This window comes from Oncorhynchus tshawytscha, linkage group LG08, assembly GCF_018296145.1.
Source record: "Oncorhynchus tshawytscha isolate Ot180627B linkage group LG08, Otsh_v2.0, whole genome shotgun sequence".
Taxonomy (NCBI): domain Eukaryota; kingdom Metazoa; phylum Chordata; class Actinopteri; order Salmoniformes; family Salmonidae; genus Oncorhynchus; species Oncorhynchus tshawytscha.
In genome coordinates, this window is record NC_056436.1 from 62,210,390 (window position 1) to 62,280,220 (window position 69,831).

General features: G+C 43.7%; 5 protein-coding genes and 1 pseudogene across 8 annotated transcripts in view; 5 read left to right on the forward strand and 1 right to left on the reverse strand.

The window, feature by feature from the left end:
• The first annotated feature begins 1,066 nt into the window (after positions 1–1,066).
• Positions 1,067–4,832, forward strand: LOC121838653. The gene is made up of 8 exons (XM_042325749.1): positions 1,067–1,324; positions 2,033–2,108; positions 2,394–2,527; positions 2,603–2,738; positions 2,917–3,201; positions 3,445–3,780; positions 4,009–4,688; positions 4,780–4,832. Exons 2-7 carry the CDS (start codon positions 2,057–2,059, stop codon positions 4,206–4,208), a joined length of 1,143 nt encoding a protein of 380 aa, XP_042181683.1. The 5' UTR covers positions 1,067–1,324; positions 2,033–2,056; the 3' UTR covers positions 4,209–4,688; positions 4,780–4,832.
• Positions 4,833–5,134: 302 nt separating this feature from the next.
• On the forward strand, positions 5,135–14,365 carry LOC112256148 (pre-mRNA-processing factor 19). 2 transcript variants are annotated; one of them, XM_042325748.1, is made up of 16 exons: positions 5,135–5,255; positions 6,953–7,102; positions 7,270–7,346; positions 7,466–7,607; positions 7,737–7,810; positions 7,940–8,005; positions 8,147–8,188; positions 8,325–8,399; positions 8,503–8,578; positions 8,682–8,791; positions 8,995–9,150; positions 12,227–12,296; positions 12,381–12,554; positions 12,840–12,922; positions 13,049–13,154; positions 13,360–14,365. In XM_042325748.1, the coding sequence occupies exons 2-16, from the start codon at positions 7,057–7,059 to the stop codon at positions 13,455–13,457; spliced, it is 1,395 nt and encodes a 464-aa protein (XP_042181682.1). In that variant the 5' UTR covers positions 5,135–5,255; positions 6,953–7,056; the 3' UTR covers positions 13,458–14,365. The 2 variants fall into 2 exon arrangements, with proteins under 2 accessions (XP_042181682.1, XP_024284937.2); XM_024429169.2 differs by lacking the exon at positions 5,135–5,255 and adding an exon at positions 6,121–6,321.
• A 7,181-nt stretch (positions 14,366–21,546) lies between these two features.
• LOC112256145 (V-type proton ATPase 116 kDa subunit a3) lies at positions 21,547–33,282 on the forward strand. Of its 2 annotated transcripts, none has more exons than XM_024429165.2 (20): positions 21,547–21,571; positions 27,056–27,190; positions 27,398–27,476; positions 27,640–27,884; positions 27,995–28,059; positions 28,219–28,345; positions 28,441–28,520; positions 28,641–28,734; positions 28,916–29,128; positions 29,303–29,453; positions 29,589–29,728; positions 29,839–29,996; positions 30,109–30,199; positions 30,423–30,541; positions 30,791–31,004; positions 31,234–31,344; positions 31,463–31,549; positions 31,709–31,829; positions 31,964–32,135; positions 32,273–33,282. In XM_024429165.2, the coding sequence occupies exons 2-20, from the start codon at positions 27,074–27,076 to the stop codon at positions 32,364–32,366; spliced, it is 2,478 nt and encodes an 825-aa protein (XP_024284933.1). In that variant the 5' UTR covers positions 21,547–21,571; positions 27,056–27,073; the 3' UTR covers positions 32,367–33,282. The 2 variants fall into 2 exon arrangements, with proteins under 2 accessions (XP_024284933.1, XP_024284932.1); XM_024429164.2 differs by lacking the exon at positions 21,547–21,571 and adding an exon at positions 21,678–21,807.
• Positions 33,283–33,356: 74 nt separating this feature from the next.
• Positions 33,357–36,255, forward strand: LOC112256147 (annotated as a pseudogene).
• A 613-nt stretch (positions 36,256–36,868) lies between these two features.
• Positions 36,869–58,315, reverse strand: LOC112256142 (protein phosphatase Slingshot homolog 3). Its single transcript, XM_024429161.2, has 17 exons — positions 58,135–58,315; positions 57,629–57,789; positions 55,807–55,844; positions 55,392–55,578; positions 54,492–54,607; positions 54,280–54,348; positions 52,618–52,683; positions 50,688–50,870; positions 48,219–48,312; positions 47,711–47,839; positions 47,144–47,190; positions 46,871–47,017; positions 46,446–46,646; positions 45,044–45,209; positions 38,064–38,519; positions 37,856–37,954; positions 36,869–37,761 (listed from the first exon to the last, which is right to left on the reverse strand). The coding sequence occupies exons 2-17, from the start codon at positions 57,674–57,676 to the stop codon at positions 37,567–37,569; spliced, it is 2,241 nt and encodes a 746-aa protein (XP_024284929.2). The 5' UTR covers positions 57,677–57,789; positions 58,135–58,315; the 3' UTR covers positions 36,869–37,566.
• An 874-nt stretch (positions 58,316–59,189) lies between these two features.
• LOC112256143 (glyoxylate reductase/hydroxypyruvate reductase) overlaps positions 59,190–69,831 on the forward strand; it is an 11,208-nt gene continuing 566 nt past the window's right edge. The window contains exons 1-10 of one of the 2 annotated variants that reach the window (XM_024429163.2): positions 59,190–59,422; positions 59,970–60,100; positions 62,891–62,963; positions 66,556–66,672; positions 66,873–66,961; positions 67,109–67,210; positions 67,330–67,465; positions 67,578–67,708; positions 68,792–69,423; positions 69,612–69,831. The exon at positions 69,612–69,831 is cut by the window's right edge and continues 566 nt beyond it. In XM_024429163.2, coding sequence (XP_024284931.1) covers positions 59,358–59,422; positions 59,970–60,100; positions 62,891–62,963; positions 66,556–66,672; positions 66,873–66,961; positions 67,109–67,210; positions 67,330–67,465; positions 67,578–67,708; positions 68,792–68,913 — 966 coding nt within the window. In that variant the 5' untranslated portion in view covers positions 59,190–59,357 and the 3' untranslated portion in view covers positions 68,914–69,423; positions 69,612–69,831. The remainder of the gene's footprint in view (positions 59,423–59,969; positions 60,101–62,890; positions 62,964–66,555; positions 66,673–66,872; positions 66,962–67,108; positions 67,211–67,329; positions 67,466–67,577; positions 67,709–68,791; positions 69,424–69,611) is intronic. The other variant, XM_042325750.1, reaches the window with a different exon arrangement.

The window sequence follows — 69,831 nt, forward strand, 5'->3', positions numbered from 1 at the left end:
TTTCAAATGTTATATTATGTCTATATACAATGTTGTAATGATGTGCAAATAGTTATAGCACAAAAGGGAAAATAAAACATAGGTTGTATTTACCATGGTGTTTGTTCTTCACTCGTTGCCCTTTTCTTGTGGCAAATGGTCACAAATTGCTGCTGTGATTGCACATTGTGGTATTTCACCCAAAAGATAGGTCTGTTTGTGTTTGTGAACAGTGCCCCAGGACCAGCTTGCTTAGAGGGCTCTTCTCCAGGTTCATTTCTCTGTAGGTGATGGCTTTGTTATGGAAGGTTAGGGAATGTGGCGCTGATGTTTAGGCCGTGGTACAGTATGTATAGGTTTTTGTGTGCTCTAGGGCAACGGTGTATAGATGGAATTTGTATTTGTGGTCCTGGCAACTGGACTTTTTTTTAGATTTACTGTCAGGGCCCAGGTCTGACATAATCTGTGTAGAAGATCTAGGTTCTGCTGTAGGACCTCCTTGGTTGGGGACAGAAGCACCAGATCATCAGCAAACAGTAGACATTTGACTTCAGATTCTAGTAGGGTGAGGCCAGGTGCTGCAGACTGTTCTAGTGCCCTCTCCAATTTGTTGATATATATGTTGAAGAGGGTGAGGCTCGACCTCGATCACTCATCTGTTTTCCGGGTCAGGGGGATAGAGGAGAAAGAGCAGAGGACCGACTTTTTTCCCAAATTAGAAAAGGCCCAGAAAGTCGACAGAGCCTTGAAACTTCCCTAGACTGTAGCCTAGTAGAGACATTCCGGTTGGCTACATTCCTGCCTGTGCTGTATATCATTTCATAAACCCACTATCTGCAAATTGGGGTGATTTATGATAATCTGCGCAGCACCTTGATAGCGTTCCAGGTCATAATTTTCTAGTTGCACTGCGCATTAGAAAATTGCGATTAATGAGTGGCCACTGCAACATTCCAGTCCTTGTGTGAAATCTGATTTCAAAAAGACGACCTGGAACGCTAACCTAAGAACAAGTAGCAGCATAGGAAACAACCTCACTCACGACCTCCCAGGCTCCTTTTGAGGCTGTGTAGGGAGTAAAGCAGATTGATTTTGATTAGTTTAATTTGATTTTTGATCGTTTGTATGAAAATATTCCATTTTTAGGGATCGTATTATCCAGGCGTACAGTAGGTGGCGACATGCATATCCACCATTTGTTGCAAATGCCATTATACCAGAGAAGAAGAACCTCTCCAAAGAATACGCAGTTAATTAGGTTTACGCTGCTTGGCTCATTCACTACATGGGCTTGCAAAACAATAATATAAAATACTAGCACTGTATATTTTGCCGTCGTGCATAGGTGAGTGCAAATATAGGCATCTAATACATCTGCATTTTATTCAATGTTGATTCTAAGAAATTGCTCCGATAAGTAGCTTACTGGGAAATATTTTGTCGTAGTATATTAGTTTAATGTAGTCGATAATCGCCTAATACTCTGCCAATAATCAGCGAAAAATATCAGCATCACAGGTCGTGTGAAATTAGCAGTGCAACATTCTAAAGATAGACCTTTAGCACCCCCTTGTGTAGTTGATTGATGGTGAACGGTGTTTGCTGGCTCGGTAATTGTGAGGAGTGGGGTGAATGACAATTGTAGTGTTCAACTGACTGTACAGTAGTCCACTAGCTCTGTGGACCAAGTCACCTTGGTGATGTTCTTCGATAAAATCCACTGTCGAAAAGGAGAGCAGCGATGAAACAATGTTTAATGGGCCATGAATCATGGACAATCCTATTCTTGTTTTCTGTAGCCTAGTTGTAAATGTTCATCATGCACTAGATTAATTGTTGGAATACCTTACTGTTAGCCTATTGTATTGCACAACAAATTTTCTGTCCACTTTCTAACATCTATTATGTCTCACACATATTCCACTATGTTAAAATATGTATAACAAATCTTCCATAGATTATGAAGTAGGCTGTTTTTTGAAGGATTACAAGTGAGATGTAATTAGAACCTGCTATACAGTTAAACTCTAACCCAGTGGGTGTGTCTCTACAGCTGTCTTGTGTCTGTCCTCAGAAAATGCAGGTCTCTATCCTACTGAGTGCCCTTCTCAGCATCCCTGTCTCTTTGGGTGAGTTGTTTGTTGTTGCCATTTTAGTATTATAGCTGTTGGTTCCAGTCGTAGATGGCTGTTCAACCAGTGATTTACTTTACAGTAGTAATATGTTGGAAGAATTGGATTCCCATCTCTCTCTCTCCCAGTAGCTTTTCTTTGTCAGTATCGCTGTGGTTGTTTTTCAAACCTCAAAGTCACACATGGATTTGTAAAAATTCACGTTTTTTATTTTGATCATTTCATTTCCTATCAATGTGCTACATGTCATTCTGCCTCCCTCTTTGTCCCTCTCTTTTTCAGGCTGGAATGAAGACTTCCAGATAGTGTGTTCTGGACAAGAGTTCCGCCTGCCGGTCTACTCAGGGTCAAGGATTGTGACCTTTACCCCCAGCTACCCTCCAGGACCAAGAAGAGTGCTACTGGAGAATAACAATGTAGGTACAGTAGTGTGTGTACAGCATGTGTACAGTGGGTTCCTGTATGCTAAGCATTGCTATTGTGTCTTGTAGTTGAAGGACCCGCGGTTTGAGTGGACCAAAGATAGGACATTGCTGTTGAAGGACGTCACACACGGTGACCAGGGACTCTACTCTATCAAGCTGTCCTCTGGATTCACAGATGAGACCGTTCGGCTCACTGTCTCAGGTACTACTCAGCCTCAGGGACTACCGCTCTCCACCTCTTTCTCTCAATTTTTTTCTACTGCATGTTTCTTTCTCTATAATATTATATAATGATTAATTCTATCTGTGGAAATTGATTGTATGACATTTGAAACATTTTATAACTCAATGTCATCTCTCTCTCTTTCTCCCTTTCTCAGAATGTATAAAAACTTTCAGACGGGGCTATGGGGAGACTTTTCAGCACAACATCCCTAAAGATGGCTCCCTGCTGGAGTTTTCACCCCGGGGCTCCCCCCCTGATTCCCAGCCGGTGGTACTGTGGAACCGGACAGACCTCGAGACCAGTGAGGCGGGCCGGGGGAGGCTGGGGTCGGACGGGAGGGTCTGGGTGGCAGAGAGGGTGACCCAGGCAGACCAGGGAAACTACACCATCAGAGACGAGAATGGGAAAGTAATCTCCCGCAGCAAACTCACTGTCAATGGTGAGCATTGGAAATATCAAAAATATCTAGATGGAGGGTTAAGAGAGCGATGGAGATGAGAAAGCGATATCAGTTTTTAGAGCAGTCTGATAAATTGTCCAAACTGACACTTAATGCTTGTATCTATCTGATTCTTTCTTTCATCTGGATGTCCCTCACCATCCTCATTCCTCTCCACTCTTTCCCATACTCTCTTTCTCATACTCTCTTTCTCACTCCTCATTATCACCTGTGTGGGTGCAGGGCACACCTTCAATGTCACCCGCTTCTTCAAGGAGTCGCTAAACCTTCCCCTGTTTCTCCCTGTCCCTCATGTCCACCTCATTTTTACCCCCTCCCTGCACCCGTCCAACCCCTCCAATGTTCCCCTTGACTCCCGGTACTCCCGCCCCGTGCAGCTGATCAGGGACGGGCATATCGTGGATCAGGACTCCCGGTACTGGGGCCTCATCTCTCTGGGGAGAAATAGGACTGTCAACGAGGTGGTCATCACCAGGCTGAGTGCAAAGCATGATGGGATGTATGAGATTCGAGATCAGGACGGCAACCTGGTGTCGTCTACTGTTCTCCATGTGGTCGGTGAGAGACAGTGATTGTGTGTATGTGTGTGAGCAACAGCTTTTCCCTTTACGTGATGCAGAGCTCTTCCTCTCTGATTCAGAGGGGTTGGGTTAAATGCGGAAGTCACATTTTGGTTGAATGCATTCAGATGTGCGACTGGCTAGGTATCCCCCCTTTCCCTTAATTTATTTTATTTCACACACCCTTTGTATCTATGGCTCTACCAATTCTTTTTTTTTTCTCCAGATAAGACTGCTAGATGGAGAGCGGTCCTCAAGTCCATCAGCGTCCCTTCTGGCATGTTTGTGACTTTGGCTGGTTTCATCCTGTTTATGAAGCGCTACCCTAACTGCAGCCTCACTATGATCATCAATGGCCTAAGAGGTCACCACACACCCGCAGCTAACCCGCCAAGAGGCAATGTCCAGGTGACCGCTGTAGAGTGAGAGTTATTTGTGAGCTTGGAAGGTAGAAGCAATATGGTGGGGTTATTCCAGGGTTTGTGTGTGCGCAATGCTGTGAGCCTGTTGTCATGGTACTATGTTATCCATCTATTTCAACTGTATGATCTTATCGCATTCTGAAGTGAGTGTCAGTAAAAATAGATCCAGTCCTTTGCGCCAGTCTCAATTTCCTCAGGCATCAGTTCCTTCCATATTTAAATTGGGTCAAGGGTCACATACAGTTTATCTGTGGATGGTTTATGTTTGTCTTCCTGTGTGTCTATGCTGAATATACAACTCAAAATTAGGAATGTGTTCCTAATGTTTGGTATACTCAGTGTAGTGGTTGTGATATTTACATAGTTGTTTTATTTATGTCGCCTGCAGGACTACAGTCCGCCCAGCCCCCAGCCCTATGGTTTTTACGGTCATTCACAGCAGATTGGAACGCCAAAAATATGGAGCCCCAGACCTACACATTCTGTAGGTAGACGGTGAAGTTATAAATGTAGGCTCAGTCTTCTGTTTTTCTTTTTACCTTTCTTAATTTCTATATTGCGTGTGTCTGTTTCAGGGTTACACTCCTGTTGTGGACAGCGCACCACTTGTAGTGGACAGTGCACCACAGCCCTCCCCTGAGCCAGTAAGGACTGGGAGACAACAGGAGACAGACAGACTTAGTGTTGAGACTGCCACTACTCACTATCCCAGTAGAGAGGTAAATACATTCTGTGATTTCTATATTCTGTCTCACAATAGACAGGTATATTCTATTCTTTCTTTTTATCATTGACTCTCTCTCCTCAGGAGACTGCTGGCAGTGAGAGGGTGATCTCCTTTTCGGTCGCTGGCGCCTCCGACTGCCTCCACTCATCTGAAGACTGTTTTCAGTTCCGGATCAAGAAAGAGGGAGTCGAGGAGAGATGGAGAAAAGCAGAAGACTACTTCTCCACACTTCCACTGGACACGGATACCTCTGAGACTTGCAGCATCTATACTTCTGACAAACTCAACTTCTTATAAAAGCACAGAGAAGAAGAGTGAACACAGGTAAAGAAAGAGAGGATTGAAAATAGTGGAGAGAGATATGATCATATATATATATATATATATATATATATATTACTGTTCATGGCTGAGTTTTGTCACTATAGTGCCTAATACTCAATACTCAAAAAGTGCCTTCCTGTTTGAGTATTGAGTATTACTTCATATGATGTATGTATGATCATTTCATTATTGTTCTTTTTAAGCATGAGATGAGCAATATCCTGCATTTGGAATATCATTAATTTGTACAACTGGACAGTTAATGTTCCTAGAACTCAACCCGACAATTACTTTGCTGCTACCTACCTCGAACCCTCAGGATGACACATTTTAACCATAGATGTCTGTATATTTACTGTAATGTGTGTAATTATATTGTTACATTAGGATGGTAGGCAAGATTAAAGAAGAGATAAGGAATTGGAAGATTTTGTAGTAGATTGATAAGGGAATGGCCTCAATCTAAAAGCATAGCTAACTGCATGTGTTACCTACTATTAAATCCAATGAATGAACACAATAATAACCAATTTATCTTTTTTAGATAACATATAGTTAAGTAAGAAACTGAGTGATTTCTATAAAATGGCATCCATATGAGTATATGACTTATTTTCACCAGGTATTTACATTGTATTTATTCTTTATTGGCATCAATCTGAAAGTGTGTCAATATATGATTTTCACATCATACTTTCCCAATGTTTTCCTGTGTATTATTAACGTATCATTGGTATGTGAGTCAAATAATGTTATGTTGACGAAGAAAATAAAACTAGTTTAATGACGGTAGGGGGCGGTGATTTTATATTACTGTTTGAATGAGCTGAAAACAAAACGATGAAGAGCCCGCGTTGGAGAATTGATACTATCCCAGCATGCAATGTTTTTGAAGCGGCAATGAAACGCCAGCGTGCAACATTGGACCAAAAATAAAGTAGGCACAATAACGTTAGTTGCCTTTTCGGCAAAACATTTCAAGGAAGTTTGCCATCAAAGTAACACCAACGGTTCGTGCTTGGCTGTGGCGGGACGTGCACTTGAAAGATGTCTTTGGTTTGCGCAAGTAAGTTGAACATGCTTCTCGATAAATAGCTAACGTTAGCATTGGCTAGCTAACAGTGTGCAACGCTAGGAAGCTAACGTTTGCTTGTAGCTGATTGTAATCTGTCACAACATGGTATTATTCATGGTGGCTTACTATTTAGCTATATTAGTTAACCGTAAAAGTATTGGATCTATTCATGAAATTAAAATGGTACTATCCACTTACTCAGACTAGTCTCATAGACTAGACGTAACATAGTAAACGTACATCCGGGACTCTCAAATTAGTTTGTCAAGTTAGTTTTGAAATTTCAATACGCAAGCGTATGGCAACCAAAAGGTTGTGTTTCTGAATCTCATCACGGACAACTTAAGCATTTTAGCAACTTCGCAGCAACTTACTACTGTTTAGCTACTTTGCAACTCCTTACTATATTAGCTAACCCTTTAATCTTAACCCCTAGAGCTAGCTAACGTTAGCATTAGCTGCCTAGCTAGCGTAAGGTACATCGTAGCATATCCTACGTTTTGCAAATGGGTAACAATGGGTTACGTTTTGAAACTACGATACTTAAAGTATACATTTGAGTGTACAGAATAATATGGAATGCTCTGAGGCCACGTTGATTTAATATTCCTCCCCTACTCAGTTTCCAATGAGGTCCCGGAGCACCCCTGCGTGTCCCCGGTGTCCAACCAGGTGTTCGAGCGCCGACTGATCGAGAAGTTCATCGCTGAGAATGGCGTTGACCCCATGAATGGCCAACCACTGTCCGAGGAGCAACTTATCGACATTAAAGGTAAAGAGGGCAGGAGTAGACGGTTAACCTAATCGTGTAGGGTCAATCACATCAAACGTGTACTAATTTTAGTTTTGGCCTAAGGATAACTACGTTGGTTGTGTTTTCAAATACTTCGTTTTTTTATTTGAAATCTATGTTTTTGCTGCCCTTTCTTCTGTGCCCAGTGTCTCATCCTATCCGACCAAAGGCTGCCTCCGCTACCAGTATTCCTGCCATACTCAAGTCTCTGCAAGATGAATGGGTGAGTGTCTAGATCGTCTGGAGTTTGTGCTCTGACTGTGGACAGTGTTACAGCCAAGTACTGTTCCTCAGTTGTGTTGAATCTCTCCCTCAATGTCTTCCCCCTCTCTCTCTTTCAAGGATGCGGTGATGCTCCACAGTTTCACTCTGAGGCAGCAGCTGCAGACGACTCGCCAGGAGCTCTCTCACGCCCTCTACCAGCATGATGCAGCCTGCAGAGTCATCGCCCGTCTCACCAAGGAGGTCACTGCAGCCAGAGAGGGTAAGAGAGGGCCACGGGAGCCTTGGTGGGGTTCTCTATAGGCTGAAGTTATTTTTCTCCCTCATCTTCTCTCCTTCACTGGCCTGTGAAGGTCAATGCTTACTTTGTTCCCATTCTCCCATTCTACAGCACTGGCCACACTGAAGCCCCAAGCTGGATTGGTCGCCCCTCAGGCTATGCCTGCCTCTCAGCCAGCCACTGGGGTGAGTGGTTGACCAAGATTCCCATCCATCAAACAGGATTCCTGTCCATCAGAGACTGAGGATACATGCTGTCTTGTCTCTCTTTCTCTTTTCTAACTCGTCTTCTCTGTGTTGGTTTACCTCTCGCAGGGTGCAGGTGGGGAGCCCATGGAGGTTAGTGAGCAGGTGGGAATGACCCCAGAGATCATCCAGAAGGTAAGATATTTTTCCCCCTCTCCTAATCCCCTGTGATTAGTGTTCTCATTGCTGTGACCCTCCCAATATGGGAATGGATTTGTTATTCATTGAATTGTGATTATTAACATTTTTCTTGCTTCTCTGCTGCTCTGTTTTCAGCTCCAAGATAAGGCCACCGTCCTTACCACAGAGCGAAAGAAGGTCAGATTTTAATTCAGGAAGTTGTCTAATGCGTTGTAGGATTGCACAGATGGATGATCAAACCACCCAATCTTTTAATACACCCTCTCATGTAGTCCTTTGTTTGCTCACTCCTCCCTTCTCACTCCCTAACCAGAGAGGCAAGACTGTGCCAGAGGAATTGGTCAGGGCTGAGGATCTGAGCAAGTACCGACAAGTGGCTTCCCACGCTGTGAGTACTACTGTCTGTCTAATAACCTGTAGTTGGACTGACTGAGCTGCTGAGTACTATCCAAGGTTGTCCTGTGAACTGTCTGTTGTTTTGAATCTCTCAGGGTCTTCATAGCGCCAGTGTCCCAGGAATCCTGTGTATGGACCTCTGTCCTTCAGATACTAACAAAGTACTCACTGGTAAGCGCCCTCTTTAAGAATATATATTTTTAATTCTCCCCCCACATCTCTTTTTCTTGCATATCTAAACAGTGTACATGATGACTGTATTCTGTGTTGCCAGGAGGGGCTGATAAGAACGTGGTTGTGTTTGATAAGAAGGAGGAGCAGATCATCGCCACCCTCAAGGGTCACACCAAGAAGGTCACCTCTGTCATCTACCACCCCTCCCAGGTAACAATACGTGTCTATACACAACCTCTGTATGAAGTAGCATTGGGCATTCAGTGAAATTCTAAGTAAAGGAGTTTACTTGATCTGTGTACCTGGTTGAACATGTGCTGTGTTCTAGTTTGTAACCTGCACCAACTAACTTGCCTAATTTCCTTCCCCACTATTTAATTTATTTACATTTTCTGTCTTTCTTTCCTCTCCAGTCGGTGGTGTTCTCTGCCTCTCCAGACAGCACCATCCGAGTGTGGTCTGTTACCGGGGGCAACTGTGTCCAGGTGGTGAGAGCTCACGAGGCGAGCGTGACCGGGCTGTCACTTCACGCCACCGGAGACTACCTGCTTAGCTCCTCCGAGGACCAGGTCAGTCCCCCGTATTGTGCCAGCACCCGACCCCACCGTATTGATTGTGCCAGCACCCGACCCCACCGTATTGATTGTCCCAGCACCCGACCCCACCGTATTGATTGTCCCAGCACCCGACCCCACCGTATTGATTGTCCCAGCACCCGACCCCACCGTATTGATTAATACATCATTATTGGACATGTCTGCCCATCCTCCTGTTTGTTGTGATGTTGAGTTTGCCGACTGTCAGCTGTACATAAACACATGGACAAATCCATTTTCGACTGTGTGTTGCAGAAAGGTAAACACTAATTGTTTCAAGCTTAGCAAACGTTAGCGAACCTAAGATGGGCATTCAGTGGGCTCTAAAGTGCCAGCATTTCACTCGCATTTGCTAGTGAAAGAAATGAAATGCAAATGTGAAAAATAACTGTTCTCATTTGTGTGAGTGTGATACACATTTAATTCTGCGTCTCATTAGTTGTATTTTCCACCTAACATTGCGAGGCTCACGCAACCTGAGACTGTAACTGTAATTATTATCCGCTTCACAAAAAGCATTACAAAAGTATAATCAAATATAAACATCTTGGGGCCTCCTGGGTGGTGCACTGGTTAAGGGTGCTGTACTGCAGAGCCAGCTGTGCCATCAGCGACTCTGGGTTCGCGCCCAGGCTCTGTCGTAACTGGCCGTGACCGGGAGGTCCGTGGGGTGACGCGCAATTGGCCTAGCGTCGTCCGGGTTAGGGAGGGTTTGGCCGGTAGGGATATCCTTGTCTCATCGCACACCAGCGACTCCTGTGGTGGGCCGGGCGCAGTGCGCGCTGACCAAGGTTCCCAGGTGCGCGGTGTTACCTCCGACACATTGGTGCGACTGGCTTCCGGGTTGGATGCGCGCTGTGTTAAGAAGCAGTGCGGCTTGGTCGGGTTGTGTATCGGAGGACGCATGAATTTCAGCCTTTGTCTCTCACGAGCCCGTACGGGAGTTGTAGCGATGAGACAAGATAGTAGCTACTAAAAACAATTGGATACCCTGAAATTGGGGATAAAAAGGGGTAAAATATATATATATATATCTCTTTAACCTCTAGTGACTCCCAAACCAGCATGCGGGAGCGTAATCATCGCCTGAAACTAATTAGCATAATGCAGCGGACATAAATATCCCTATTCATGAAAATCACAAATGAAATATATTGAGACATTCATTGTTAATCACCCTGTCGTCTCAGATTTTCAAAATATGCTTTACAGCCAACGCTAGACAAGCATTTGTGTAAGTTTATCATAGCAGCAGGCAACCTTGTCACGGAAATCAGAAAAGCAATCAAATTAAATCGTTTACCTTTGATGAACTTCGGATGTTTTCACTCACGAGACTCCCAGGTTCATTTTTCCCAAAATATTATTTTTGTAGGTGAAATAGCTCCGTTTGTTCTCCCGGAAATTGCGGTCACCACAACGCTGAAAAATATTCCAAATTAGCTCCATAATATCGACAAACATGGCAAACGTTGTTTAGAATCTATCCTCAAGGTGTTTGTCTAATATCTATTCGATAATATATCCGTCGGGACAATTCGTTTTTCTCTAGGACCTATTGGAGTAATGGCTACCTCTGTACTTTACGCGAGAATCTCTCTCGGAGCCACCATGTGACCACTTACGCAATGTGCCCGCCTACGGCTATTCTTCAACAGAAATGCGTAAAACTACGTCACAATGCTGTAGACACCTTGGGGAATACGTAGAAAGCGTAAGCTCATTGATGGTACATTCACAGCCAAATAAAGAGTCATTGGAACGCAGCGCTTTCAAAACCTGGGGCACTTCCGGATTGGATTTTTCTCAGGCTTTTGCCTGCAACCTCAGTTCTGTTATACTCACAGACAATATCTTTACAGTTTTGGAAACGTTAGTGTTTTCTATCGAAAGCTGTCAATTATATGCATATTCTAGCATCTTTTCCTGACAAAATATCCCATTTAAAACGGGAACGTTTTTTTCCCAAAAATGAAAATACTGCCCCCTAGCACCAAGAGGTTTTAATGGAGTGGGGAGTTTAGAAGACTGCACGATGAAGATTGAAGGAGTGTCTGGTGTTAGCTATAGAGGCAATGCTTCTAAAATGCCTTGGCACTAGATTTGAGATTTTATCGATTTCGAAAACCTGAAATTATCTATGCGCTGCAAATAAATCCAATAGGCACCTTTACATTGGCTGAAACTGAGGACTCTTCCTGGCCACGGGTCAGTCTCTCCAACCACCGAGCCAATAGATTGTACTCTGACGTCTGGTACTCTAAAAAGTTGGCACGTCAGATTCCCTTTGCCGTGGCCTAGCGAACAGTGGTCAGATTCCCTTTGCCGTGGCCTAGCGAACAGTGGTCAGATTCCCTTTGCCGTGGCCTAGCGAACAGTGGTCAGATTCCCTTTGCCCTGCGCAGTGGTCAGATTCCCTTGCCGTGGCCTAGCGAACAGTGGTCAGATTCCCTTTGCCGTGGCCTAGCGAACAGTGGTCAGATTCCCTTTGCCGTGGCCTAGCGAACAGTGGTCAGATTCCCTTTGCCGTGGCCTAGCGAACAGTGGTCAGATTCCCTTTGCCGTGGCCTAGCGAACAGTGGTCAGATTCCCTTTGCCGTGGCCTAGCGAACAGTGGTCAGATTCCCTTTGCCGTGGCCTAGCGAACAGTGGTCAGATTCCCTTTGCCGTGGCCTAGCGAACAGTGGTCAGATTCCCTTTGCCGTGGCCTAGCGAACAGTGGTCAGATTCCCTTTGCCGTGGCCTAGCGAACCGCGGTCAGATTCCCTTTGCCGTGGTCTACTTAAGCTTTGTGTAGTCAGTTTGCGGTCTGTGTCGACCCAATCATTTGTTTTTATTTTCAAAGTGATTTTGCTTTTAGTGTTGATTATAATTGTAATCAGACTCACAAACAGTGCGCGCACGATTGTGCTAGGGAAAGAACCCCAATTCGGCACTTGCTAGGCGTGCGATTTGAATCTCCAATTTGCCGCATGCGTCTGGTACTCTAAAAAGTTGGCACGTCTGGGTTTGCGTTAATACTCTTTCTCTCTCTCTCTCTCTCTCTCAGTACTGGGCCTTCTCTGACATCCAAACTGGCCGAGTCCTTACTAAAGTCACTGATGAGGCTGCTGGTGTTGGTAAGTGTGTTTGTGCCCGACACAATACGGAAACTGGGTTCCGGTTTTCCCTGTGTCACATATTTATCCCCCCTTCTCCCCCAGCTCTGACTTGTGCTCAGTTCCACCCTGACGGTCTGATTTTCGGGACGGGAACAGCTGACTCCCAAATCAAGATCTGGGATCTGAAGGAGCGCACCAACGTGGCCAACTTCCCCGGCCACTCCGGTCCCGTCACCTCCATCGCCTTCTCTGAGAACGGATACTACCTGGCCACAGGTCAGTCTCTCCAACCACCGAGCCAATAGATTGTACTCTAACTATTTGCACATTGTTACAACACTGTACACAGCCATAATGTGTCTATTCCTTTTAAACTTGTAGGTGTAATGTTTGCTGTTAATTTCTGATTAGTTCATTTCACTTACCTATTTCACTTGCTTTGGCAATGTAAACATGTTTCCCATGCAAATAAAGCCCTTTGTTTATCAATTCAATCTAAAATGTAATGACAAAACAGTGGGTATTTCTCATGACCTGACCCAGTCTCTCTCTCTGCTCCAGGTGCCCAGGACAGCTCTGTGAAGCTGTGGGATCTGAGGAAACTGAAGAACTTCAAGACCATCGCCCTGGACAACAACTACGAAGTGAGAATGAGCTAGCCACAGTATTTCCCCATCTGTCAGCCAGAAATGGCTAATTTACTGCGAATAACAGTTATTTCTTGTGGAGTTTTTCAGTGGAGCCTTTCTCTCTCTCTCTCTCTCTCTCAGGTTAAGTCTCTGGTGTTTGATCAGAGTGGTACGTACTTGGCTGTGGGTGGATCTGACATCAGGGTGTACATCTGCAAGCAGTGGTCGGAGGTCCTAAACTTCAGCGGTAAGAAACATTCATAGCCTCTTACATTTTATATCCACATTCAACCTTCACCTGACCTTCATTGCTCACCAGTGATAACAACTCATTCATATGTACACATGGTTAGGAAAAGCTGTGTCATATGGGCATGCCACATTTTACAGTAGTCACCTTCATGTCGCTCTTTTTCCATCTTTAATCATGTCTGTCTTCCCTCGTTTTCCAGATCACTCTGGCCTGGTGACCGGCGTGGCGTTTGGAGACAATGCTCAGTTCCTTTCCTCTGCGGGAATGGACAGAAGCCTTAAGTTCTACAGCCTGTAAATTAGTACAGATGGAGGAAGTGGAAGAGAGGATAAGGTCTAGACCTGTGCGACAAATTTGACTCGGCTGCAGTCGGGTTTGGGGTTTGAGAAATATGGACCAGTGATCCGAATGTAGTGGGTTGACTGGCCTAGGCAGGAGCTTTTCAGTCACATTTACCAGCAGTTGATGGTCTTAGCATTTTAAAAAACATTTGTTGATCTATAGTTATTTAGGATCCCAGGGTGGGTGGAGGAACAGGTGCTGAAGTATTTAGGTTTCCCCTTCATTTATTCTCCATAAATAACTCCCCAAATCTCTGTTCTCCTTTGCTGGTTAGACCAACAGTAATCTTCTGTTGAAATTGTATTTTTGTTTTAACTAAGCTCTGTCACATTGTATATGCCAATTCCGTGTATTGTGTTCATTCTTAGCCAGGCGATCTGACCAGCTTGCTTACAGGGTTGGACAGCATTCTTGTGTAGATTAAGACACCACAGAGATTGAACACTGCTAGTTTTAGTAGCAGAAGCTACAGCAGCCATTTTGGAATGGTATTTCTTGTTGAACAACAAAGGAGCTGATTGGCTGCCATTACACTGCCATTCCAAAATGCCTGCTGTAACTTCTGCTACCTAGCATGAGGACAGAAAGGACAGTTTTCCGTAAGAAGTAGCGGTCGTTCAATCTTGGTGTAACAGTCGGGATAATGGGACAATTCAGGGTACAATGCATTTCTCATCCTTGGATTGAGATGTTTTCCGAGCCATATCTGGCACCGGCTCCGCAGTGTCTTAAACAACACAGAAATGCTGTCTGACCCTAGTACAGCTGTAAACAAGCAGGTCGGATCTACTGGCTACTTAATCCCTTGAATTATCTTCCACACTTTTTACACCTCAATAAATGAAGTGTTTACTGTGCAAACAGCCAGCTATTTGCTTGATCAATGGAATGTATTGTAGAATCCAGTTGTCGGTTCAGCCTGTCAGAGGCACCAATATGACTTTGATCACAAAGATTCAGTGTGCTCTGTTTGTACAGTGCATTTGGACATTATTCACACCCCTTGACTTTTTCTACATTTAGTTATTACAGACCAAATTTAAAATTGATTACTTTTATATTGTTTTTGTCATTGGCCGACACACAATACCCAATAATGTCAAAGTGGATCATAGTTTTAAAGATGTAAGAATGTTATATATATTAAAAGCTGAAATGTCTTGTGTCAATAAGTATTCAACCCTTTTGTTATGGCAAGCCTAAATAAGTTCAGAAGTGGAAGTGGAAATGTGGAAAGGTGTGCAATATGTGCTTAACATGATTTTTTTTAATGACTACATAATCTCTACTGTACCCCACACAGTTGACCAGTGAATTTCAAAAAGATTCAACCACAGACCAGGGAGGTTTTCCAATACCTCACAATGAAGGGCAGCTATTGGTAGATGGGCAAAAATGTAAAAAGCAACCCATGAATATCTCTTGGCATACAAAGAGTTCAATCTTGGTTTCGTCAGACCAGAGAATCTTGTTTCTCATGGTCTGAGTCCTTTATGTGCCTTTTGGCAAACTCCAAGCGGGCCGATCATGGGTCTTACTGAGTAGTGTCTTCCGTCTGGCTACTCTGCCATAAAATCCTGATTGGAGGAATGCTGCAGAGATGGTTGTCCTTTTGGAAGGTTCTCCCATTTGCACAGTGGAACTCTGGAGTTCTGTCAGAGTGACCATCGAGTTCTTGGTCACCCCCCCTGACCAAGGCCCTTCTGCTCCAATTGCTCAGTTTGCCTGGGTGGTCAGCTCTGGGATGAGTCTTGGTGGTTCCTAACTTCTTCCATTTAAGAATGACGGAGGGCTCTGTGTTCTTGGGGACCTTTAATGCTACATAAATGTTTTGGTACCCTTCCCCAGGTCTGTGCCTCGACACAATCCTGTTTCGGAGCTCTACGGACAATCCCTTCGACCTCTATGGCTTGGTTCTTGCTGTGAAATGCACTGTCAACTGTGGGACCTTATATAGACAGGAGTATGCCTGCCAAATCATGTCCAATCAATTAAATGTGCCACAAGTGGACTCCAAGTTGTAGAAACATCTCAAGGATGATCACCTAGAAACCGGGTGCACCTTTTGAGTCTCATAGCAAAGGGTCTGAATACTTATGCAAATAAGGTATCCATTTTTATGGTACCTTTGTCATTATGGGGTATTGGGGGGGGGTATTGGGGGTATTTTATCAATTTTAGAATAAGGCTGTAATGTAACAAAATGTGGAAAAGGGGAAGGGGTCTGAATACTTTCCGAATGCACTGTACATAGGGCAGCAGCCTCTTAACGCGCAGTGTTGAGCAACCGGGTGGTAGCCGGCTAGTGACAGTCACTAAGTTCAGGGCAGGGTACTGGGTGGATTGCTAGTGATGGCTATTTAACAGTATGATGGCCTTGAGGTAGAAGCTGTTTTTCAGTCTCTCGTTCCCAGCTTTAATGCACTTGTACTGATCTCGCCTTCTGGATGATAGCGGGGTGAACAGGCTGTTGCTCAGATGGTTGATGTCCTTGATATTTTTGGCCTTCCTGTGACATCGGGTGCAGTAGGTGTCCTGGAGGGCAAGCAGTGTGCCCCTGGTGATGAACTGGGCAGACCGCACCACCCTCTGGAGAGCCCAGCGGTTGCGGGTGGTGTAGTTGCCGTACCAAGTGATGATACAGCCTGACGGGACGCTCTCAATGCTGCATCTGTAAAAGTGTGTAAGGGTCTTAGAGGCCAAGCCAAATTTCCAAAGCCTCCTGAGGTTGAAGAGGCGCTGTTGCGTCACCTTCACCACACTGTGGGTGGACCATTTCAAATTGTCAGTGACGTGTACTCTTGAGGAACTTGAAGCTTTTCACCTTCTCCGCTGCGGCCCCGTCGATGTGGGCTCCCTCTACCGTCTCCTGAAGTCCACGATCAGTTTCTTTGTCTTGTTGACGTTTAGAGGTTATTTTCCTGGCACTACACCAGGGCCCTCACCCCCTCCATGTCGGCTGTCCTGTCATCATTGGTAATCAAATTGTATTAGTCACATGCGCCGAATACAACAGGTGTAGACCTTACAGTGAAATGCTTACTTACAAACCCCTAACAGTGCAGTTTCAAAAAATACTGATAAGAATAAGAGATAAACGGAACAAGTAATTACAGGGCAGCAGTGAAAAATGACAATATATACAGGGGTGTGCCGGTACAGAAGCAATGGGTGGGGGCACTGGTTGGTTGCGGTAGTATGTACATGTAGGTAGAGTTAAAGTGACTATGCATAGATGAAAACAGATTGGCAGTGGGGAGGGAGGGGGGGGGGGGCAATGCAAATAGTCTGGGTAGCCATTTGACTATATGTTCAGGAGTCTTATGGCTTGGGGTAGAAGCTGTTTAGAAGCCTCTTGGACCTAGACTTGGCGCTCCGGTACTGCTTGCCGTGCGGCAACAGAGAGAACAGTCTTTGACTAGGGTGGCTGGAGTCTTTGACAATTTTTATGGCCTTCCTCTGACACTGCCTGATATAGAGGTCCTGGATGGTAGGAAGCTTGGCCCCAGTGATGTACTGGGCCGTTCGCACTACCCTCTGTAGTGCCTTGCAGTCGGAGGCCGAGCAATTGCCATATCAGGCAGTGATGCAAACAGTCAGGTTCCTCTCGATGGTGCAACTATAGAACTTTTTGAGGATCTGAAGACCCATGCCAAATCTTTTCAGTCTCCAGAGGGGGGGATAGGTTTTGTCGTGTCCACTTCACGACTGTCATGGTGTGCTTGGGCCATGTTAGTTTGTTGGTGATGTGGACACCAAGGAACTTGAAGCTCTCAATCTGCTCCACTGCAGCCCTGTCGAGGAGAATGGGGGCGTGCTCGGTCCTCTTTTTCCTGTAGTCCACAATCATCTCCTTTGTCCTGATCATGTTGAGGGAGAGGTTGTTGTCCTGGCACCACACGGCCAGGTCTCTGACCTCCTCCCTAAAGGCTGTCTCGTTGTCGGCGATCAGGCGATCATCAGGTGATCACTGTTGTCATTGGCAAATTTAAGGATGGTTTTGTAGTCGAGCCTGGCCATGCTGTCATGAGTGAACAGGGAGTACAAGGGGGGACTGAGCATGCATCCCTGAAGGGCCCCTGTGTTGAGGATCAGTGTGGCGGATGTGTTGTTACCTACCCTTACCACCCGGGGGCGGCCCGTCAGGAAGTCCAGGATCCAGTTGCAGAGGGAGGTGTTTAGTCCCAGGGTCCTTAGCTTATTGATGAGCTTGGAGGGCACTATGGTGTTGAACACTGAGCTGTAGTCAATTAATAGCATTCTCACAGGTGTTCCTTTTGTCCAGGTGTGAAAGGGCAGTGTGGAGTGCAGTAGAGATTGCATCATCTGTGGATCTGTTGGGGTGGTATGCAAATTGGAGTTATCTTAATGATGCCTACTACTGTTGTGTCGTCTGCTAACTTGATGATTGTGTAGGAGGTGAGCGTGGACTCGCAGTCATGGATGAACAGGGAGTACAGGAGGGGCAGAGCACGCACCCTTGTGGGGCCCCAGTGTTGAGGATAAGCGTAGTGGAGGTGTGGTTTCCTACCTTCACCACCTGGGGGAGGCCCGTCAGGAAGTCCAAGAACCAATTGCACAGGGCAGGGTTCAGACCCAGGGCTACGAGCTTAATTTAAAAAAAAATGTAACCTTTATTTAAATAGGCCATAGTGGTGAAGTAATTACAATATAGCAATTAAACACTGGAGTGATAGATGTGCAGAAGATGAATGTGCAAATAGAGATACTGGGGTGCAAAGGAGCAAAATAAATAAATACAGTATGGGGATGAGGTAGTTGGATGGGCTGTTTACAGATGGGCTATGTACAGGTGCAGTGATCTGTGAGCTGCTCTGACAGCTGGTGCTTAAAGGTAGTGAGGGAGATATGAGTCTCCAGCTTCAGTGATTTTTGCAATTCGTTCCAGTCATTGGCAGCAGAGAACTGGAAGGAAAGGCGGCCAAAGGAGGAATTGGCTTCGGGGGTGACCAGTGAAATTTAGCTGCTGGAGCGCGTGCTACGGGTGGGTGCTGCTATGGTGGCCAGTGAGCTGAGATAAGGTGGGGCTTTACCTAGCAAAGACTTGTAGATGACCTGGAGCCAGTGGGTTTGGCGACGAGTATGAAGTGAGGGCCAGCCAACGAGAGTGTACAGGTCGCAGTAGTGGGTAGTATATGGGGCTTTGGTGACAAAACGGATGGCACTGTGATAGACTGCAGGTGCTGGCAGTGATCGTTTGGAGAGCATGCATTTCGTTTTATAGTTTTACTTGCATTTAAGAGCAGTTGGAGGCCACGGAAGGAGAGTTGTATGGCATTGAAGCTCGTCTGGAGGTTAGTTAACACAGGATCCAAAAAAGGGCCAGAAGTATACAGAATTGTGTCGTCTGCATAGAGGTGGATCAGAGAATCACTAGCAGCAAGAGCGACATCATTGATGTATACAGAGAAGAGAGTCAGCCCGAGAATTGAACCCTGTGGCACCCCCATAGAGCCTGCCAGAGGTCCGGACAACAGGCCCTCCGATTTGGCACACTGAACTCTATCAGAGAAGTAGTTGGTGAACCAGGCGAGGCAGTCATTTGAGAAACCAAGGCTGTTGAGTCTGCCGATAAGAATGTGGTGATTGACAGAGTCGAAAGCCTTGGCCAGGTCGACGAATATGGCTGCCCAGTATTGTCTCTTATCAATGGCGGTTATGATATCGTTTAGGACCTTGAGCGTGGTTGAGGTCCACCCATGACTAGCTCTGAAACCAGATTGCATAGCAGAGAAGGTACGGTAGGATTCAAAATGGTTGGTAATCTTTGTTAACTTGGCTATCGAAGACCTTAGAAAGGCAGTGTAGGATAGATATGTCTGTAGCAGTTTTGGGTCTAGAGTGTCTCCCCCTTTGAAGAGGGGGATGACCGCGGCAGTTTACCAATCTTTGGGTATCTCAGATGATGGGTTGCAACATTTTTGGATAATAATTTGAGAGATTGTCTAACCCGGCTGAATTGTAAGGGTCCAGATTTTGCAGCTCTTTCAGAACATCTATCTGGATTTGGGTGAAGGAGAAATGGGGAGGCTTGGGCGAGTTGCTGTGGGGGTTGCAGGCCAGCTGTAGAATTTTTTAAATTCTCAATTATCGTGGATTTATTGGTGGTGACTGTGTTTCCTAGCCTCAGTGCAGTGGGCAGCTGGGAGGAGGTGCTCTTATTCTCCATGGACTTTACAGTGTCCCTGATCTTTTTTGAGTTTGTGCTAAAGGATGCAAATTTCTGTTTGAAAAAGCTAGCCTTTGCTTTCCTAACGGGCTGTGTATATTGGTTCCTAACTTCCCTGAAAAGTTGCATATGACAGGGGCTATTCGATGCTAATGCAGTACGCCACAGGATGTTTTTGTGCTGGTCAAGGGCAGCCATGTCTGGAGTGAACCAAAGGCTATATCTGTTCCTGGTTCTAATTTTTTTGAATGGGACATGCTTATTTAAGATGGTGAGGAAGGCACTTTTAAAGAATATCCAGGCATCCTCTACTGACGGGATGAGGTCAATATCCTTCCAGGATACCCGGGCCAGGTCATTTAGAAAGGCCTGATCGCTGAAGTTTTTTAGGGAGCGTTTGACAGTGATGAGTGGAGGTCGTTTGACCGCAGACCCATTACGGATGCAGGCAATGAGGCAGTGATCACTGAGATCTTGGTTGAAGACAGCAGAGGTGTATTTGGAGGGCAAGTTGGTTAGGGTGATATTTATGAGGGTGCCCGTGTTTACGGATTTAGGGTTGTACCTGGTAGGTTCATTGATATTTTGTGTGAGATTGAGGGCATCAAGTTTAGATTGTAGGATGGCTGGGGTGTTAACCATGTCCCAGTTTAGGTCACCTAGCAGCACGAGCTCTGAAGATAGATGGTGGGCAATCAATTCACATATGGTGTACAGGGCACAGCTGGGGGCAGAGGGTGGTCTATAGCAAGCGGCAAAAGTGAGAGACTTGTTTATGGAAAGGTGAATTTTTAGAAGTAGAAGCTCCAATTGTTTGGGTACAGACCTGGATAGTAAGACAGAACTCTGCAGGCTATCTCTGCAGTAGATTGCAGCTCTGCCCCCTTTGGCAGTTCTATCTGGTTGGAAAATGTTGTAGTTGGGATAGAAATTTCAGGGTTTTTGGTGGTCTTCCTAAACCAGGATTCAGACACAGCTAGGACATCGCTGTTGGCAGAGTGTGCTAATCAGTGAATTAAACAAACTTAGGGAGGAGGCTTCTAATGTTAACGTGCATGAAACCAAGGCTTTTATGGTTACAGAAGTCAACAAATGAGAGCACCTGGGGAATGGGAGTGGAGCTAGGCACTGCAGGGCCTGGATTAACCTCTACATCACCAGAGGAACAGAGGAGGAGTAGGATAAGGGTACAGCTAAAGGTTATAAGAACTGGTCGTCTAGTACGTTCGGAACCGAGAGTAAAAGGAACAGGTTTGAGGACGCAGATAGGGATACAGTCTGGGCCAACAGCCTTGCGAGGGTTAACACACTTAAATGTCTTACTCTGGGAGAAGAGCCCAAATTCAGGGGGTTGAATACTTATCTAATCAAGATATATTAGTGTTTTATTTTATTATTATTTTTTACAAATGTTCTTTTTGACAGAGGATTTTGTGCAGATTGTTGAAAAAATGACAAATCCATGATAATCCCATTTTGTAACACAACAAAATTTGGACAATGTCAAGGGGTGTGAATACTTTCTGAAGGCACTGAATAGGGCTTTGCTTGAGAAATTTGGGCTGAGGTGATAGGGGAAGAATATAGACGTTTTATACTATACTTGCCTGCAGTGCAGAAAATCCTAAATGTTTTTAAATGTATATTTGTCAACTGTCCACAGGCCTCTGACCTATCTTCCCCTATGCAAATAAAGACTGAGGGGAAGGTTATTTGACACTCAAAATGTATCTACCGTCACGTGAGAACAAGTAACGTGACATAAAGCCACCGAATGGGAAGTGCTCTCAGTACTACCCAAATAATTTCACCAAAGACAGGGAGGGGTGTAATCATTTGTTTAGACCATAGCAAACGGAAAAAGTTCAGCAACGAAAACGTGAGTTTCTATTGGACACATTCTCATGATCCCGCCCCATTTGATTATGTTTAAGAAACGTTTTGCAACAGAATTGGCGAAATGAATACGCTCCAGTACGGTATGTTTAGAAACTTTGTGACTTCCCGGTGAAAATTTGTTTGACGCTGTTTGTTCTGGTCTGTCACCTTGAGCCAACTCTCACAAGCGGCCAACACAAAAGTTTTCGATTGAGCTGGACAGATTGAAGGAAACAGGTAAAATCGTATATTTCCTACCTGCTTTCACAAAGGATAGATTCGTGTGTGGTCGGTCAATCTACAAAGTTGGACATTATGTAGTTTAGTGGGCTATTTGAGTTGCTGACATTGGAAATATCTAGCCTTATATGTTAATTGAGTTTTATATTGTATCTGTGGTAACTTGCATGGAAACGTTGTGGCAAAACGGGATCAGCTTTTTTAGTTTTTGACAGACAAGAGAGGGGTGGGCAACGTTTGCCAACTTGGACAGATACAGTGTTGCAAACAACAATGTCTCGTGATTACATATGCAACTCTCCCAGCGAAATTAATACATTTTAATTTGATTGACGCTGGACGAATGTGCGGCTTTTTGATTTTGTGAGCCTTTTCTGGCAAAGCGAAACCAAACCTATCACCGTTCTAACATTTTTTTTCTCACCTTTATTTAACCAGGTAGGCTAGTTGAGAACAAGTTCTCATTTGCAACTGCGACCTGGCCAAGATAAAGCGTAGCAATTCGACACATGCAACAACACAGAGTTACACATGGAATAAACAAAACATAGTCAATAATACAGTAGAACAAAAGAAAACAAAAAGTCTATATACAGTGAGTGCAAATGAGGTAAGTTAAGGCAATAAATAGGCCATGGAGGCGAAGTAATTACAATACTGGAATGGTAGATGTGTAGAAGATGAATGTGCAAGTAGAGATACTGGGGTGCAAAGTAGCAAGATAAATAAATAAATACTGTATGAGGTAGGTAGATAGATGGGCTATGTGCAGTGATCTGTGAGCTGCTCTGACAGCTGGTGCTTAAAGCTAGTGAGGAAGATATGTCTCCAGCTTCAGAGATTTTTGCAGTTTGTTCCAGACATTGGCAGCAGAGAACTGGAAGTAAAGACGACCAAAGGAGGAATTGGTTTTGTGGGTGACCAGTGAGATATACCTGCTGGAGCGCGTGCTACGAGTGGGTGCTGCTATGGTGACCAGTGAGCTGAGATAAGGCGGGGCTTTACCTAGCAAAGACTTGTAGATGACCTGGAGCCAGTGGGTTTGGCAAAGCGAGGGCCAACCAACGAGAGCGTACAGGTCGCAATGGTGGGTTGTGTATGGGGCTTTGGTGACAAAACGGATGGCACTGTGATAGACTGCATCCAGATTGTTGAGTAGAGTGTTGGAGGCTATTTTTATAGATGACATCAGGATGGTCAGTTTTACGAGGGTATGTTTGGCAGCATGAGTGAAGGATGCTTTGTTGCGATTATAGGAAGCCAATTCTAGATTTAACTTTGGATTGGAGATGTTTGATGTGAGTCTGGAAGGAGAGTTTCCAGTCTAACCAGACACCTAGGTAGTTGTCCACGTTTTCTAAGTCGGAGCCGTCCAGAGTAGTGATGCAGGTGCGGGCAGTGATCGGTTGAATAGCATGCATTTAGTTTCCCCTGCGTTTTAAGTGCAGTTGGAGGCCACAGAAGGAGAGTTGTATAGCATTGAAGCTTCTGTTCATCTACTATCTATTTAGTCATCTATTAATAGCTAGTAGTTCGTCTATCAATGTCAAGATAGTTATTTATTTTTATAAATACATTTCATGCAATTATACAATACTTTATGACTAGAGGCATTAGCAGAATATTTTTTTAATCTGCCGAATTATAGGGAAGCTGAACCTGACAAATGGATCAATATAAACATACAATACGACAAGGGAAGACAAATGGAATATTTCATCCATCTAAACTGGAGGAGGAAATTGTCCAAAAACAAACTTTTAAGTGGTACTGACCCAACAATGATCGAGTGGTTGGGGATATTGATGATGCTCTCTGTTGGTGCCAATAAAATAGACTATACTGTTGTTCACTCAGTTAAATTGAGAATTTTTATATCTAAAAGACAGAACATTCTTTTCATTTTCTTCCCTTTACAGCAATAACCATTTTCATATTGCGTTATGCCTGGCTGATCCTCTACTGTTCACTGAACGCAACTCAACAATCATGTATTTGGTCTTTGCTGCGTGCGTTGCCTTTCCTTACGACTGTCAGCAATGCGATTTTAAAACAATCCATAACTTATTTTTTTAAGGAAGCTAATGATCCACTGTGGCCAAATAATGCTTTAGTAGCCTATTTAGAATGGTTTTATAGGAAAAGGCTCATTTGAATAAATAATTTTGGAGATTATTTATCTTTGTATTGAATTGTTGTGTCCGTGTATTTTCTTATCGGGAATATCATGGATCGTAGCCTGTATATCACGTGGTGCAATCAGTGTTTTCATGAGACAAGTGCACGGGTCTCTTCCCTCTGTCCTATCAAGGGACACAGACCCTGTCATCTGATTTAGACTCCTCACACCAGTTTGTTGTGCCACAGTGAACACAAATTATTTTAGAAATGTCCAATCTTTTAAACACTCTCACATATGAAGACCTAAAGCTCATCTGTATTGACAATCAGATGTGTGCTTTAATGGATATCAACAATGATTCTGGGGGTTCTTAATGAGTAGCTATTAATCCTGGACTCAATTGGAACCCTGTTGGTATTTACAGCGTTGAAATGGCAGATAAGTAGGAGGGACACACAATAGAGACTATTTTATTACCATTCTTTCTTCATGGTTATATTGTATTTTACAGACCTGCCCACTAGCAGTCAAATCCTTGTTTCCTCCATCCTTGTTTCCTCCATCCCTCGCCTCTTTCAAAGCACATCGGAGGAGGAGGAGGCCTGAGGGGAGGAACCTTCAATCCTCTCACCCAATGTGCTTTGAGATGGTGAGGAATGAAGGAAACAAGGAAAGAGGATTTGACGGCTAGTAAAGTTTTTAGTCAGTACATTCCTGCATGTACTGTTGAAGTCGGAAATATGCATACACTTAGGTTGGAGTGATTAAAACTCGTTTTTCTTGTTAACAAACTATAGTTTTGGCAAGTCGGTTAGGACATCTACTGTGTGCATGACACAAGTCATTTTTCCAACAATTGTTTACAGATTATTTCACTCATAATTCACTGTATTACAATTCCAGTGGGTCAGAAGTTTACATACACTAAGTTGACTGTGCCTTTAAACAGCTTGGAAAATTCCAGAAAAGGATGTAGTGGCTTTAGAAGCTTCTGATAGGCTTATTGACATCATTTGAGTCAATTGGAGGTGTATCTGTGGATGTATTTCAAGGCCTACCTTCAAATGTAGTGCCTCTTTGCTTGACATCATGAGAAAATCAAAAAGAAATCAGCCAAGACCTCAGAAAAAAAATTGTAGACCTCCACAAGTCTGGTTCATCCTTGGGAGCAATTTCCAAACGCCTGAAGGTACCATGTTCATCTATACAAACAATAGTACGCAAGTATAAACACCATGGGACAATGCAGCCATCATACCGCTCAGGAAGGAGACACATTCTGTCTCCTAGAGATGAATGCACTTTGGTGTGAAAAGTGCAAATCCATCCCAGAACAACAGCAAAGGACCTCGTGAAAATGCTGGAGGAAACGGGGTCAAAAGTATCTATATCCACAGTAAAACGAGTCCTATATCGCCATAACCTGAAAGGCCGCTCGGCAAGGAAGAAGCCACTGCTCCAAAACTGCCATAAAAAAGTCAGACTACGGTTTGCAACTGCACATGGAGACAAAGATCATACTTTTTGGAGAAATGTCCTCTGGTCTGATGAAACAAAACTAGAACTGTTTGGCCATAATGACCATCGTTATGTTTGGAGGAAAAAAGGGGAGGCTTGCAAGCCAAAGAACACCTTCAACTGTGAAGCTCAGGGTGGGGCAGTATCATGTTGTGGGGGTGCTTTGCTGCAGGAGGGACTAGTGCACTTCACAAAAGAGATGGCATCATGAGGTAGAACAATTATGTGGATAGCAACATCTCAAGACATCAGTCAGGAAGTTAAAGCTTGGTCGCATATAGGTCTTCCAAATGGACAATGACCCCAAGCATACTTCCAAAGTTGTGGCAAAATGGACAACAATGTCAAGGTATTGGAGTGGCCATCACAAAGCCTCAATCCTATAGAAAATTAGTGGGCAGAACTGAAAAAGCGTGTGCGAGCAAGGAGGCATACAAACCTGACTCAGTTACACCAGCTCTGTCAGGAGGAATGGGCCAAAATTCACAACTTATTGTGGAAGGCTACCCAAAACGTTTGACCCAAGTCAATCAATTTAAAGGCAATGCTACCAAATACTAATTGAGTGTATGTAAACTTCTGACCCACTGGGAATGTGATGAAAGAAATAAAAGCTGAAATAAATAATTTTCTCTACTATTATTCTGACATTTCACATTCTTAAAATAAAGTGGGGATCCCAACTGACCGAAGACAGGGAATTTTTACTAGGATTAAATGTCAGGAATTGTGAAACTGAGTATAAATGTATTTGGCTAAGGTGTATGTAAACTTTCGACTTCAACTGTACATATCAACCACAATTACCTTGTACCCCTGCACATCGACTCGGTACTGGTACCCTGTGAAATGAAGACAGGAAGCAAGGATTTGACTGCTGGTTGGTGGGTAAAATGCAATGTAACCGTAAACAAAGCGTAGTGATTCAAAAGTATTAATTAAATTGTTGTGACTATCTTAAATAGAAATGGAGAAATATACCTGTCAGGATTGATGGATGTATTAATAGATTACTTTAGATGAATAAAATTAGGTTACGGGTGAACTGCTATTTTGAAGGAACAGGAAGTGTTTGTTTGCATTTGGCTAGTGACAGACATTCCACATTTAACCCAACCCAATTGTGAAATTCTAAATATCAAGTGTTTATATGCCAAAAACTGGAACAAACATTTTAAAAAAAAATAATAATAATCAATTGGCCAAAAAATGTACACGGATGATCTTGGTTCAGTCTCTCCCCAGTCTAAATGTCTATGGTTTAACCTATTTTAGTGACCCACATCAAGGGTGCTGTATTGACGCCTTTGCACTGACTTGTGGTCAGAATTTAATTCGTTGTGAAGTGCAGCTTGAGTGGAAATTCCACTGTCGCAATTCATGTGACTTTTTCAGTTAGTCATAGGGGGAAGAATGCACTTTGTCTTTCCCTTATCTGCAACTGTCAGCGGTCACCTGATTTTTGAAGCAACCGCCATACACTAATACCATTTCTCTCACCTTATCCTTCACTACTTTTATCTATTCACTGATTCTATCCTATCTCCTTTCCATCTCCCTGTCTCTTTACCTTCTTACTCTCCCCCCTTTTCCCTCTCCCTCCAGGCCTATCTCTAGGTGGCGATGGGTTCTATGTTCCGCAGTGAGGAGGTGTGCCTGGTGCAGCTCTTCCTCCAGTCTGGTTCAGCCTACAACTGTGTCAGTGAACTGGGAGAACTGGGCCTGGTTGAGTTCAGAGATGTGAGTTCTGTTCTCACAAGACAAACGAGGTCAAGGATCTTCACTAAGAATGACTGTCTCAGAAACCGTAGCTGTAACTAATGTCTCTACCATCTTGCTGTTAAGTTTGAAATTAGCGACATTAGCTGACGTGAAGTAAAGCCTCGTGTGAGTAACTTATGAGTAACTAACTGTGTCTGTTGTACTCTTCCCTCTGTGGTGAATCAGTTGAACCCCAACGTCAACTCCTTCCAGAGGAAGTTTGTGGGGGAGGTGAGACGATGTGAGGAACTGGAGAAAACCTTCTGTAAGTATCTAGATCCCTCACTATCGGCTCCTAAAACGAGGCCTCTCATTAAAGCTATCCTAATACAAGAAAATGATGTTTGACAGTTGTCTCCTATGCATTTGACTTTCTCTCCTTACATCTCTCCCTCCATCTCTCTCTTTTCATCCTTCTCTCCACTCAGCGTTCCTGGAGCAGGAGATCAATCGGTCTCTGTGGCCCCCCCTCCATGGCCCCCTCCCTTCCCCCTGCCCGACACCCTCAGCCCCCCAGCCCAGAGACCTACTCACCATTGAGGAAGAGAGTGAGAGGCTGGCCAGGGAGCTCAAAGAGGTGTCCAGGAACAGAGACAGTCTCAGAGCCCAGATGACCCAGCTCAGCCAATACAAAGGGGTTCTCACCCAGACCCACTCCCTCACTTCCTCACAGGTCAGAACTACACCACCCAGACCCACTCCCTCAGAACTACAACTACTGTTTGGATGTATTAAAGTGGAGAACTACAATCTCATGACTCTTTTTATTGTTCCCTCTCACAGGGTCCGCCGCCTCCACTGGAAACAGTAGGCATATTGGAGCCTAACCGACAGGATGTCCACCTCAGGTCAACCTCATTGGTCAAAGCGATTGCCAGTGTCTTTCCACTTATTTTTTTACATTGGCTCTGGACAATGACTGATTTCCATATTCCAGTTGGTCAACATCCTCTTTATGCCAACTTACCTTGTTTTGTTTATTTCTCCCATCCCTCTCTCGTTTTCAGTTTTGTGGCCGGTGTGGTCCACCCCTGGAAAGTCCCTTCGTTCGAGCGATTGCTATGGCGAGCGTGCCGTGGTTACATCATCGTGGACTTCAGAGAGATGGAGGAGCAACTAGAGCATCCTGTCACGGTGAGGAGAGGAAGAAAGGAAGAGGAGCTCTATAGTAAAAGTAGAGTAGCAAGTAAGATGGTCAGTGAGTCAACGCTTCTAATATGTGATGGCAGGGGGAGATGCAGTGGACGGTGTTCCTCATATCCTACTGGGGAGATCAGATCGGACAGAAGGTCAAGAAGATCTGTGATTGGTGAGTAAACCTGTCCACTTCTCCTTCGTTGTGATATTTGACACATTGCAGTGGTTCATGTAAATGCTTGTTTAATGACCCATGTCTTTCTTGCACCTCCTCAATAACTTGCATTCCCAGCTTCCACACACAGACATTTGTGTACCCCGACAGCCCCACAGAGAGAGAGGAGATTCTCCAGGGACTGCAGGGCAGAATTGAAGACATCAAATCTGTAAGGCAGACTACCACTGTATAAAACGCATTAATCTTCATCTGTGTGGCTGTATCTCCAACTTCAATAAGAATCACATTGGGAACAGCAAACAGTGAGCGAACATTTACTTTTAAAGTTGCCTCACACTCCATCTCTAATCCATCCCTCGTCCTCCTTCACCCCCTCCCTCCTACCCCAGGTCCTGTCCCAGACAGAGCACTACCTCCAGCAGCTGTTGGTGCGTGCTGTAGCTGTGCTGCCCCAGTGGAAGGTGCGGGTCCAGAAGTCTAAGGCTGTCCAGGCTGTGCTGAACCTCTGCAGCCCCTCCGTCACCGACAAGTGTCTGATCGCTGAAGCCTGGTGTCCCGTCAGCAAGCTGCCTGAACTACAGAGTGCCCTGAGAGAAGGAGGGGTGAGGGGAGAGAGAGAAGGGGAGATTGAGTAACCAAGCAAGATGCAAGGCAACAAGAGAGGGTTGTCTTTGGTCATGCTGTTTAAACTGAGGAATGGATGTCATTTTTCAACGTACCCCAAAAGTGTGTGACTTTAAGCCCCTTCATTTTCTCTCTGGCTCTCCCCCTATCAGAGGAAGAGTGGCAGTGGGATGGACTCGTTCTACAACCGCCTCCCATGCTCCACCCCTCCTCCCACCCTGTTCCCTACCAACTCCTTCACGGCCGGCTTCCAGAGCATCGTAGAGGCTTATGGAGTGGCCAGTTACCGTGAGGTTAACCCAGGTATCAATCAATACATGTATCACTTCAAACTGCCAACAGACCAACCCAGGGAAGAACCACCTCTAGTATATGTAAATGATCAGTAATATTATCTCTCGTTCTCTCGCTCAACCCTCTTATTCCCGTTCTCCATAGCCGTGTACACCATCATCACGTTCCCCTTCCTGTTTGCGGTGATGTTTGGGGACGTCGGTCACGGCCTGCTGATGTTCCTGGCTGCCCTCTGGATGGTCCTGGAGGAGAAGGACCCCAAACTCCGGAACAACACCAATGAGGTTGCACACACATGCGTCACACTCTTTCATACACACACTTTAAATTGAGAGAGTGACAATTCTACTGATTGAGAGGAACAGTCCTAATATAACGTCTCTGTGTGGTTTAGATCTGGCGGATGATGTTTGGAGGACGCTATCTGATCCTGTTGATGGGACTGTTCTCTGTCTACACTGGGGCCATCTACAACGAGTGTTTCAGCAGAGGACTCAGCCCCTTCAGCTCCGGCTGGCACGTACGACCCATGTTCGATAGCGGAGAGTGGAGGTAAGGACACATGCCGCATCACTCACACCTGCGTAACAGCTCCACAATCCTTTTTCTCATTGTCCCTGTATGTTTTTAAAATATTTGAGTTCTGTATCTCTCTCTTGCTCAGTTCAGCAACTCTTAAAGGGAACAACTTCCTGTCCCTGGACCCGAACATCACTGGGGTTTTTACAGGACCCTATCCTTTTGGCATCGACCCGGTATGGAAATCCAGCGCTCTCTCTCTCGCGCTCTCTCTCTCGCGCTCTCTCTCTCGCGCTCTCTCTCTCGCGCTCTCTCTCTCGCGCTCTCTCTCTCGCGCTCTCTCTCTCGCGCTCTCTCTCTCGCGCTCTCTCTCACTCTCGCGCTCTCTCTCGCTCTCTTCTTCCTGTGATTGTTTCCATGACTCAGTTATAATGAGTAACTGTGCTGTGTGGTCCTCAGATCTGGGGTCTGTCCAACAACCACCTGACATTCCTTAACTCCTACAAGATGAAGATGTCCGTCATCATCGGGGTGATCCACATGACCTTCGGAGTCTGTCTGTCCTTCTTCAACTACAAGTGAAGGAACATTGCGTTAGTTTGTGTGTGTATTGAAATGCAAGGGACTATCGCTGTAATCTACTAATTTTCTCACCGTCCCTCTCCTGCTATCCCTACTCTCTCTCTACTCAAACCAATACTTTGCCTATGCATTCCTTTCTCTTAAACCTATGATTCCCTCTACCCACCCACCTCTTTGGCTCTCTTTTCATCCCTTTCTCTCTACCCATCCTTCTCTCTCCCATCCCTCTCTCTCTCTCGCTCCAGACACTTCAACCAGTTGAGCAGTGTATTCCTGGTACTGATCCCAGAGCTGTTCTTCATGCTGTGTCTGTTTGGTTACCTGGTCTTCATGGTCATCTTCAAGTGGCTGGCCTTTGACACGGCCCACTCTAACTTCACCCCCAGCATCCTCATCCACTTCATAGACATGTTCCTATTCACAGTGAACAAGGATAACCCGCCCCTCTACAAAGGACAGGTGTGTGTGTTTTGTAGGGAAACCTCCCACTGTTTGGGACGATTACAGTATATGTATGGAACGGCACACAACGGGCTCACTACAAGATACTTGTTTAAAGTATGCTTAATGTTTGCTGAGTCCTTGAAAACATAATATTTAGGAAAACAATGGTATGGTAGCATGCTCACCCCTGAGTACAACCTGCCACTATGTGGTGATGTTCTAACTCCCGCTCTCTGCACTGTAGATGGTGGTGCAGAAGGTCCTGGTGATACTGGCGCTGTGTTCTGTTCCAGTCCTACTGCTGGGGAAACCCATCCATCAATACATCACACACAAGAGGAACCACTGGCACATGGTGAGCAACTTGACTCTGGCTGAGCTTTTGCTAAGTGTATTGATTTTATTGTAAGTATCTAGCATCACTTTGTTTCTTCTGTATGTGAGTTGGTCTGGTGTGATTGTGTGTCCTCCAGGCAGGAGAGAGCCGCCCCCTGTTAGCTGAGAACAATTCCATCAACGCTCATCAGGGAGAGGTGGAGACCGGGAGTCACAGAGAGGAGGTGGAAAGGGGGCCTTATCACATTGTTACCTATGCTAGCTCTATTCCTGTGTTCGCAGAGGCTTAGCTAGTGACACGTTTAACGTATTACTCAGTCAGCCAACTTTTCACCCCCCTTTAAAAAAAAAAAAAAAAAATAGCACATTCTCTGTGTCTGTAGGAGTTTGATGCTGCTGATGTGTTCATGCACCAGGCCATCCACACCATAGAGTACTGTCTAGGCTGCATCTCCAACACGGCCTCTTACCTACGACTGTGGGCCCTGAGTCTTGCACATGCACGTGAGTCACACACACACACACACACCCTCGTTCTCCACTGATTTCTAGTGACTCACCACAAACTGACTCATATTTTTAAATAGTACTAACTCGCTGTAGCTCCTATTTCGTGTGTTCCCCCTCTGTCCCTCCAGAGCTGTCAGAGGTGCTCTGGGTGATGGTGATGCGTATCGCCCTAAACGGGCAAGGCTACATGGGATCTGTGGTCCTGTTTGTAGTCTTTTCCTTCTTCGCTGTGCTGACAGTCTCCATCCTCCTGGTCATGGAGGGCCTGTCTGCCTTCCTGCATGCCTTACGTCTGCACTGGTAAGAGATTGGGGGATGGAGGGAGATGGTTGGGGGGGAAAGACAGAATGAGTGAACGAGAGGAGTGTGTGACGAAGATTGGAGTTAATATATTATGTGCAATATTGTCTGTTGATTTTTCTTTGTTTGTCTCCTAGGGTGGAGTTCCAGAATAAGTTCTACAGCGGAACAGGCTACAAGCTGAACCCTTTCGCCTTCTCTTCCCTAATCAATGCCTCGTCCGCTATGTGATCAATTTATTGACAGTTTTAAATGTTTGCCAAATGGTTATGTTAATTATTCAATCAGTCACTTGCTCTGCACCTATCGCTCCCCTGCACATTTGAGAATGATTGCTCTCTTTTATTGAAAGCTTGGTGTTTGAAGAACTTGTTCAATGTCCAAGAATGCATTGAGGACTTTGCAATGTTATTGATTGTTTATGTGCCCATTTCAGCATGCATGTTGTGTGATCAGAATATCTATGTTGTTCCTTCTATGGACTGACCATGTGTTGCTTCCAGTGATGTACATTTAGATAATACATGTTTTTTTATCATTCACATTCTCTTAGTTTATCATTCTAAGCATGATTTGAAAACTGTTGTAATTTCTTCATAGTGTTTGTTTGAATAACTCAGGAAATGGTTGCTATTGACTTTCACACATGATGAAAGTGATCTCAGTCTATAAAGGACACCGGTTGTCGTAACACATCTGGTCTGAAAGAGAATCAAAGTAGACATGATGGTTGCTCTGCTTTTGTTTTTGGTCATGTGAGGGACCCTTCATGGTAATCAACACCTCCAGTTTCTTATGTCTAGTTGGACACGGTTAATGATTATGGAAAGGAAACTTGTCAACTATGTCATTCACATTATGTCTGATATGTGCAGAGAACCATCTGAAAGAAGATCAATGTTTTTCCAAAGATAAACTTGATTTGTGTGCCTTTGAGCCCATCTATTTTTTTTAAATGTTTGTAATCAGGCCTTATCTGTTCATTAGTCACTAAGACTGCTCATGGAACATATTCAAGCCTTTAGGAACAACTGTTAGTCTGCCGCATTCTCTGTATCCTGGTTCACATCATGCTGTCTTTGTTTTTACTATCAGTGTGATAAACTCTATGGCTGAAATAAAATTGAAGCTGTTTTTTTTTCTTACAGTTCTTGTGTGGGTGTACGTTTTACTTCGTGACTTGGTATTCCTATTGTAGAAATGAGTCGAAGAGGCCATTTTCTAAATTATGGACATGAACTGATATTGGTTTCATTTGATTTTATTGAATTCTCACTTCCATCTAAGTGAGTTGTGGTGTAACGCAACAGTGCCTCACTGTGGCGAGAGGGGACACTGAACCGGATGTCAATTGTAAAAGATGGCGGCACAGATGTCAAGGCGAATGTTTATTGAATATTTTTCTATTTTATGAGTCGCTACAGTGGATGATCAAGTATAGTCTGAACTTTATTAATCATATATGACCACATACGATGTTGGGTGAATTAAGTCGAAATGTGCGAATATTACTAATTCAAAGGTGATAGTTAATGGTTGATTACAGAACCACTCATCTCAAATCGGGTAATAAAATACTGATCTCCGTTGATGCCAAATGTGTTGTGTAAATCCTAATGTATATGAAAATTAATTTTTGATTAGCATGTTCCTAAAGCTGCTCTATACTCCTCCGTGCTCTATTTTAATCCCCCTGTTCTCTCTGCAGTCCGTTGTATGAGCCAGGCAGCGCCCCAACCCGAGCCCACTGTAGATAATGAAGCCATCGTTCCTGAACAGAAACCCGCGGAACCTGGAGCAGATGGCTTTAGCGTTGAAGGACAGGGGCTGGAGAACAACTTGGCCTTCTCAAAAGTTCTACCATAGGTGTGGCTACCTCTGTGCCCGTTCATACTTGGACAGATGTACTTTAACTCCTCTTGCCTTTTCCCCCTCTTCTCTACAGCTGTCATCCCTTGCTTCTCCACCTCTACCCCCATTTCCTTCAGGTTGGTGCTCCCAGCACCACGTGACAGCAGAGGTGTTTGCCAACAGTGATCCAGTCCCTGTACTGTTGTGTTCCACCAAAGAGTGTGCCTTGAAGTGCGAGCTTGCAGCCAGCCAGGCTGTGGGCGAGGTGCTGGCACAGAGGTGTCTTTAGGCTGGCATCATTAGGATGGTGTACAGACACAACCCCTGGCAGTACTGCTCTGATGCTGTAAATACAGGCATATGTTTGAGACAGTCCATGTTGCAGTAGTCCTGATGCAGTACATAGAGGCAGTATCAAATTATATAGGGATTTTGACCAAAGGACTGTCAAGTCATCCATGTGTGTATGAGACAACAGGCTGTTTGACTTTTTCCCCCCCTTCAGGTTCAGTCATTTCAGACAGCGATGAAAGAGGGAGGAGTTACTCAAGTGAACCATGACAAAAAGTCATCGGGACCTGACTTTAGGGGCCAAAAGTTTCCATTATACTAGTATTATGTAAATACCAAAAATAACTAAAGGCTCTAAGTCAAGCCAACAAAATATCCATTTTTTTCCTGTTTGTTGTATCGTGTTGACAAGTACACAGAAAACATTGTATAATTCCATTTAAAAAAGGCAGACAACTGAACATGACATTGGTAACTCTGAAACATTTATTCACTCATACAGTATAGCTGTAAACAAATGTGCTGAAAACAGTGGGGGAGATAACACTTATCCAGAACAATGACAGATACAGGTCATTGATGGATTTGATTGCAGTACAGCAGAGTTCGGCTCAGGCAGTGTCAATGGGATGATGATGTGGTGGAAACTTGTTTCAATGATGAATATAAAAACACAGCCAGCTGAAGACTTTAAAAAAAAATGGATCGATAAAGAAATCAGCATGAAGAACCATTCAGTTTAACTGAGGAAAGTTCAGAAACTTTCACCATAATGCCAAAACTACCTCAAAAGTCCAAAATAGACACAAAAACCGTAACCTGAACAAAATCATGCTAACATGCACGCTGGTCATGAAGACAAACCGTTAAAACAATATGAAAAAAAGCCACCAGCTCGGAGAAATAGCAATATACCGTAGATATCATAAATACTTTAAATCAGGGTCTGTGTATTCGGGAAATAACTTGGTTATTTAGGTCCCACGTCCAAGGCACTCTTACAGCAAGGCTATTTGTGGAACGACAGTGAAATATAAAAAAAAAGAAATAAAAACATCTCCAATAACTTAAAGGGATTTAACACCCAAGATTAAAAATTTTTAAAAAGAGGGTACGAGTTTTCTAATGATCCTCAAATCTGTTGTCTTTAGATTAAGGCTTACATTCAATCAGTTCAAGCGTTAACCGGCGACAGCAGGCAATCGCTTAGCGGATGTTTTGGTGGTGTCGCAGGTGAGTGGAACTGTCAAATCAGTGACCCTCTGCTCCATCATTGTAACAAAATCCGCTGCACTCACGTTAGAAGTTCAGAATGAGAACGTGAAGGCTATATAGAAATAATTACGCTCAAATTGAAAAATCATTTAACAAAATAAATGAGGGTTTCTAAATCAGCATAATCGAAGTGTGGATTACATCTCACATTCCAGTGTCCCAACTTGTAAACAAGTCTGCATGGGTTTTTTCTTAATGCGACTGCATGCTGGGAGCCACTTGTGAATTTGACAGCTCTAACGAAGGTCTACCTCCAACACACTTGTCCAACACACAAAATATTAGCTACGCGGCTGTTTGCTGAAGCAGATCTGATTGAATTGGGCCCTAAAACTCAAGGACAGAAAGTTCATTGGCACAGAGGAACACAATTGGCAAACAGTCTGGTGCCCTTGGATTGGTCATGAATTGGTCCAGAATAATAACACAGCTTAAAACAGTCACTCAACATTACTATTTTGAAACCTCAGTGAGAAAATTCAAGTTTTGGATCATTGAGACAGCATGCCATTTTCATAAACTCTAAAAAGATCTAGCTTGTATGTGCGTTTGTAAAAAAGAAAACCCATAAAATAAGGGCACTTAAAATACACAACCTGAACTGGCAGCCTCAAATTCAGAGAAGACAAATTAATTATTGCATAGAGGTCATAGGTCATGAGGAGAGAAGGAGGGCACACTACACATGCGGTATGATAATGTACATACATTCCAACTTCAGTGACAGTAGGTAAGTCTAACCAGAAATACTAAGCTTTGGTCATACACAATTATTGGTGTCATAATACTGCAGTGACATAAACAAAGTGAGCCATCACTACCAATGGAGTAAATGTGTTGGGGAACAGTTTTCGTTTGATACATTAAAAGAACCTAAAATGAAATATTGTGCAAAAGGAATGACACTTAAATAATCAAATTATACACGGAGTGTACAAAACATTAGGAACACCTCTTTCCATGACAGACTGACTAGGTGAATCCAGGAGAAAGTTACGATCCCTTATTGATGTCACCACTTCAAATCAGTGTAGATGATGGGGAGGAGACAGGTTAAAGAAGGATTTTTAAGCTATGAGACGAGGATTGTGTTTGTGTGCCATTCAGTGGGTGAAATCAGAAAAACAAAATATTTAAGTGCATTTGAACGGTGTAATGTGCACCAGTTTGAGTGTGTCAAGAACTGCAACGCTGCTGGGTTTTTCACACTCAACTTGACACAGCTGTGGCGAGGATTGAAGTCAACATTTGCCAGCATCCCTGTGGAACGCCTGACAGCTTGTAGAGTCCTTGCCCCGATGAATGTTTTGTATACTCCGTGTATAACACTATGCTAGTTGGGAGACTAAAGCCTTGTTCACATTGGCAGTTTGAAGTAACTAAAATAAATGCATATACGATTCAAATCTGTTCTTTTTCCTGCAGTAGGAACAGACAAACATATTTCAAGCCACATTTCAAAACACCTTCGTAGGTGGGTTGAAATCAGGTACTAATCAGATTCCTGGCCATGCAACTTGTGTCTGAACGGTCAAATCGGATTTATTTGCCCGCAAATGGTTTTTAGACTTATTTGGCATATCTTGTTGCTTGCTAGCCACTGACACTAGCCACTGACTAGTTTGACAAGAACGTGGTAGCTAACAAGCTTGTTAATTGTTTACAAACAAATGAGTGAATCAGTCTACACCACTGCTCACACACACACCCATCATTGCTATGACAGCTAGTGTAGCCATGTAAGCAAATGACTGCTGTCTGAACAAACAAATCTGATTTGGTTGCTTGTAACTTGCTGTTTGGACAGTCAGTATTCCAAAACAGAATGGAAAAACACTGATTTTAGCTTTTAAGGCCTGCAGTGTGAACAAGGCTCAAGTAGTATGATGTATATAAATACCTTTGGGTGATACTTTCATGTTTATAGCTTGAAAGAAGGCAGAACATTTCATCTCTTCCTATTAGTGTCTACTCTAGGCTTCTCTTTCTCCATCCATTCTCCCCTTTTCTCCCTCTACCGCCCTTCCATCGTCTTGGTATCTCCTTCCCTGGACTCAGGTTTACTTGGCCCCGCCCCTTCACATTTTCTGGGACCTGATAGGCTGCTTGGCTCAGGTGAACCGTCCACATGGGCCCTCTGATGCATGAGGCCCTTCCGTCCATGACTCCGCCTCCGCTGCCCTGGAGACCGCCGGTGACTGTTGGCAATCTACATCGCCGAATAATAAAAAGGTAAGAAAGGGTAAGAAAAATGGTTGCTTTCTTTTCTCTTTCACCTCTTCTCCATCTTTTCCTCCTCTTACCTGTTCATTCCTTAGGTCCTCATCGTCCAGTTCGTTGATGGACTGCATGAGAGAGAAGAGGTTCATCCTGCCACTGCGACTGGGGCTCTGAGAGGACGCCTAGAGGGAGGATATTAAAGATGGATAAACAGGTTGGTTTTGACATTGGTTCAATGTAATATAAATGTTTGAGAAGGTTTTGTCATGACACTTGTAAGAGGTTGCCTACCTTGTCACTGTCGTGTACAGTGATAAGGGGATTAGCTGCGGCCGGTTCCGTGGGTGGGGAGGCCGGTTCCGTGAGGGGAGGGGTTCCGTGAGGCCGGTTCCGTGAGAGGGGGAGGCCAGTTCCGTGAGTGGGGAGGCCAGTTCCGTGAGTGGGGAGGCCAGTTCCGTGAGTGGGGAGGCCAGTTCCGTGAGTGGGGAGGCCAGTTCCGTGGGGAGGCCAGTTCCGTGGGGAGGCCAGTTCCGTGAGTGGGGAGGCCAGTTCCGTGAGTGGGGAGGCCAGTTCCGTGAGTGGGGAGGCCAGTTCCGTGAGTGGGGAGGCCAGTTCCGTGAGTGGGGAGGCCAGTTCCGTGAGTGGGGAGGCCAGTTCCGTGAGTGGGGAGGCCAGTTCCGTGAGTGGGGAGGCCAGTTCCGTGAGTGAAGCGTCTGTCTCAACCTTGGGGGCAGGCTCTTCAAATACCTAGTCAAGACAGAGATTGAGAGAGAAGTCTTTTGATTGCACCTCAAAATACAAATAATCCGGATCTTGACAATATCATCCTAACTAGGGCTGTTACGGTGACGGTCAGGAGTAACGCCCTTAATGAGGTCACCATTGCCCTTGATTCTAAGCAATGTTGTGCTGCTATTTTTATTGACTTGGCCAAAGCTTTTGATATGGTAGACCAGTGGTTCCTAAAATGTTTATAGCCCCGTACCCCTTCAAACATTCAACCTCCAGCTGCGTTCCCCCTCTAGCACCAGGTTCAGCGCATTCTCAAATGTTTTTTTTTGCCATCATTGTAAGCCTGCCACACACAAACAATACATTTATTAAACATAAGAATGAGTTTGTCACTTCCCACGAGCCGGGTTGTGACAAAGAGCTCTTATAGGACCAGGGCACTAATAATTGTGCTCTTTATTTAGCCATCTTACATATAAAACCTTATTTGTGTTCATCACAGGTTAATGAGAAGGGTGTGATTGAAAGGATGCACAACTCTGCAATGTTGGTTTGTATTGGAGAGAGTCTCATTCTTAAATCATTTTCCACACACAGTCTGTGCCTGTATTTAGTTGTTTTAATGCTAGTGAGGGCCGAGAAGCCAATCTCACATAAGTACGTGGTTGCATCAGTACTTGGCACGATGAAACTGAGCACAGCCCAATCCAGAAACCTGGCAGTGGCTTCTGATTCAATTTTCACAGAACTGCTTGCTGCAATTTTGATGAGGCTCTTTTGCTCAGGTATGGAGGCAGGGCATGAAAGGGATAACGAATCCAGTTTGTTGTCCATTTCGGGAAAGCACCTGCGTAATTGTGCATCCAGCTCACTCAGGTGCATCGCTATATCACATTTGACATTGTCCGTAAGCTTGAGTTCATTTGCACACACAAAAAAACAAACATACAATGATGGAAAGGCCTGTCTTGTCGTTTTTGTTAATTCAGACAGAAAAGGGATCCAACTTCTTAAATCATAGCCTCAATTTTGTCACGCACATTGAATATAGTTGCGGAGAGTCCCTGTAATCCTAGATTCAGATAACTCAGGTGAGAAAAAACCCCACCCAGATAGGCCAGTCGTGTGAGAAACTCATCATGCAAGCAGTCAGACAAGTAAACAAAACTAAGCGCATCTCAAAGAAAACACAAAACAAATACTTTGTCAATACTTTGTCCCTTGATAATGTGGGAGCAAGATGTACATATAGGGAGAAACATAATACTGTACCACAAGAGAAAGATACACTTAGAGTGCATTTGCCATTCTGGTAAAATGCATTGTCTATTGTATAGGACAGGAAACCAAAGTAAGGCCATGAGAGCATAGGACAGCTGGACATACCAAGGTCAGAGGGACATACAAAGGAGGGGGTCAGCCAAATGACCAACTGATGGACTATAGACATAGGACATGAAGAGAAGAGACACAGTCTACTAGTCCTAATAAGGACAAGCTAAACATAAGGGGCCCATAGGATAAGATGGGCATGTATTATTTTTGGGACATGAAGAGGTCCTGTCACCATTATAACTTGACTGAAAGCAGATATGGGCGTTATTTGGCGTGAACAAGCATGGTGCACAGATTGGGATATAATGGTGGCAGATGGACTGAGGGAAATAACTTAATTTGCATGTGGGATGGACTCATATGTTGTATGTGTATAAATCAGAGCCAGTGCTCTGGAAAAGTGTGTGTTCCGCAGACCATCTAGGCTTCTGATATGTTTGTATTAAAAGCCTATATTGAATTCACAAGTTCTTGTAAGTGTTATATTTTGTAACGATCCTCCACAACAATAACCAGCGCACTTCTGTATGTTGTAAAAGCGTTACATGGTCGCTGCCCATATCATTGCATAATGCAGAAAATACATGTGTCCAGAGGCCTTGCTTTAACAAAGTTAACAATTTTCACTGTAGTGTCCAAAACATCTATCAAGCTGTCAGGCATTCTCATGGCAGCAAGAGTCTCTCGGTGGATGCTGCAGTGTACCCAAGTGGCATTGGGAGCAACTGTTTGCACGCTCGTTACCACTCCACTATGTCTCCCTGTCATGGCTTTTGCGCCATCAGTACAGATACCAACACATCTTGACCACCAAAGTCCATTTGACGCCACAAAGCTGTCCAGTACTTTAAAAATAACCTCTCATATTGTCCTGGTTTCCAGAAAAGGATGTCTTCCTTAATTGACCCCCCATAAATGTAACGGCATATACCAGGAGCTGTACCAGGCCCGCCACATCTGTTGACTCATCCAGCTGTAACGCATATAATTCAATGGCTTGTATGTGAAGCAGTAATTGTTTAAAAACATCTCATGTGTTGTGAAACAGTGTTTGATGAAGGCATTGTCTGTATAGTTTTTTGGGCCTTTTCCCCCAGCCATATCCACAGCAACAGGAAGAATGAAGTCCTCCACAATAGTATGGGGCTTGCCTGTCCTAGCCACTCAGTAGCTCACAATGTAAGTCGCTTCCAGCCTCTTCGTATTAAATGGCATCTGTTGCTTTTATACATCTTACTACTCAAAAGTAGTCTTTATTCTCTCTCAAAAAACTCCCGTGGCTTATTTTGCAAATTGTCATGTTTCGTTTCTAAATGTCTGCGCAAGAGTGAAGGTTTCCCGTGAGAGAGTAACAGTTAATGTGATTGGATGTTATTTGACATTGTGTTAATTTGCTGAACACTAGATTTTATTTTTGGCAGTGGAACGAGGCTACTCAGGTGAGGAGAAAAAAAAAGAGAAACTAAACCAAAACGTATAGCCCCGTTGGAAAATATGAAATGTACTGTTTGAAAATGTGAAGAAACAAGAACATTTTAAATAGAATATATATATATTTTAATTTGGCATACCCCCGACGGCATTCCCCAGTTTGGAGATACCTGCAGTAGACCATTCCATTCTTGTGGGTCGGCTAAAGAGTATTGGTGTCTCGGAGGGGTCTTTGGCTTGGTTTGCCAACTACCTCTCTCAAAGAGTGCAGTGTTAAAGTCAGAACATCTGCTATCTCAGCCACTGCCAGTCACCAAGGGTGTGCCCCAAGGCTCAATCCTAGGCACCACGCTCTTCTCAATTTACATCAACAACATAGCTCAGGCAGTAGGAAGCTCTCTCATCCATTTTTTGCAGATGATACAGTCTTATACTCAGCTGGCCGCTCCCCGGATTTTGTGTTAAACGCTCGACAACAAAGCTTTCTTAGTGTCCAACAAGCTTTTTCTGCCCTTAACCTTGTTCTGAACACCTCCAAAACAAAGGTCATGTGGTTTGGTAAGAAGAATGCCCCTCTCCCCACAGGTGTGATTACTACCTCTGAGGGTATAGAACTTTAGGTACAAGTACTTGGGAGTATGGCTAGATGGCACTGTTCTTCTCTCAGCACATATCAAAGCTGCAGCCTAAATTCAGATCTAGACTTGGTTTCCTCTATCGTAATCACTATTTCACCCCAGCTGCCAAACGAACCCTGATTCATATGACCAGCCTACCCATGCTAGATTATGGAGAAGTAATTTATAGATCGGGAGGTAAGGGTGCTCTTGAGCGGCTAGATGTTCTTTACCATTCGGCCATCAGATTTGCCACCGATGCTCCTTATAGGAAACATCACTCTATACTTATCTGTAAACTGGTCATCTCTGTATACCCGCCGCAAGACCCACTGGTTGATGCTCATTTATAAAACCCTCTTAGGCCTCACCCCTCTCCATCTGAGATATCTACTGCAGCCCTCATCCCCCACATACAACACCCGTTCTGCCAGTCACATTATGTTAAAGGTCCCCAAATCTCACACATCCCTGGGTCGCTCCTCTTTTCAGTTCGCTGCAGCTAGCGACTGGAACGACTTGCAACAAACACTCAATCTCTTCATTCAAAGACTCAATCATGAACACTTACTGACAGTTGTGGCTGCTTTGCGTGATGCATTGATGTCTAACTTCTTGCCCTTTGTGATGTTGTCTGTGCCCAATAATGTCTGTACCATGTTTTGTGCTGCTGCCATGTTGCTACCATATTGTCGTTGTGTTGCTGCCATGCTGTTGTCGTCTTAGGTCTCTATGTAGTGTTGTCGTCATGTGTGTTTTGTCCTATATTTTTAATCCCAGCATGAAGCCTTTTGGTTGGCCGTCATTGTAAATAAGAATTTGTTCTTAACTGACTAGCCTAGTAAAATAAAAATAAAAGGTTAAATAAAAAATGACCACAGTCAAATCCCACGTGACCATTAAGTCAAGGTAACTAGGCTCCAAAACAGTTGTCTATAAATGAAAGGTGCTGATGGGCGTTAGCAGGTTTCGTAGGCTACTAATGGTCGTTAAGTCGCTAATGGCCTGGTAATCTGCATTCTATTTTCCCTCTAACCACTGACAAATGCAATCGAAAACCAAACATGTCATGATTATTCCAATTCAATCTGCCAAGTTTGCAATTAGAGGTAGACCGATTAAATCGGAATGGCCGATTAATTAGGGCCAATTTCAAATTTTCATAACAATTGGTAATCGGCATTTTTGGACACCGATTATGGCCGATTACATTGCACTCCACGAGGAGACGTGGCAGACTGAATACCTGTTATATAAGTGCAGCAAGGAGCCAAGGTAAGATGCTTGCTAGCATTAAAAACATATCTTATAAAAAACAATCAATCTTAACATAATCACTAGTTAACTACACATGGTTGATGATATTACTAGTTTATCTAACTTGTTCTGCGTTGCATTTAATCGATACGGTGCCTGTTAATTTATCGAATCACAGCCTACGTAGCCAAATGGGTGATGATTTAACAAGCACATTCGTGAAAAAAAGCACTGTCCTTGCACCAATGTGTACCTAACCATAAACATCAATGCCTTTCTTAAAATCAATACCCAAGTATATATTTTTAAACCTGCATATTTAGTTAATATTGCCTGCTAACATGAATTTCTTTTGACAAGGGAAATTGTGTCACTTCTCTTGTGTTCTGTGCAAGCAGAGTCAGGGTATATGCAGCAGTTTGGGCCGCCTGCCTCGTTGAACTGTGTGAAGACCATTTCTTCCTAACAAAGACTGTAATCAAGTTGCCAGAATTGTACATAATTATGACATAACATTCAAGGTTGTGCAATGTAACAGCAATATTTAGACTTAGGGATGCCACCGGTTAGATAAAATACAGAACGGTTCTGTATTTCCCTGAAAGAATAAACGTTTTGTTTTCGAAATGATAGTTTCCGGATTTGACAATATTAATGACCTAAGGCTCGTATTTCTGTGTTACTATATTATACCATATACCAATATATACCATATATTATAATTAGTCTATGATTTGATATAGCAGTCTGACTGAGCGGTGGTAGGCAGCAGCATGCTTGTAAGCATTCATTCAAACAGCACTTCCCTGCATTTGCCAGCAGCTCGTCGCTGTGCTTCAAGCATTGTGCTGTTTATCACTTCAAGCCTATCAACTCCCAAGAATAGGCTGGCAATACTATAGTGCCTATAAGAACAATAGTCAAAGGTATATGAAATACAAATGGTATAGAGAGAAATAGTCCTATAATAACTCCAACCTGACAGAACTTGAGAGGATCTGCAGAGAAGAAAGGGAGAAACTCCCCAAATACAGCTGTGCCAAGCTTGTAGCGTCATACCCAAGAAGACTAGGTTGTAAATCGCTGCCAAAGCTGCTTCAAAGTACTGAGTAAAGGGTCTGAATAATTATGTTTATGTAATTTCAGTTATTTTATACATTTGCTAAAAACCTGTGTTTCTGCTTTGTCATTATGGGGTATTGTGTGTAGATTGACGAGATAAAAAACAAACTAACCCATTTTAGAATAACGCATGTTACAGCCCTAATATGTAAAGACAATATTAAATAGAATAGTCTGATGGGTGAGACTATTCTCACTTGTGAATGAGAGACGAATGAACAGCGTGTGCAGTCTGGGCTAGAAACGGAGCGGTTTCACATGATAGCTTTTTACTCTGAACACAGAACAGCCGCTTCATGTCTGCACTCCCTCGGCAATCGTATGAGAAAAATATGTATTTTATTCAGCTATGTCCACTTATAGTCTTCTTAATATAAAATAATGTCACGGGAATTAAGCATATCTTGTCTGCTAAATGAACAGCCTTGGCTGCCATTGGCATGGCGCATAGCCAGATAACATACAGTAGACCAACTCAGAATATGAAATTCTGAAATACATTTTCTTCATATTATAATGTTTCTTAAGACCTGCCTAAAATAATGGATTTACTGTGAGGGTGTATATTAAATGGATTTATTAGACTTTAAAAAATGTAGATGTTCTCAAGGCGAACATCAGCGGTCTGTAAACTTTGGAGATGCTTAACGTGTGTCTATGTTAATTAGAGGTCAATTACCATGAGACCGGCAGTCATTCACATGACAGTTACTGACTGACAAAATGGAATGATCACCACAGCACTAATCCTAACCATAAACATTGTGTAACTTTTACCTCTTTATCTGCCTCATCAACTTCATCCGGACTCTCCGTCTCTTCTTCATCCTCCTCGTCACTCTCCTCCTCCTCCTCCTCTTCTTCTTCGTTGCTGTGTGAAGCAGCAGACCTCTTTCTCTTCTCTCGCGACATCCGCCTCCAGAGAGCGCTGTGGCGCTGCTGACTGGAATGGAGGGTACAGTGAACATACAGGTGATGTCGACGATATCATAACCGCCACCGATAAGAGACATTACTGTGCAGCCGTATTCGTCGACCTGGCCAAGGCTTTCGACTGTCAATCACCACACTCTTATTGGCAGACTCAACAGCCTTGGTTTCTCAAATGATTGCCTCGCCTGGTTCACCAACTACTTCTCTGATAGAGTTCAGTGTGCCAAATCGGAGGGCCTGTTGTCCGGACCTCTGGCAGTCTCTATGGGGGTGCCACAGGGTTCAATTCTCAGGCTGACTCTCTTCTCTGACATCAATGATGTCGCTCTTGCTGCTAGTGATTCTCTGATCCACCTCTATGCAGACGACACCATTCTGTATACTTCAGGCCCTTCTTTGGACATTTTGGACACCTGCCCGCCCGCCCAGCCAGCATCACTACTCTGAACGGTTCTGACTTAGAATATGTGGACAACTACAAATACCTAGGTGTTTTGACACCAAAGCCCCATATACTACCCACCACCATGACCTGTACACTCTCGTTGGCTGGCCCTCGCTTCATATTCGTCACCAAACACACAGGCTCCAGGTCATCTATAAGTCTCTGCTAGGTAAAGCCCCACCTTATCTCAGCTCACTGGTCACCATAGCAACACCCACCCGTAGCATGTGCTCCAGCAGGTATATCTCACTGGTCACCCCCAAAGCCAAGTCCTCCTTTGGCCACCTTTCCTTCCAGTTCTCTACTGCCAATGACTGGAACAAACTGCAAAAATCACTGAAGCTGGAGACCCATATCTCCTTCCCTAGTTTTAAGCACCAGCTGTCAGAGCAGCTCACAGATCACTGCACCTGTACATAGCCCATCTGTAAATCCCCATACTGTACTTATTTATCTTTCTCCTTTGCACCCCAGTATCTCTACTTGCACATTCATCTTCTGCACATCTACCATTCCAGTGTTTAATTGCTATATTGCAATTACTTCGCCACCATGGCCTATTTATTGCCTTACCTCCCTTATCTTACCTCATTTACACACTGTATATAGACTTTTTTCTACTGTATGTTTGATCATTCCATGTGTTGTTGTATGTGTCAATATGCTGTGCCTTATCTTGGCCTGGTCACAGTTGTAAATGAGAACTTGTTCTCAACAAGCCTACCGGATTAAATAAAGGTGAAATAATAACAAAAAATGTCACACACACAAACCAAACAAACGATAAATGAATATGCTGACCTGGCGTTAAGGATGCCGCTGTAGGTGTGGAGTTGCTTCATGAAGCCGACGTTGGGCTGGACGATGGGCCTGCGGTCCCTGACGTAGGACAGAGCCACCTCCAGGGGCCAGCGCTGCTGCTTCATGGCATAGGCCACCACTGTGGACCCAGAGCGAGACACACCCATCTTACAATGCACCAGCACCGCCTTGCCACTCTGCCTGTATAGGGGGAGAGAGAGGGGTTGTGTCATCATTGTGCGACTACGATGGAGTGTCATAATTTGTGAGACTGTCGCTGGTTTATCCAGGGGGGCACAACGTTACAAAACATTCAAACAGTAAAAAAAGATTTCTAGAAAAAACAAATCTATGTCAAAGCCATATCGTTACATTACAATGCAGGGAGAACGTATAGGAGCGAGAGAGGAGGAGGGTGGGACTACCTGGCTGTGTTGATGAAGGTGTATGTGTCTTTCCAGTGGGACAGCAGGTCTGTAGCCTCCACGTCGTACACCCTGATGTTCATGTAGCTGAAGGACTCTGGGAAGAAGTTATCGATCTCCCGCGTAATGTTCAGGATGTATCCCACACTGAAACATCGGCAGAAACTTAGTTACCCAGCAACCACACAACACTTTGGCTTGCTCGTTTGCACACGCACCTTATACAAGTCAATAAGAGCACACGCACACCAACACAGTAAATTAAAGGTTTACTTGTTTTTCTGTAGCTCCTCAAAGTTGGCAGCATTCCACTCAGACCCCTAAAAGAGAGAGAGACAGAGCCTTATTCACGGAAGACGAGGACACTAGAGGGCCAGAGCTTTATATTCAACAACTGTAAACACTAGGCTCTGAAAAGGGAAGTTCGAGTCATTTGACATACTCTTGGTTGCAGCACACTTCCCCTGTGGCTCAGTTGATAGAGCATTGCACATACAATGCCAGGGTTGTAGGTTTGATTCTCACAGGGGGACCAGTACCAAAATGTATGAACTGTACGCACTCACTACTGGAAGTCACTCTGGATAATAGCGTCTGCTAAATGACTCAAATGTAAACATTTAAAAATGTACTTCCTGTCATGATCAGCCCTGAGGAGATTTCCTTACAACTTAACTGGTCCAGTGTCATATACTCTTTTCAACCTCCTCATGAATAAGGTTAGGGGCTACTGCTGAGTGGCTCCTGCTGAGTGGCATCTGATTCCAGAGCTGTGGTTATGGGCTACTGCCAAGTGGCATAAGCCAAAGGTCAAATGTGACAGAGTCAGATGGGACTCACCAGGAACAAATAGTCAAATATTTTGGAGGGTTTGTCCATCTGCGCCATGGTGACCATCATTTCATTGTCGATGTATTCCTTGTAATTCTTCATATCCATGCCTATCCTGGCCTCCAGGGCACTGCGGACCTGGGGAAGGAGACAGGAAGAGGATGGCCAACTGATCAACAGCACAACACCATGTTTGCTCCCTCTGAGAATTCAATCCATCCACAAGGTTATAAGGGGCTATTGAGCTCTGGTTGTGACTTGGCTGGTTCAAATGGCTTGTGTTACAAGTGAGGTGTCATAGATCCGGACACAAGACTCTTCAAGTCATTAATTTAGGTCACAGACTGTAGACAGACTGCCTCTATATTACCAGACAATTTATTTACTTCTACTTGTATTTCAGACAGCTATGTCAGCCATTGTTTGTCCGTGACCTTGACAAGTATTGGTCTTCTTGCATACTTTGGGGCTTGTTCCAATATATAACATCCCATCGTCTTGTCCTTCTCTGTGGTACCTGTTTGGAGGTGATATTCTCCAGGTCCTCTGTTCTCATGATGTCTCGGAGTTCCTCTTTGATCTGCCTCTCCACAGACACCCTCTCCGTCGAGCTGTGCAGAGACAGAGTATCACTACCCACTTCCCCAACGCACAGACAGAATAAAACTTTGTCTATCCAGGATGGACATTTTACTTTGGCATCACTTTCCATTAAAATAATCACATACATTCTCACATCATACACATTTAAACCAGTAAGTCCATCATGTTGTACACTGAGGGCATTAATACATTCACTCACAACCGCCCACTGTCCCAACTGCACTGGATAGATCAGTACATATACAATTTACTTTGCATTTAGTATTCCAACAGCACAAGGAACAAATTCATGTTTGGACACATTCTTCGTGGCCATGACGAAGTGCCGGACAGAGCGAAAAACTCTGAGGGTGGGAGGGGTCGCCAACGACAGCCGGTGCCTTCTTTTTGGTTGCCTTGTGGAACAGAATGCTCAAATGTGCTTGTGATCGACCAATTACTTTGCTGGCTGTGTTCACTATTCTGGTCAATTTGCTTTTGCTCCTCACGCTCAGATTACCAGGCGGTCATATTGAACGTGAGGATGCACCAAGCTGCTGTACACCCTCTCCAGAACATCCTGGCTGACCCCAAACCCCTTTAATTTCCTGATTAAGAACAGGCATTACCTTGCTTTAAAATAAATAAAAAGAGACTTCTACCAGAGCCATGTCATCCTCATACTTGAAAAGGCTCACATTGCTTCCTTGGATCTTCAGCTCATTAGTGTAGATAGAGAACAGGGAAAGGACACACCCCTGGGGCACCCCTGTGTTCAGGGTCAGTTCAACAGCGGGTGCCCTATTCATGAGGACCCACTGTAGGCGGTCAGTTAAAAAGTCCTTGATCCAACCTGCGAGGCCTCCGTTGACATTCAGGTCCAGTAGTCGTTTCAGCAGTGTGTATTTGCATTGTATTAAAAGCTGAACTAAAATCAAAAAGTAAAATGTGATTTTGCATGTTGAAGGTTACTAGCCACGATGTTCACCAAGGTCAGGGTAGCATCCTCAGTCCCCCTCTGTGCCTTATAGGCAAACTGTAACAGGTCCAGTGATCTGCTATGGAAAGGTTAAGGTGCTTACTAACAACCCTTTCCATGCATTTGTCCAAAAGTGGTGTCAGGGCCACAGGTCGAAAGTCATTTGGCCCCTGACTTCTTAGGCACCGGTACAATGGTCAACACCATCCAGGATTTTGGCACTGTACAGGTGCTCATTAGGAGTTGAAACAGTCGTGTGAGCACTCCCTTGAGCTGGTTGGAGCATACCTACAGTACTTTGCCCCATGGTCCGTCTGGGCCCTGTGCTTTGTGTGGCTTAATATTTAACAAGCATGAGGCCACCTCGTTCTCTTATCTGGACAGGAGAGGATTTGGGAATACCAGCACATATTTGTTTACATTCGTAGGTCCAGGCACAGACCAGAATAATTGTAATTTGTCCAAACTCGTGTGGTAGATAGAATGTTCCCGATGGGTCCCTGGTGCACACTTGTCCAATTACATTACACAGCGTGACCCAAGTATTATCTACAAAGACATTTATTTGTGACGTTTTGTCTCGATCTGCTCTATAGACAGTGTATCCATCAATGTTCACATTTAACTAGGCAAGTCAGTTAAAAACAAATTCTTATTTACAATGACGGCCTGCACCGGTCAAACCCGGACCACGCTGTGCCAATTGTGCGCCGCCCTATGGGCCTCCCAATCACGACCGGTCGTGATACAGCCTGGTCCTGCTTGAACCATCGTTTCTGTAAAGTCCTCTTCAAACGTAGCCGTTGCCGCGAACTCATCCAGTTTGTTATTTAATGACCGCACATTTCACAGGACTCAAGAGGTGGTATCAGGAACAGGGAGCAAGTGTTGGCTTCCCCTCCTCCGTACTCTGTTCCTGATACCACCTCTTGAGCCTTGCTTCGTCTTAGTTCCCTTTTTGATTTTGTAGAACTATCATCGGGCAAGGTAATGCTGTTTGAGCTTTCTCGAGAGCGGGTGACGGCTTCCCCGCCTCCATACGGTGTTCCCGATTCCACCTCTTGAGCCTCGGCTCTTAGCTCCCCTTTTTGACTTTGTAGAACAACCACGGCAATGCTGTTTTGGAGTGTGAGCATAAACTCATGAGTACGTGATGGTGGATGATTTACTCACGGAATCTCTACAACCTCCGGTAGAGTTTTCCGCATATTACAGCGATTAGGATTAAGGTCGTCACAAATGCCAAGAACAATACACTGTTAAACTTGAGACGCACTGAATGTCGATAAAACGAAACAAAAATGTAACGATATAACTATAAAAACAAAGCAATATAAACAAACAATTCACGCAGGGAGCTCAGGGTCAGGCAACATTGCCGCGCCCCCTAGGGTGTCAAAAATAAATAGAGACACGTGCACACACCTCTGTCCGGCGCTGTCCCTCCTAATTGACTCCAGGCCTGTCATAGCGCCCCACTCGTTTAGACAGAGGCGGTTAGACTCCACATGCCCATAGTAGTGTTGGGCCCAGTCCAGCCCACAGCCTGGAATCACTGCACCCTTCACCGCCCGCTCACAGCAGCCATGCAGCGCCTGCAGCACAGACCTGGGGACAGCGACAGACACATTAGGCGCAGGGGTGGGCAATTCCAGTCCTTGAGGGCCTGATTGTCGTCACAATTTTGCCCCAGCTAACACACCTGACTCCAATAATCACCTAATCACGATCTTCAGTTTAGAATGCAATTTCATTAATCAGCTGTGTTGGCTAGGGATGGAGAAAAAGTGCACAATTGTCATTCTTGAGTAAAAGTTAAGATATCTTAATAGAAAATGACTCAAGTAAAAGTCACCCAGTAAAATACTACTTGAGCAACTCCTGTGGCGGGCCGGACGCATGCACGCTGACATGGTCGCCAGTTTTTACGATGTTTCCTCCGATGATGGGACAAGACTAACTACCAATTGGATATCACAAAACTGGGGAGAAAAATTGGCATCGGACGGCACAATTTTCTTATATTTTTTTTTTTACCGATAGCTAGGGGCACACTCCAAAACTCAGACATCATTTACAAACGAAGCATGTGTTAAGTGAGTCTGCCAGATCAGAGGATGTAGTGATAACCAGGGGTGTTTTCTTGATTAAGTGTGTGAATTAGACAACTTTTCTGTCCTGCTAACCATTCAAAATGTAACAAGTACTTTTGAGTATCATGGAAAATGTTTGGAGTAAAAAATTCAGAATTTTCTTTAAGAATGTAGTTCAGTAAAAGTAGTCAAAAATATAAAATTACAGTTGATGGGAAAATTATGATTAAATGACTGAACAAATCATTTTAAATAAGAATTGTAACTAAGTAAACTTATACTGTTTTATTAAATCTGATTAACAATATGAGTTCATAAGAAGGGATTGTGTGGCACGGACAAGGAGTAATTAAAGTTAATGAACACCATTCCAACTAGGAAGAAACGAATGGGTTGGGGACTGTGTAAACAAATAAGGTTGTTAGCCTATGGTTGACCCTACAGAAACTTAGCTCTGGGGTTTTTAGATAAGACAGTGAGTGCATTCCTAGGTTTTCTATTAATTAGAACAGTCAGTTCAGTGGTGATCGATAATGTTGAGGGGTCAAAAGTTCTGGGAGTGTGTTAGTAAGTTAGAATGAACTTTTCACCTCACTTTGTCCCGGTCGAGAGGAGGGGATTCTGTTAAAGCAATGAAATGACGTCATGATCTGTATATAAACTGCTGCACGTGTTTAAGTGGTAGCGCGCTCCGAGAATAAATTATATTACCTATTATTGAAAGACTGGTCTGCGACTATTTTATGCAAACAAGAAATTTTAGAAATTCTCATAAAATAGATTAAGGGCTTTCAATTGATGAAAGCACATTGGCATAATTAAATTACATTAACAGTTACCCAAAAAAACTCCTTAAGTTGAACTTTCAAGTATGTTTACTTAAGTACTTTACACCACTGAAACGTGTGATACCAATAAGGCCCTCGACTACTGGAGTTGCCCACCCCTGCAGGATCTACACAGGGGAAGAGGCAAAGCCATGACAGGTGAAAGCGTAGAGGTTATAGGTCATTCTATTACAGTACTGAAAAAGAATACTGTGTGTGTGTTTACTTTATGGAAACAGAATAAAAGTCTGTATGGAAACAGGCTTGAATAAAACCCACCACATGGTCTGGATGGAAACAGGCTTGAATAAAACCCACCTCATGGTCTGGATGGAAACAGGCTTGAATAAAACCCACCACATGGTCTGGATGGAAACAGGCTTGAATAAAACCCACCACATGGTCTGGATGGAAACAGGCTTGAATTAAACCTACCACATGGTCTGGATGGAAACAGGCTTGAAGATTCTTGTCTCTTCTGCTGACGTGACACTGAACCCACTGAGGAGGGAGATTGAGAGAGAACGTGTGCAAGACAGATGGATGGTGTGAGAATGAGAACACCGTTAACTTTGTGAGCCTGCTGATGGCAGAAAACCAGTCTGTGGGTGTGAGATCAAAGACAGTCTGTACCAAACAGACACACAGCATGTGAGCCCTATTACTAGTATTCCCAAGTATAGTACAGAAACGGTATGAAATTCTGGATAGAGCCCAACCCTACATATTATTTCTACATTACAACTACACAGAACAGGCAGGGCTACAAAATCAAAACTCTAACGCTGTTTGGAGGGTGGGGGGGGGGGTATTTAGCTCCAGATCTGAACATGTCCTCAAAAGCTCTTTCATACTCCTAGTTAAGATCAGAGGTGGAGTAATCTGATCCTAGATCTGTGGTAAAAGGAAACTTCTTGCTTGAGCCGACACTCCTGCACACTCAGGTTAATGAGCAACACAATCCTGACCACATCCCAGAACAGCCAAAAGCACTATATAAACTTTACAGTCAACACATTGTTAGCAAACCATTTATAAAGTACTTACAGTGCATTTGGAAATTATTCAAAGCCAATGACTTTTACAACATTTTGTTACGTTACAGCCTTATTCTAAAATGGATTAAATAAAACATTTTCCTCATCAATCTACACACAATACCCCATAATGACAAAGCGAAAACAGGTTTAGACATTTTTGCAAATTTATTACAAATTTAAAACCTTATGTATTTACATAAGTATTCAGACCCTTTGCTATAAGACTCAAAATTGAGCTCAGGTGCATCCTGTTTCCATTGATCATCCTTGAGCGCTCAGGACCTCAGACTGGGGCGAAGGGTCACCTTCCAACAGGGCAACAACCCTAAGCACACAGCCAAGACAACGCAGGAGTGGCTTCGGGACAAGTCTCTGAATGTCCTTGAGCGGCCCAGCCAGAGCCCGGACATGAACCCGAACAAACATCTCTGGAGACCTGAAAATAACTGTGCAGCGACGCTTCCCATCCAACCTGACAGAGCTTGAAAGAGCTTGAAAGGATCTGCAGAGAATGAGAGAAACTCCCCAAATACAGGTGTGCCAAGCTTGTAGTGTCATACCCAAGAAGACAAATAGCTGCCAAAGGTGCCTCAACAAAGTGCTGAGGAAAGGGTCTGAAATCTTATGCAAATGTGATATTTCCTTTTTTGGCAAACATTTCTAAAACCTATTTTTGCTTTGTCATTATGGGGTATTGTGTGTAGATTGATGAGAATTTGATTTAATACATTTTAGAACAAGGCTGTAATGTAACAAAACGTGGAAAAAGTCAAGGGGTCTGAATACTTTCCGAATGCACTGTATGTGATGAATGCAGATGTTAAGTGTTGACATAAGGGGTGACATAGTGACAGAAACAGATGTAATTCAGGTACATAAACAGAGACAGATTACTCATTGGTATTATTATGTCTGGCCAGCCTCCAAGATGCCAGGCCAACCGTGGAACAGGCTCAGCTAGCCATTTCCTAGTTTCCTCATTTGACTCCTGCTCTCAGGAAATCCATCCATTTTTCTCTCTGTTTCTAATGGCAGTGGGTTTTCTCCTACTTCTTACCCATCTCCGTCCAGGTACACTTGTGTGGCACTCCATATGGGCACAACCATACCGATAGTACACTGATCACTGAAACACACAGAGACAGACTGTTTTCATCCCTCGGTTTTGGCAACATATACTAGATTTATTTTTAACACACGTCGTTCTCTAGTCTAGACCCATCTGATGTATACATGGAAACATGTTAATGGTTACAGCATGGAACACACCTGTCTGTGTCGGGGAAGTCCATGCCCAGGAGAATGCTCTCCTGTTTGTTACCGAGGGTGGAGACCACAATCAGATACCTCACTCTGACTGGACTCACTGACTCCAACCTCACCGCCTGCAAGGACAGGGGGAGGTAAGAGGGAGGGGGAGGTAGGAGAAGAGAGAGGGAGGGGGAGGTAGGAGAAGAGAGAGGGAGGGGGAGGTAGAGAGGGAGGGGGAGGTAGAGGGAGGGGGAGGTAGGAGAAGAGGGGGAGGTGAGAGGGAGGTTGGAAGGAGAGGGAGGTAGGAAGGAGAGGGAAGAACAGTGAGATAAGCGAACAGTTAAGCATAATAAGGGGTGAGAGAGAGGTAAAGGGCATTTATGAATGTGTAGGTGGATGTTACTAGTGGATGAGTGCCAGTCTGTGTGTGCCATCACGCCAACTCCTTGTTATGCCAAACATGTTTGGGCTTGACAACGAGCAATGGAGTTGGCAAGAGCACCAACAGATCTGGGACCAGATCTATGATGTTACATGTTGGTGGCGTATAGGGTGAAATACCATCCTTGCTATAATGTAAGGAGCTTTGAGACCTAGTGAAAAGCATTACATGAATGTGACCTGTTAGTAGATGCTTTTAACATGACATTACTCAGTGCATCGCGCCTGTTATTGTCATGCAATTGTAACAGAGGTGGTTTGGTGAAGCATGTAACAGTGATGAGTAACCCTGGCTAATGAGAGAGCTGAAGACTTGCATTAACCCCATAAGCTGATGCCCAGGCATTATCTAAGCACTAGCACATTGTTGTGGTATGTAGACTACAGATGACCCAAGTTTAAACCGTCACACAATGCCGGTCCTATCCATTGTATGCTTATTCTATCGGTGGTCATGTGACATCTGATGGGTCTCACCAGTTTGATAGTGTCCTCTGGTCTCAGTAATGACACCATGGCATGCAGATGTCTGTGTTGTGTGTCTGAAGCTCCGCCCCCCAGCTTCAGGGGTGAAGGAAAGTGATTGGGTGATGTCTCTTCATGAGGCTCCTCCCTCTCTCCTTCCAAGAGAAGGACGGCCCCCTTGACCAGAGCAAAGCTCTCCCTGTTATGGGGGATTTAATTATTATTCCTGTATTATGAATTACTGTGCAATTGTATATTATGTTATTGTGCAGGAATGATTGTAAAAATATATATATTTATATATTAAAAACATTTTCTCTGCAAGTTCAAATGTTCACAACATACATATCACAACTGTAGTTATTTTATCCAAACTATAGAAACATTTAATTCACAACCAAAAGTCCAACAACAACAAAAAGCATACCTTTTCTGAAGTCTCCCTCTTCTTGGAATGCTTTCATCCTTCAAGAAATTATTTGAAAGATGATTAATTCACTAAACCTTTAGCCAGTGCCAGTCCGTTTGGGCTATCATGCAAACTCCCTGTCAATCATTGCCATGCCAAACTTCACTTGACAATGACCACAATGGAGTTGGCAAGAACACAAACACATCCGGGACCAGGCTATAAACTCTTCACTGTGAAAATCTACAATCTGATAAATATGTCATCTTTTGTTACACGATAAAGTCTGCTGATTACAGAGTGACAAACCTCTTTAATTATAGAGTCATTCCATTGATTACAGGAGAAATCTAAAGTGGCGTGTCCTGAAAGAATGAGCAGGATCACTTGTAAAATGTGCAGCTACAAAGATAAGAGGCAGAGGAAACAACTACGGAAGTTAAAGACCGAGGGACACAGAGAAAGGAGGGAGACGGGGATAAGAAACAGAGGAATAGAAAAGACAAAACAGAGAGGGGGGGGAAAAAGAGTAAGAACAGAATGCAAGAGGGAGTGGGGTTTAGCAGTGTAAGTGAGTGAAACCTGAGACAGTAACATTACCTGTTATGCAACTGACATGTCTAGACAGACACAACAAAAAGAGTAGAGGGGTGCTGGAGACAAGGAGGACAGGAGAGGACAGGAGAGGAGCGTTGTGGGATTGAAAGGAGGAGAGAAGGAGAAAAAAAATGAATTAACAGTAGTAGAGATTTAAGACTCAATGACAGTGGAATGCAGGGGGCAAAGTTATGTCCACCAGCCTGGGGGAGCTGGGAACAGAAAAGTGAAACTGGTGCCTGATGTATTGGCACACTCGTAACATACCAAAGAGGCCATGGAATTAACAGCGTTTAAATGAGCCTGTTAAAAGTTGCTCTAAAATGTTTAAAGAGAAGTGAAAGAGAAATACAGAAAGAGTGAGGGGAGAAATGATAAGGACATAAGGATGAGTGTTACCATTTGGAACACTGTCTGTGTGGTGGTATCAAGGGTTAGGCAGCAGGAGTAGATTTGACTACTGTAGTCACCCACAAATAAGGATACACTGTGACATAATGTACCTTGACCGTAATCATACCTAATTCAATTAGTCAACTATCACCAAGCCCTTGACTAATTGAATCAGGTTTGCCAGTTCAGGGCTAGGACACATATATGAAATGTTGGGTGGTCCACGAGGAGAGGGTTGGGAAGAACTGATATATGGCATGTTGTGCCCTCTAGTTATCTGCTTTATCACTACATGGCCGATATTTTGAGGTGGGGGTGCTGACATTTGTCTGGGGGGTGCAGAGGAAATATTTTGTTGAGGCGTGGGGCACGGGGGTACGAAATATCTCTCCGTCTGCTGACGAGTAGTTTTCTCCGCTCATACAGGAGTAATAAAGGCCTAGAGCACTAATTTTGTGGAACAATATATGAAACAATTTTAAATAACAAAACATATTTTTAAATTTGATTTATTGTGATTTATCAGGGGGTGCTGAAGCACCCTCAGTATCCCTACTTCCAGAGGCTATGCCATCTTCTCTACCAGGGAGCATCAAAGATCCTTGACATCCACAGGGTACAATTGTCTGATGACATCGAGAATATAATAAATACATCAAGCAGGACATTGGACAGCGTCAGGAAATGATTGTTGTTCATTAAATCAAAGAAAATATATTATGGATGAATAGGCAATAGCAGGCTTAGCCAGTGCATCAAATCGCACACTGTTATGATGTGAAGGCAATGTCATGGAAAATAAAAAGTCTAGTATTTCTACGTTGAGATGTGCGCGGGAAAGGGGACTCACCGGAGCCGTGGAGATGGACGGGGGTCGGTGCAGGGTCAGCAGAGCCATAGAAAAAACACGGCTCGGTTCGCAGGTTCTTCACAAGCGCCTTGCGAGACGCGGGCAGGGGGGGTTCCTCAAATATGTGGGAGGGTGGGCGTGGTGAGGATGTAATCACAAATCTGGAACGTAGTTGGAGCGGATTATCAAATACCTGTTTCTAAAGATACCGTATGCTCTGCAGACAACCTAGATAGTGGAGGAGACGTAAATGGACATTTAAAACGTAACGTTAAAGTTAGGCATCACATGGAAGATAGCCATTGTAGTGACATGCCAAGCATTCCTTCACAATGTCCACGTATGGTTATAAAATAATCGTGGGCTGTACTGCGCTCGAGTGCACATCACACGCAAAGATCCCCCCCAAAACATTGTGTGTGTATATATATATATATATATATATATATATATATATTAGTTACAATTAAACAATAGCTAGCTAACTAGTCGTGTGTGAAACATACCAACATTTGAGAAGCTAGAACATGGAGTTCATGTCATACGGAAGGCATCAATTGTTTGAGTTGGCAGTGCTGTTGATCGACTACAAATCAACAAGCTGTGCTAGCTAACAAGCTAGTCAGGACGTAACTTACAGTCGATAGGCAATTGATCCATATGCTAGCTAGCTAAAAACAAGCGTGAAAGTGATGAGAACGATCGAGCAAGTGTTCCTCTATTACCTGCTTCCGACAAAATGCCTACTTATTTTGTATTTGGACGCTTCTCCCTCACACGCAGTCAGCTTCGATAGACAGCTATTTTTAATCATTCGCTTTGGCAAAAGTTGCTCCACTCTGATATCCAAATTAAAGGAGAGTTTTACTATTTAATGGAACCAGGAAGAAACATATCGGCACGGAAAAGTAAACATGTCCTTACAAGGAGGGGCATGGAGGAATGGTTCTCTTAAAGGGGAAAGGACAAGATCTATATTATAAAGAATATCCTAATCGATCTCAAAATGATGTTGTTTTACTTTTGTGAATTATCTGCATCAATCCGGTTATTCTGTTTTTTTTTCTAGTGTAGGCTACTTTCCAGAACCATATTAATTGTTGTATAACTGATGTATGCCTTTAGCAAACTATATTCATACATTTATTTGGGGCGGCCTAGTGGTTGGGCCAGTAACCGAAAGGTTCCTGGGTCGAATCCCCAAGCTGGCAAATTAAAAATCTGTCCTTCTGCCGCTGAACAAGGCAGTTAAACCACTGTTCCCCAGTAGGCCATAATTGTAATTAAGAACTTGTTATTAACTGACTTGCCTTCTTAAATTAAACTAATTAAAACATGTCAATTCCAACTCACTTTTATTTATTCCATATTGATCATTTGATTATGAGTATCTATTTATTCATCCATTTGACGTTGGATGTCCAGAAATACGTGAAGGCAGTGAAAGCATAGATAGGTCAACAACAAGGAATATCGTCCTGACATTATGCAAAAACAAAATCAACAATGGAGCGAAGCATCTCCGTCTAGAATCGATTGCAAGTACTACGCATGTGCAATGTTGTCTGACCCCAACATACTTCCTGGTTCAACAGCGTGTGCACACGGTGAAATGTCATCGTGAACACTAAACAATCCGCAAATTTAGCTACATCTGTTACAGGATTCGGGTCGTTATTTCAAGCAGTTCTTCTGACTTTTTCCGTCAATCGGAGGACGCACAGAGATCATGAAGGTTTTCATAACAAGACGCATCCCACAGGAGGGAATGAAGATTTTGTCACAGGCTGGAGTGTATGCAGGTTTCACTGTATAGTTTGCTATGATCAGCTTGGTAGCTAGCCTAATGAGTAGCTCATGCGCTGGCACTTTTAATCTATAATGCATGACATGCCAGTAGTGTTATAATTGTGTTACTTAATTCTAGTGCTAGTCTACTTCTTGCTGTATAAATGCATTGGACACACAGGAAGTGGAGGGTAATGTTACACCTTGTTCTAAAAGTGAAAGTTCATTGGAGTTGTTTATGACCTTTATTCCAGGTCACACATTATAGCGGGTTCTCTGAAGGCGTTTTTGTAACATTTACAAACGTCTATGTAACATTTGGTTTAGGTAATGAGGTATAATAAAGATTAAAGGTAGGGGAAGGTATGGGGGGGAAACAGACCTTGGGAAAAAAAAAAGCACACAGACAGACAATGCAGAATATGTGGAGAGTACTAAGCACACAGACAGACAATGCAGAATATGTGGAGAGTACTGTACAATGAAGTAAATGTTGTAAATTGTCTTGGTCTCTCATTTGAATCTGGTCATCTCCCCGTTTCCATGGAAACAGATGTAAAGTGTCACTGTGGGACTCTGATGAGCCTGTTCCGAGGGTGGAGCTTCTGAAGGGCGTGGAGGGGGCCCATGGTCTGCTGTGCCTCCTGTCGGACAAGATCGACACAGAGGTTCTGGACGCAGCAGGTACACTGGACATAATCTGGACCAGATTAACTCAAACAGTACTTCTCAGTATTTTCCAATACAGTACCAGTCAAAAGTTTGGACACACCTACTCATTCAAGGGTTTTTCTTTATTTTTACTATTTTCTACATTGTAGAATAATAGTGAAGACATCAAAACTATGAAATAACACATGGAATCATGTAGTAACCAAAAGTTAAACAAATCCAAATATATTTGAGATTCTTCAAAGTAGCCACCCTTTGCCTTGATGACAGCTTTGCACACTCTTGACATTCTCTCAACCAGCTTCATGAGCTTTATTTGTTTGTAACTTAGTTTTTAATTTATTTTGTACATAATGTTGCGGCTACCGTCTCTTATGACCGAAAATAACTTCTGAACATCAGGACTGCGATTACTCACCACGGACTGGCAGAATCCTTTTTTCCTCTTAACGAGTCTGACGTGAATTATATACTGCTTCCTCGGGAACAGGCCCAGATCCCCATGATTTGCGTGAAGAGGAGGCAGAGAAAAATGGTCCAGAGGGCGGGCTGCCTTCTGAGAATTTGTAGGTGATCAAATTAACCTCCACTTCCTTCCGTTTTGCTAGAAAATGTAAAATCTTTGGAGAATAAAATCGATGACCTACGCAGAAGATTAAACTACCAACGGGACATTCAAAACTGTAATATCTTATGCTTCATGGAGTAGTGGCTGAACGACAACACAATCATGGTTATACACTGTACCGGAAGGACAGAACAGCGGCGTCTGGTAAGACAAGGGGACGGCGGACTAAGTTTTTTTGTAAATAACAGCTGGTGCATGATATCTAAGGAAATCTCAAACTATTGCTCGCCTGAGTATCTCATGATAAGCTGTAGACCACACTATCTACCTAGAGAGTTTTCATCTGTATATTTTGTAGCTGTCTACATACCACCACAGACTGAGGCTGGCACTAAGACAGCATTGAATGAGTTGTATTCTGCCATAAGCAAACAAGAAAACGCTCACCCAGAGGCAGCGCTCCTCGTAGCCAGGGACTTTAATGCAGGGAAACGTACATTTGTTTTACCAAATTTCTATCAGCATGTTAAATGTGCAACCATCAACTCTTCCTCGCCCTCCATTTGGCAAATCTGACCATAATTCTATCCTCCTGATTCCTACTTACAAGCAGAAATGAAAGCAGGTGACTAGATCAATAAAAGTGACTAGATCAATACAAAAGTGGTAAGATGAAGCAGATGCTAAGCTACAGGACTGTTTTGCTAGCACAGACTGGAATATGTTCCGGGATTCCTTCGATGGCATTGAGGAGTACACCACATCAGTCATTGATGACGTCATCCCCACAGTGACTGTACGTACATACCCCAACCAGAAGCCATGAATTACAGGCAACATCCGCACTGAGCTAAATGCTAGAGCTGCTGCATTTCAATTAATAGGTGTGCCGTGTTAATTTGTGTTATGTCTTTCCTTCTTAATGTGTTTGAGCCAATCGGTTGTGTTGTGACAAGGTAGGGGTGGTGTACAGAAGATAGCCCTATTTGGTAAAAGATCAAGTCCATATTATGGCAAGAACAGCTCAAGACAAGCAACAGTCCATCATTACTTTAAGACGTGAAGGTCAGTCTATGCGGACAATGTCAAGAACTTAAAGTGCAGTCGCTAAAACCATCAAGCACTACGATGAAACTGCTTCTCATGAGAATCGTCACAGGAAAGGAAGACCCAGAGTTACCTCTGCTGCAGACGAGAAGTTCATTAGAGTTAACTGCGCCTCAGATTGCAGCCCAAATAAATGCTTCACAGCATTCAGGCAACAGACGAATATCAACATCAACTGTTCAGAGGAGACTGCGTGAATCAGGCCTTCATGGTCGAATTGCTGCAAAGAAACCACTACTAAAGGACACCAATAATAAGAAGATACTTGCTTGGGCCAAGAAACACGAGCAACGGACATCAGACCGGTGGAAATCTGTCTTTTGGTCTGAGTCCAAATTTGAGATTTTTGGTCCCAACCACCATTGTCTTTGAGATGCAGAGTAAGTGAACGAATGATCTCTGCATGTGTGGTTCCCACCATGAAGAATGGAGGAGGAAGTGTGGAGGTGTTTTGCCGGTGATACTGATGGGACTATCATTTGTTTTTCAACAGGACAATGACCTAACACCTCCAGGCTGTTGAAGGAGAGTGATGGAGTGCTGCATCAGATGACCTGGCCTACACAATCACCCGACCTCAACTCAATTGAGATGGTTTGGGATGAGTTGGACCGCAGAGTTGAGGAAAAGCAGCCAATATGTGCTCAGCATATGTGGGAATTCCTTCCAGACTGTTGGAAAAACATTTCAGGTGTAGCTGGTTGAGAGAATACCAAGAGGGTCCAAAGCTGTCATCAAGGCAAAGGGTGGCTACTTTGAAGAATCTCAAGTATAAAATATATTTGGATTTGTGTAACACATTTTTGGTTACTACATAATTCCATGTGTTTTTTCATAGTTTTGATGTCTTCACTATTCTACAATGTAGAAAATAGTTTTAAAAAATAAAGAAAAACCCTTGAATGAGTAGGTGTGTCAAACTTTTGACTGGTACTGTATATTTAAGGTTTATTTTGAATTGTACACATTTGCAGCTAAAAGCTGAATTGCAGCATACATATGCCTACATAAGTAAGTGAATTTAATCTGTAATTTGAGGCTGTTAGGTATGTATTATACTGTAAATGTGTTGTATGATAGTTCCCATTTTGTCTTCTCCTAACACGTAGCTATTGATTTGTGTTCAGGTCCAAACTTGAAGGTTATAAGTACCTTGTCTGTCGGATTTGACCACATGGCCATGGATGAGATCAAGAAACGGTAAGACTAACTACCAACTAGCTTGTACGCAGTGCTTGACTTGGGAGGAAAGAGGTGCAGGAGCTGTCTTTTTCTAAGTCAGTCCATTAGACTATGTTCACAGAAATTCTCAAATGATATTATTCTACAGAGATCTGTTAATCAAATTTATTTATAAAGCCTTTTTTACATCAGCAGATGTCACTAAGTGCTGTATAGAAACCCACCCTAAAACACCAAACAGCAAGCAATGCAGATGTAGAAGCATGGTGGCTAGGAAAAACTCCTGAGAAAGGCAGGAACCTAGGAAGGGAACTAGGCTCTGAGGGGTGGCCAGTCCTCTTCTGGCTGTGCCCGGTGGAAGGGTTCATACACATTTTGACAGATGGCATTTCATTACTTTCCCATGACTTTTAACCAAATTTCCATGACCAATAATTGGTTGCGGCCCTGTCGCCTACATGAAAAAAGTCAGCATAATTAAAGGCTTCTGGTCTCTGATCCCATGTAGGCCTACTATAATGGGAAGAAAAAGTATGTGAACCCTTTAGAATTACCTGGATTTCTGCATAAATTTGTCTTAACATTTTATCTGATCTCCATCTCGGTCACAACAAAAGACAAACACAGTGTGCTTAAACTAATAACACACAAACAATTATAATTTTTCATCTCTTTATTGATTACACCGTGTAAAGATTCACAGTGTAGGGTGGAAAAAGTATGTGAACCTTTGGATTTAATAACAGGTTGACCCTCCTTTAGCAGCAATAACCTCAAACAAATGTTTTCTGTAGTGGCGGATCAGACCTGCACAACAGCCAGGAGGAATTTTGCACCATTCCTCTTTACAAAACTGTTTCAGTTCAGCAATATTCTTGGGATGTCTGGTGTGAACCGCTCTCTTGAGGTCATGCCACAGCATCTCAATCGGGTTGAGGTCAGGACTGACTGGGCCACTCCAGAAGGTCAGGACTCTGACTGAGCCACTCCAGAAGGTCAGGACTGACTGGGCCACTCCAGAAGGTCAGGATTCTGACTGGGCCACTCCAGAAGGTCAGGACTCTGACTGGGCCACTCCAGAAGGTCAGGACTCTGACTGGGCCACTCCAGAAGGTCAGGACTCTGACTGGGCCACTCCAGAAGGCGTATTTTCTTCTGTTCAAGCCATTCTGTTGTTGATTTTACATCTGTCAAATGGGTTGTTGTCCTGTTGCAGCACCTAACTTCTGTTGAGCTTCTATTGGCGGACAGATAGCGTAACATTCTCCTGCAAAATGTCTTGATAAACTTGGGAATTAGTTTTTTTGTTGACGATAGCAAGCTGTCCAGGCCCTGAGGCAGCAAAGCAGCCCCAAACCATGATGCTCCCTCCACCATACTTTACAGTTGGGATGAGGTTTGGATGTTGGTGTGCTGTGCCTTTTTTTCCTCCATGCATAGTGTTTTGTGTTCCTTCCAAACACCACAACCTTAGTTACATCTGTCCACAGAATATTTTGCCAGTAGCACTGTGGAACATCCAGGTGCTCTTTTGCAAACTTCAGACGTGCAGCAATGTTTTTTTAAGACAGCAGTGTCCTTCCATGGTGTCCTCCCATGAACACCATTCTTGTTTAGTGTTTTATGTATCGTAGACTCGTCAACAAAGATGTTAGCATCTACCAGAGATTTCTGTAAGTCTTTAGCTGACTCTCTAGGATTCTTCTTAACATTGAGCATTCTGTGCTGTGCTCTTGCAGTCATCTTTGCAGGAGATTAGCAACAGTGCTGAACTTTTTCCATTTATAGACTATTTGTCTTACCGTGGACTGATGAACATCAAGGCCTTTAGAGATATTTTTGTAAACCTTTCCAGCTTTATGCAAGTCAACAATTCTTAATCTTAGGTCTTCTGAGATCTCTTTTGTTCGAGGCATCGTTCACATCAGGCAATGCTTCTTGTGAATGGCAAAATCATATTTTGTGAGTGGTTTTTTTTACAGGGCAAGGCAGCTCTAACCCACATCTCCAACCTTGTCTCAATGATTGTACTCCAGGTTAGCTGACTCATGACTCCAATTAGCTTTTGGAGAAGTCATGAGCCTAGGGGTTCACATACTTTTTTACAACCTACACTGTGAATGTTTAAATATTGCATTCAATATAGACAAGAAAAATACAATTTGTGTGTTATTAGTTTAAGCACACTTTGTCTATTGTTGTGACTTAGATGAAGATCTGATCTTCATCTATGTAAAAATGTATGCAGAAATCCAGGTAATTCCAAATGGTTCACATACTTTTTCTTGCCGCTGTATCTCCTGCCGTTGTGCCCTTCATCAAGGCACTTAACTCCGTACAGAGTAGAATAACTGCACTGTTAGGCTACTGTATAAAATGCACGTGGTCAACCCTCCATCTGGAGAGCTACAGGGTGTGCAGGTTTTTGATCCTGTCCTGAAACGCACCAAAGTCTCCTTATCAAGTTCCTGTTGAGCAGGCTACAATTTGGAGCAGGGCTCGGAACAAAAACCTTCACACCCAGTAGCTGTTGGCCACCCTCGATTATAAAATATTGCAACATTATACAACCAAAGACTTTTTAATGTTTTTATTCAATTATTCCCTCATTCATTCCGTGAATCAGTGATAAAACGGATAAGGTAGGCTACTTCAAAGCAAGGTAGCTCACTAAGACATGTTTATCTATAATATTCATGTTTCAGGGGAGATCTATGCACAGCATCAAAGTTATTTGTCAATTAGGCTATTCTTCAAATATTTTTTGCATTTTCGTATTTACATGGCTAGCCTACTGTTTAATAGAGGGGAATCACAGCTTTCAAATTATGGTGTCAGATTTATTTCTCACAGTGCCGGTGAAAAGGCAACAATGAGTCAACGACTTTAATTCTTAGGCATATAGTTAACTAGTGAGATGGCTTCTAGTATGGCTAATTATGTTTTGAATTGGCTATGTAGTTAGTCTATCATTATTTTATAGGCTACTTGCTGCTGAAATGTCTCTTTCCTCAGGCAAATGGCCCACTCACACTGGCACACATGCAGATAATGCACAGCACACACAGAGATGCGCTGAAGACCATGTCTAATTCTGATCATGGCTGATATGTCGATTTTTAAGTGATTTGATATATTTGAAAAGGAAATCACAATATTAAAATTAAATTACTTTTCCAGGATGTTCATGACCTTAAGAAACCTAATTTGACAACTTGGAACATCGCATCCTGCTCATTCAGGCTGGCACATTCTCAAACTGGAACAGTCTACTGCCACAGATACACCGGATTCACAGACTAGCGGAAAGTAAACTTGAACAAAGCAGAATCAGGATATGGATCCCCACTCTCAATTGCTATTCAATGCAGATCGAGCATTCACCCCGGCTTCACTCCACTTTGACCAATCTTTTGTGTGTGAATCTGGGCCGCTGATAGGACACTTTGTTTTATAGAGGAGCCGGTAAGCAGTTCCCGGAAAAATTTGAGGTGCCAGTACGGCGCTCCAGACGGCTCCGGCCCAATTCAAGCAATGATTGTACGAACAAATACCTTCCTCACATCTAAGTCAAACTCTCATTGTGCCCTCTTCTCCATGTTCTGTGCAGAGGGGTGCGTGTGGGCTACACTCCAGACGTCCTGACTGATGCCACGGCGGAGCTGACCGTCGCCCTGCTCCTGGCTACAGCTCGGCGGCTACCAGAGGGCGTGGTGGAGGTTAAGAAGTCAGTGATCAATGAAAACACAGATGCATTTACTACATAAGACTTCAGTTTCAGATGATCACTCTTGACATGTTGTACATTGATACTTTAGGGATGTGTTGCTGAACCAAATTTCTATCTACAATTAATATGAGCAAAACAGAATGTGTGTCCTCATTTCCCACTTTTTAACTTTCTCTCGCTTTCTCTTTCTCTCTCAGTGGAGGCTGGAGCACCTGGAAACCTCTGTGGTTGTGTGGTTATGGTCTGTCAGGCAGCACTGTCGGTGTCATTGGACTGGGACGCATAGGTAGTGACAGTGATTGATTGATACTGGATTCAGGGACTCCTGCCTTTTAGGCCTGTGGTCCATATAATCCATACTGTAGCTGAAAGGGCTGGACAAAATGTCTTACTAACTGATTGATTGTCTGGAGTCAATGCTGTTTTCGCTCAGGTATGGCCATTGCCAGGAGGCTGAATCCGTTTGGAGTGAAGAGGCTCCTGTACTCTGGAAGAACTGCCAAATCCTATGCTGCTGAGGTGGAGGGAGAATACGGTGAGCGGTGTTGGAGGGGCTAGGGAAAACAGGAAAGTATAAGAGAGAGGGTGAGAATCAGATGATGTGTTTATTTGGCTGTTTCTTCACCCTCTCTCCTCCCCTCCTCTCTGTTGCAGTGCCCTTGGACACGCTGGTGTCTGAGAGTGATTTTGTCGTGGTGTCCTGCGCCCTCACACCAGAGACCCAAGGCCTGTGTAACAAGGACTTCTTCAGCAAGATGAAGAACACCGCTGTCTTCATCAACACCAGCAGGTACTCCATTAAACACGTAGAGCAGTGCAAATCAAACCCCACTGACTACGTTTGGAAATGAGCACTGTTACAGTCATTCAAAGTTCTAAAATTAGAGGTGTGTGTGTTATAGGGGTGCAGTGGTGAATCAGGAGGATCTGTACCAGGCTCTGTCCAGTGGTCAGATAGCTTGTGCTGGGCTGGACGTCACAACCCCAGAACCACTCCCCACCGACCACCCCCTCCTCACCCTCAAAAACTGTGGTGAGTATATGGAGACACAGGGATGGAAGCCAGTTTACTCTGTTTTATTGTCTATGATTCATCTCTAATCATTGTTGTGGTCTTTCCAGGGGAATCAAGAATACTCCTTTTTTTTTTTTTTTTTACACCTGCTCATTAAAATTAACCAGTTGCTTTTTCCCCAGAGATTATTTATACTGAACAAAATATAAATGCAACATGTAACAATTTCAAATATTTTACTGAGTTACAGTTTTATATAATGAACTCAGTCAATTGAAATAAATTCATTAGGCCCTAATCTATGGATTTTCACATGACTGGGAATACAGATATGTATCTGTTGGTCACAGATATGCATCTGTTGGTCACAGATATGCATCTGTTGGTCACAGATACCCTTAAAAAATGGACCTCACGATCTAGTCATGGTATTTTTGTGCATTCAAATTGCCTTTGATAAAATGCAATTGTGTTCGTTGTCCGTAGCTTATACCTCCCCATACCATAACCCCACCGCCACCACGTGGCAGTCTGTTCACAACGTTGACATCAGCAAACTGCTCGCCCACACGACGCCATGCACGTGGTCTGCGGTTGTGAGGCCAGTTGGACGTACTGCCAAATTCTCTAAAACAACGTTGGAGGCGGCTTATGGTAGAAAAAATAACATTCAATTATCTGGCAACCGCTCGGTTGGACATTCCTGCAGTCAGCATGCCAATTGCACACTCCCTCTTGAGAGGGAGTTGAGACATCTGTGGCAGTGTGTTGTGTGACAAAACTGCACATTTTAGTGGCCTTTTATTGTCCCCAGCACAAGGTGCACCTGTGTAATGATCATGCTGTTTAATCAGCATCTTGATATGCCACACCTTTCAGGTGGATGGATTATCTTTGCAAAGGAGAAATCCTCACTAACAGGGATATAAACAAGAGAAATAAGCTTTTTGTGCGTATCGAACATTTCTGGGACATTTTTATTTCTGCTCATGAAACATAGGACCAACACTTTACATGTTGTGTTTATATTTTTGTTCAGTGTATATTGTGCAATCCGATCATATCCCTGCTAATACTTTTCTCTCCTCTGTCCACCTGCAGTGGTCTTGCCCCACATTGGCAGTGCTACCTACTCTACACGTGGCATCATGGCAGAGCTGTCCGCAAACAATCTGCTGGCAGGCCTACAGGGCACAGACATGCCCAGCGAACTCAAATTCTAGTGCTGCTCTACAACTTCTCAATTCTGCCTCGGTCCTCCTGTTAGAATGATTCTTTTATCAACCAATCAGTAGTCATTACCAGGGAAGGTAAAAGCCGTAAGTGACCAGGAAGGAATCTGTGTTAAGATTATTGCTGTTCTATTAAAGGAAAGATTCACCCATTTTGAATGTTATATAATTGTTGTGCATCTCTGAGCGATGTTCTATCGATTCCTGGGGATTTTCATGTGTATCTGAGCTATTCGCTGTTCAAACATGCAGAAATACAGCCAGTATGCCATGTTTTGCATCATAGAAATACAGCCGGTATGACGTCTTTAGTGTCATAGAAATACAGCCGGTATGACGTCTTTAGTGTCATAGAAATACAGCCGGTATGACGTCTTTAGTGTCATAGAAATACAGCGGGTATGACGTCTTTAGTGTCATAGAAATACAGCGGGTATGACGTCTTTAGTGTCATAGAAATACAGCGGGTATGATGTCTTTAGTGTCATAGAAATACAGCGGGTATGATGTCTTTAGTGTCATAGAAATAAAGTGTCATAGAAATACAGCGGGTAGTGTCATAGAAATACATCTTTTAGTGTCATAGAAATACAGCAGGTATGACGTCTTTAGTGTCATAGAAATACAGCGTCTTTTAGTGTCAGAAATACAGCGGGTATGACGTCTTTAGTGTCATAGAAATACAGCAGGTATGACGTCTTTAGTGTCATAGAAATACAGCGGGTATGACGTCTTTAGTGTCATAGAAATACAGCGGGTATGACGTCTTTAGTGTCATAGAAATACAGCGGGTATGACGTCTTTAGTGTCATAGAAATACAGCGGGTATGATGTCTTTAGTGTCATAGAAATACAGCGGGTATGACGTCTTTAGTGTCATAGAAATACAGCCGGTAGGACGGATTTTAC

Bases quoted from the DNA above. Each gene is read 5' to 3' on its own strand.
- LOC121838653 (XM_042325749.1), top strand. From the start codon at position 2,057: ATGCAGGTCTCTATCCTACTGAGTGCCCTTCTCAGCATCCCTGTCTCT. The intron at 2,528-2,602 runs GTAGGTACAGTA...TGTGTCTTGTAG, and splicing joins TGCTACTGGAGAATAACAAT to TTGAAGGACCCGCGGTTTGA. The intron at 3,202-3,444 runs GTGAGCATTGGA...GTGTGGGTGCAG, and splicing joins CAGCAAACTCACTGTCAATG to GGCACACCTTCAATGTCACC.
- LOC112256148 (XM_024429169.2), top strand. The intron at 8,189-8,324 runs GTCAGATTTTAA...CTCCCTAACCAG, and splicing joins TTACCACAGAGCGAAAGAAG to AGAGGCAAGACTGTGCCAGA. The intron at 12,555-12,839 runs GTCAGTCTCTCC...TCTCTGCTCCAG, and splicing joins CGGATACTACCTGGCCACAG to GTGCCCAGGACAGCTCTGTG.
- LOC112256145 (XM_024429165.2), top strand. From the start codon at position 27,074: ATGGGTTCTATGTTCCGCAGTGAGGAGGTGTGCCTGGTGCAGCTCTTC. The intron at 30,200-30,422 runs GTATGGAAATCC...TGTGGTCCTCAG, and splicing joins ATCCTTTTGGCATCGACCCG to ATCTGGGGTCTGTCCAACAA. The intron at 30,542-30,790 runs GTGAAGGAACAT...CTCTCGCTCCAG, and splicing joins CTGTCCTTCTTCAACTACAA to ACACTTCAACCAGTTGAGCA.
- LOC112256142 (XM_024429161.2), bottom strand. From the start codon at position 57,676: ATGGCTCTGCTGACCCTGCACCGACCCCCGTCCATCTCCACGGCTCCG. The intron at 54,349-54,491 runs GTGTGTTCCATG...TGTGTGTTTCAG, and splicing joins GACTTCCCCGACACAGACAG to TGATCAGTGTACTATCGGTA. The intron at 50,871-52,617 runs GTAGGTTTAATT...CGCTGTCCCCAG, and splicing joins GTTTCCATCCAGACCATGTG to GTCTGTGCTGCAGGCGCTGC.